This window comes from Gossypium raimondii, chromosome 5 (genome assembly GCF_025698545.1).
Source record: "Gossypium raimondii isolate GPD5lz chromosome 5, ASM2569854v1, whole genome shotgun sequence".
Lineage (NCBI taxonomy): Eukaryota > Viridiplantae > Streptophyta > Magnoliopsida > Malvales > Malvaceae > Gossypium > Gossypium raimondii.
Genome location: NC_068569.1, coordinates 27,988,621 through 28,039,788, shown reverse-complemented (window position 1 = coordinate 28,039,788; position 51,168 = coordinate 27,988,621). Strand labels below are relative to the sequence as shown.

General features: G+C 29.8%; 3 protein-coding genes and 1 pseudogene across 6 annotated transcripts; 2 read left to right on the top strand and 2 right to left on the bottom strand.

Moving 5' to 3' along the window:
• The first annotated feature begins 16,381 nt into the window (after window positions 1-16,381).
• On the top strand, window positions 16,382-22,115 carry LOC105765797 (protein PIN-LIKES 3). Its single transcript, XM_012585047.2, has 11 exons — window positions 16,382-16,523; window positions 19,478-19,647; window positions 19,730-19,809; window positions 20,017-20,141; window positions 20,327-20,448; window positions 20,579-20,764; window positions 20,950-21,042; window positions 21,209-21,309; window positions 21,386-21,438; window positions 21,527-21,715; window positions 21,800-22,115. The coding sequence occupies exons 2-11, from the start codon at window positions 19,513-19,515 to the stop codon at window positions 21,922-21,924; spliced, it is 1,209 nt and encodes a 402-aa protein (XP_012440501.1). The 5' UTR covers window positions 16,382-16,523; window positions 19,478-19,512; the 3' UTR covers window positions 21,925-22,115.
• Window positions 22,116-23,289: 1,174 nt separating this feature from the next.
• Window positions 23,290-25,201, bottom strand: LOC105766934 (3-dehydrosphinganine reductase TSC10B-like; annotated as a pseudogene).
• A 6,157-nt stretch (window positions 25,202-31,358) lies between these two features.
• LOC105771399 (protein PIN-LIKES 3) lies at window positions 31,359-35,103 on the bottom strand. 3 transcript variants are annotated; one of them, XM_012592852.2, is made up of 11 exons: window positions 34,704-35,103; window positions 33,612-33,787; window positions 33,444-33,523; window positions 33,188-33,312; window positions 32,982-33,103; window positions 32,647-32,880; window positions 32,423-32,515; window positions 32,198-32,298; window positions 31,992-32,044; window positions 31,722-31,907; window positions 31,359-31,597 (listed from the first exon to the last, which is right to left on the bottom strand). In XM_012592852.2, exons 2-11 carry the CDS (start codon window positions 33,744-33,746, stop codon window positions 31,473-31,475), a joined length of 1,254 nt encoding a protein of 417 aa, XP_012448306.1. In that variant the 5' UTR covers window positions 33,747-33,787; window positions 34,704-35,103; the 3' UTR covers window positions 31,359-31,472. The 3 variants fall into 3 exon arrangements, with proteins under 3 accessions (XP_012448306.1, XP_012448308.1, XP_052486762.1); XM_012592854.2 differs by lacking the exon at window positions 34,704-35,103 and adding an exon at window positions 34,173-34,215; XM_052630802.1 differs by lacking the exon at window positions 34,704-35,103 and having other exon boundaries at window positions 33,612-34,082.
• Window positions 35,104-44,391: 9,288 nt separating this feature from the next.
• LOC105770761 (hypothetical protein) lies at window positions 44,392-49,773 on the top strand. 2 transcript variants are annotated; one of them, XM_012592098.2, is made up of 2 exons: window positions 44,392-44,873; window positions 49,436-49,773. In XM_012592098.2, the coding sequence occupies exons 1-2, from the start codon at window positions 44,595-44,597 to the stop codon at window positions 49,571-49,573; spliced, it is 417 nt and encodes a 138-aa protein (XP_012447552.1). In that variant the 5' UTR covers window positions 44,392-44,594; the 3' UTR covers window positions 49,574-49,773. The 2 variants fall into 2 exon arrangements, with proteins under 2 accessions (XP_012447552.1, XP_012447553.1); XM_012592099.2 differs by lacking the exon at window positions 44,392-44,873 and adding an exon at window positions 46,012-46,333.
• Window positions 49,774-51,168: the final 1,395 nt, after the last annotated feature.

Sequence of the window (51,168 nt, the reverse complement as noted above, 5' to 3'; positions counted from 1 at the left end):
CTTGATATTATTTAAGTGTCTTAGAATATGTTCTCTTGTGTAAATTGTTACTATAATATTATCTTCTATTAAAAATATTATGCTTTGATTCATCATAAAATGAATCCCCAATAGATAAATGCTTAAGGTATGATGTTTTAGGCATAACACGTATCATATGAAGGAGGATGAGCAATCCAAAGAGAATCTACCACTCTAAAGTTGTGTTTAGTAGTACTTTTTAGAAGCACTTTTGACATGAAAAACATTTTTGAAACAAAAGGATGTTAAACAAGCAACTTTTAAATGAAATTTTTGGTTTTTTAAAAACAATTTTCCCAAATGGAGAAGTTAAATTTTTTAGCTTTTCTCTCCCAAAAGCACTTTTGACAGCTTAATTATGTTTTCACCCCTCCAACACATGGTACTTCCCTTCTCTGGTTAATTGCTTAAAAAAATTATAATTTATTTTTCATATATTAAAATATTAACAAAGTATAATAAATTATTTTCTATATTCTTATTAAAATATCACAATATTAACTAATTTGAATATTATTTAAATGCTTATTTGTTACTTTATAACACCATGTCTAAAATAGATATTTTATTTCTCAAAAGTAATTTTTGACAGCAATACTAAACATTAAATCTTAAACCAAACTTTTCGAAAGTATTTCTCAAAATCACTTTCCCAAGAATTTTTAAAAACAATTTTCAAGAGTAATGTTAAACTAGGCCTAAGTGATTGAAGATATTCTTAATTTAGGTTTACTAAAGTTGAGAGAGATTATTTCTCCTAAGTCCAAGAGTTAGCATGAGTTGCAAGGTCCAATATGACTTATCGCATAAGTGTCACTACACTGAACCTTATGCAACAATTTGGAATACATTTTGGAACAAAAATCATATTGCATTGTCAGGTTGGCCTTGAAAGGTTTAATTGATGTTACCTTACAATAACTTAAGTTGTCATAATGGATTGTTAAATCCTACTCTTGAAAACTAGATGCGAATTGCTCTTAATTGAGTAAATTTATGCGTATTGATGGGTCAAATATAATAAAATGAAGAATGTGAGAATACACTAAGTTTGATTTAATAGATACAATTTTTAATTTAAGGTTGTAATTGAAATGTTTAATTGTCAAAAGTTAAAACAAGTTTAGATTTGGTCTAATATATAACGACTTGATTAATATAGATAAAATTATCTAAAATAAATTTTTTTTCATTTAACACATAGATTTGATCAAAACTTAATTAATGAAATATCTTATTTCAAATATATAGAGGAGATGGAGCCTATAAGTTATACATGTCCAAAGATATGATGTTAACTCAAATATATGTCATTGTTGTGAAATATTGAGAGTTGAGAAAAGATTTTCCAAAATGGGAATCATATTGGACCTTTTTAAATCAACTGCCATGTTTTTGACACTAGAGATTGGGAATTGTTTCCACTTTCCAATGTCGCAAGTTAGAAGTTGTAGATTACTCGAAAACCAAAATTCTATTACCACATTTGGGTGTTGGATAAATAAATACGAATAAAAATAAATAATAATTTATATTATAATTAAATTAATTTTAAAATTTATAAATAATTAGAAATTATTTATTTGTATTAATTTTATAAAAAAGATTATTTCATTTTTACTTGATATAAATAATAATACTTTTATACTAATTTAAAATTTTTAGTAAATAATTTATTAAAGTATATTCATTTTGTAATTTTTAATAATGTACGAAAAAAAACATAAATTATTTATGGAATATAAAAGCTTGTTTACCTTACTTAATTAAGAAAATATAGAATCTTATTTTTAATAAGGAAATTATTGCAAATAAATGTTATCATTTTTATATTTATGTATAAATAGGTAACACAAGAAGAAGAAGATTTGAAGTGCTTTGATGAGGCATTAAAATTTAAAAGAAATAAATTTACCAAAAAGTAAATAAGAAAAGAAAAGAGAAACTATTATATTAAGTACAAATTAGTATGATTTGTAATAAAGAAAAGAGGAGATGGTATTTTATAAATATTAAGGCTGTATGTATTGAAAAGAGGAGTTTTTATTATTAAGGGCAAACCTCTCATTAAAGGAAATACATCACTTTTTTCACAAACATAGCCACCCACTTTGTGAGTTCCGGATTTAAAGAATTAAGAATCATTCCCTACTTTTATCATGCTCATTGCTATTCAATCAATAATTATCCAACACAATCCCACGTCTAGAGTTAAATTAAATCTTACAAGTTACGTTGGATACAAATTATCACACCAAAATTCAAACTTATTCACAATCTTATATTTATATTATCTTCTAAAAACATATAAGTTTTAATAAACAAATCATTTTTAATTAATATTTGGACGATGAATGTACGAACCAGATTTGTTGAAGCATCATTTTTTCATTGGTGGCCGGCAAATTTGGTGTTTTCTTCTTTCTTTCTACTTTTAAATGCACTCATAACATAGTGAAGCATTTTAGATACTCCACCAAACCACTAAAACTGGATTTGTGTATTCCCTAAAGATATAAAATGAATCACGTTATGCAATTTGCTATCCAGATAATCAACAACAAAACATGAAGAGTTTTAGCTAGAGGTGTTTTATTTTAAAAACTATATTTATAGATTTATATTATGCTCCAGTAACTTTTCCTAATGCATCATATTTTTGTATCATGTTGATATTTGTTATGCACGTTAGGGAACGCAAAGGCTTGTTTTAAAAGAAACCCTAAATCTACCCAAATACTTAAAAACAGATACCACCCGTCCCCTTAGGAAGGTAATACCTACCTATGCATGGACAATTTCAGTTATCTACCATAAGAAACTAACAAACCAATAAGATAAACAAAGATAACTATGGGTATCACTCAACCAAAACCAAAATTTGTTCGGATTTAGTGCTTTTGGTGTTGTTTTTCAATATATACACTTGTAATTTTTCGAATAGATTGATTTAATATAGTTTCATCGTTTACATTAATAATGTTTGTATTTGTCCTCAATGGTCTTTGCACGTAAAGAAAATGTATAAGCAAATATTAGCTCATTGATTACCTATCATTTAATTAATATTAGGTTGCATTATGTAGGCAGATCATTATGAGAGAAGACAACTTATATTACTAGGTTATCTAAATGGTCCATAGTTTGATGAATCGAAATTGAGCAAATGGGTTAAAAGATTATTATATCATCTATCAAGTCCAAATCGGGAGATACCATGCCTTGGGTATGGAGCAAATGACTCCTGGAAGATAAAGAAATAGATGTGATTGTCTAGACCGACAATACATTGGACAAGAACCAAGTAAAATAAATCCTACATCTGTTTATGGATTTATTCACTTATGACTTTCATAGTGTGGCTTATTTCAATCTTGTATAAGTCACGGACTATGTGTGTGTAACTCGTATATTTTGATGTATTAAAAGTCTAAGTTCAATTAGTAATAGAGTCGAAAGTTGGTATGTTGGGTATACGACTTCTGCATGACATAGTTTCACTTACAATAGTGGAATTCATATCCTAATAAATGGTAAATAATATCCTTTCATTGACATTACATGATAAATGGAAAAGTAACATGACCATAAGTCAATTTTCTAGGACGGATTATTTAATTACTATCTATTCGTAATTGACTTTTTCATGAAGGAAGTTGTAACCGTTATCATGAGATAAAATAGGATCATATTGGGTAAACGGATTTAACCCAAAGAGATTAAGGATATCCTATAAGGTAACACATAAGACAAAGTCATTGGACAAGCACTTGCTTAGTTACTTTCGTAATGGTATTTAAATAAGGAGACCATAGTCATGGTACTTTAGTGGAATTACTCCATAACAAAATACTGTTGTAATTAATAGATGAAAAGTCGAAATTTAATTACAAATTATTTGATCCCTAATTATATATGTCCAATCAGTTCCTTCACTAGCTCGGTACAACCTTGATAGTTTGCATTTGAATCGATGAGATGGATAAATGAAAACAACAAATTAGAGAAATATATTGCATAGATTACTATCCGTAGTGAATGCGTTTTCTCGCTATGAGAAAGAGGTGAATTAGAGAGAAAATTAATTTCTTCAAATTATTATTTAATTGATTGTGATTAAATATTTATTCAATCACGCCTCTTTTTCATCATATGGTAAAATTACACTTTTAATCCTCAAGCTTTCATAAAGTCTCAATTTAATCCTTACTAAAATTTCACTATTCATACTTTCTTTTCTCGGTATCTACATTAGCTATACATTATTATTTTATTAATAACTCTTACTTTCTCATAAATTTTATTATTTAAACAAGATTATTAATGGCATTGGGATTTTTGTGGTATACGCATACACCTAGAAATGTAAGTCAATTGAGAGGATTTTTTGTCTTAACTAGTTATTACAAAAGGCTTATAAAGGATTATGGTAGTATTTGTAAGCTTTTGACATTGATATTAAAGAAAATCAATTTGATTATGGTTTAAATGTAAAAAAAAACATTTCTTAAGTCAAATAAATCTATGGTTAGTCCTCCAAAATTGACCTTACCAAATTTTATTGAAAATTTCATCACTGGGATAGATGCCTCAAAAGTGGGAATTGGAACATTTTTTATGCAGAAAGGACATTTCATAACATTTATCATCAAAGCAATATCAGTTAGGCATCAAACATTGTCCTTGTATGTAAAGGATCTCTATGCCATAATTTATGTAGTCAATAAATGGCATCCATATCTAATTGGTAGACACTTTACCAGTAGAACATATCATCAAAGACTTAACCACCTATTGTAGCAAATGATTACATCATCTACTCAACGTTGTTGGCTAACCACACTTATAGGTTATGAATATGATATTTGCTACAAAAAAAGTAAGGAGAATGTAGCATGAGATGCCCTTCCTAAAGTCCAATCTCAGGAGCTACTGGCAATAGTCGTTTCTAGTGTCTCTATCGATTTGATGGGAGGGATACTGGAAAGTTGGTCAAATGACCTTACACTCAGGTAGCTAAAAACATCGCTGAATCAAGGTTATTCAACTCATTCACTTTATACATTGTGGAAGGATCATTTAAAAATGAAGGGTTATTTAATGATTAGTAATGATAGTGGACTGAGAACTAAAATCATATAGTTGTTCCATGATAGTGTTGTAAGAGGCCATTGTGGCACTACAATAAAACATCCCTAAGACGACACTTTTGGGCCGACACTTTCCTAGGTGTCAGGATAGACTTGTCGACATACGCTTTGGTCAAATCTTTGTATAAGGGTCGGGATATGCATGCCTAAGGCAACGCTTAAATAAGATTCAAATTTTTCCAACACTATGCCGACTTTTGTTATACCTTTCTCAACTATATAAAAGTGTTGTCATATGAAAAGCCCAAGACAACTCTTTTTGGACTACGCCGGCCCTTTTTTGTGTTGTTTAAATTTGTGCCTTTAAGCAACTTTTTTGGGTGTTGGCAAAATCTAATCATATCTCGATTTTTTAGGAAGAGTTGGGAAAATGCTAACCTATCCCAACTTTTATTATTCGTTGGCAAATATTTTATCTAACCCAACCATTTTTGTGTTGCCTTTGACTGCTCATGATTTATCCCAACCTTTTTTTTTTTCATACTTGCATTATTTATTATCGTTTTGTCCAAAATTTGGGAAGATTTGAACAAATAAAGTTCAAAATATGAGCTTAAACAAAAAATGAAAATCGAATTTAAAAATGAACTGTGAGAGTTTCCAAATCTAAGCTCAATTTGGTCCAAATATAATAATCATAAGATTATATATTTAATATTTATCCTACTTGATATTAAGAATTAAACACAAATATCATAGTTTCAAAAGAAAGGTTTTTGTAATACTTCCAAAGCTGAAATGATTGGCATGAACTATATGTTTATTCAATAAATTAAATATGTTTCCTAATGCGCCCTTATTTGGAAGTACTATTACACAAATAAACATGTTATGAGTTATTAGCCCAAATCCCAACAGTGTTCTGAATATCAGTGGGCTTAGCACTCCAAAAATTAGAATTCACATGATGAAAAAAGAAACAAATTGGGTGGTCGAGGCTTGAAAATCAAAGAAGAGGAAGGCTTTGAGTAATCAAAATTCCACTTAGCAAAGAGAATCCCTTTGAGTATTCAAAGAAGGAGAAGGCTTTACACTGAAAAGTGTGTGTTATGGAGGTAAAAATGATTTCCTTAAACTCCGTATATATGAGTTATTTTTTTATGTCCATGGTTTGTGGGAATTTTCATTTAGTTATATCGAACTTGACTTTGTGCTACTCGTCAAATATGGTATATGTGCTTTCTTTTTCTTGTCATGTACACAATCTTATTATTGGTTTGTGTGGATCTCCATTGGATGAGGTCTTAGTTTGAAGTTGGGCATTTGCTTTATATATACTCGATGAAATGTCTAAATGGTATTTGCAAGTTTAAATAGTTGGGTTGTTGTCTTGTATGTTGCCGATGAAATGTCTAAGTGAGTATCTGCGATTTTAAATACTCATGTTATTTCATATTAATTACTTTAACAGGTGGTGGATAAAAGTTGGATGCTTACTCCGAGATTTAGTGCCAATCACCTGGCTGGAATAGAAAGATTTCTATCATTGGCAATTGGAATATCACTCTTTAACAGAAAAATATATTGTCTATGCCATCGTTGCAATAATAGGATATTGCATGAGCCACATATTGTGGATGGGCATCTTCATCTTCATGGTATAATAAAATAATATAAGCATTGGTTTTTTCATGGAGAATCCATTGAAAGGACATTGGTGCAAACCAGTCAAACGGACATTGTCATAAGACAATGAAGCTTATATAAGAGATCTCATAATATTTATTTATTTTATTTTATTTTGACATCAGCTTTACTATTTTTCAAAATAGATTTTTCTAATGAAAGAGAACTATAGGATGAAGCATGCAAGAGGGTGTTACAGAATGTTAGTTTCTTATTTAATATCTTCATTGTTTGCTCAACCAATAATGAATGGTTGTACTGATAAAAATTGTTGATTTAGCTTCAATTTATGGTTCTTTGGCTATTATTAAAATATTCTTCCCACGTGTTCATGTTGTTTCTCATCTAACTCATATAAATAGAAAAGGTACATTGTTATTTTTGCAGTTAAATTTCAGACTAGAGGACTTGATGATGAGGCCTTCAATTCAGATGATGATGAATGAGGCTTGTTGCATATTATGTTTGTATATGCATATATGTCATGGGAAACAGGTTGACAACATGTTGGGCAATATATTCATTGAATGCAGTTACTAAGTGATGTAATGGACAACAAGCTGACAACATGTTGCCAATGTGTTGACTGCTTCTATTAAGATTTTGTATATAAACTATGTCGAAACCACTTTTATATTTGAAAACAGAATTTGATTTTTAAAAATGAAAATGGAGTCGCCACCGACCTTTATTTGAGGTGTGGTCGGACCACCTTGAAAACGATTATAGGTCTATGAACTTTGAGAAAATAGGTTCGGGAGTCGGTTACGCACGAGGAAGGGTTAGCACCCTCGTAACGCCCAATATTGGTACCGAATTGATTGTTTAATGTGGTAGTGTCAAAAATTTGAATAGGTTTTAAAATATGATCCTTTTAACTTTGAACAAATTGAATTAAATGATAATACACTCTTATTTCAAAGAAATAAAATGTCACACCCAGTGGGTTAGGGCGCAACATTTTTAATCTTCAAAATTAAGTTTATCTTTTGACTTTTTTAAAACCTATGCATTTTGAGAAGCATATCTGATTATTTGGGTCAAATGAAAAATCAAAACCTAGTAAGTTAGGGTTCAATTTCACAAAATTCCTAAATATCGAATATTGCCTTCATTTTTATTTATTATATTATTTTTTAGAAAAAATCCTCATCTCGAGAAAACTACACGTCATATCCAATGCGTTAGGACATAATGTATCGAATTACTGAGAATGAGCTTTTTATTTATGTGTTTTGATTAAAGAACATTCTCGATTATTTAGACTCAACGAGGAAAATTGGAACCCAATACGTTAGGGCTCAATTCTTTCGAAGATCCCAAATACCGAACATTGCGTTATCTTGAAAGTTTTTGAATAAATTGGTTTTGATACTTAAATGGATCATAATTTTTAAAACAAATGTAGTATGATGGAATAATAATGTATAAGTAAAGAGGGTGATTTGTAATCTAAACATGCACTAAGCAATAATAAACAAGCAATAGATAAATTCTAACAAGAGTAGCAATAATAATTTTAATCACATTATACAAATTCCAATATTGATGTTCAAAATTAAAAGATACACCAAGATAATAAAAATATGTCCTATGCATAAAAGTTTTAAAATAAAATATATAAGAATATTCAAAAGTAAATTTTAAAACAGAATAAAAATAAAACATCAATATATATATAAATTATATCAAATTTTCATAAATATATATATTGTAATACCCGAAAATTTCTACAAGAAGGAAAGTAAGATAATATCTCCGATATAGTAAAATAAGGAAATAAAGTGCTAAAAGGGTAATTTTGAGTTATGACAATATTGGGAAGTATATTATAACATATTAATTCAAGAAAGGATTAAATCGTAAAAGTGAGAAAAATTTTGTCACCCAAGAGTAAATACTCAAAAGTTGAGGGGTTAAAGTGTAAATATGAAAAATTTGAAGGACCAATGGTGTAAATATTTTAAGGGTGGAATAATCTAGAAACTAAGAAAAATGGATGGATTGGGACTAAATTGAAAAAGGTGAAGAAGTTTGAGGGACTAAATCACAATTTTACCAAATTAAGTGATGACTAAAGGATGTAATTTTAAAAGATCATAAAGGGCAAAATGGTCAATTAGAAGAGAGAGAAATCTAGAAGATAATGATGATGTTGGAGATATTTTAGATTAATAAATAAATAAATATTAGTTTATTAATATTTTAATTTTATTTTTTAAATGATATTATTTTATTATTATTAATTTATTTAGTATATATATATATATATATATGTGGAAAGAAGGATGAAAAGCAGCCATCCCCACCATTTTTGCATGCATTAACGTGAGAAGAAGAGGGGAAGAAAGAAAGCTTTGTTTTCTTTACAATTTGGTCCTTTCACCAAAAATTCACCATTTTCACTTAGAAATCAAAGAAATTTCCATAGCCACCAAGAGAGAAAATTGACAAGGAGACTATGGGGAGCTAGAATATCAAGTTAGATTCAAGAAATAGAGGCTGGAGCAGAGAGAAAATCAAGTTAAAGATTGAAGTCAATTGAGCAAGATAAGAACATCATGATTTCAATATATTTTTAGTTTGATATCATTGAAAAAGTATGAGATTGATGTTAATGTAGGGTTTTATTATATAAGGTTATATGTTCTTGATATGTTAGTGAAGAGAAAATAAGAGAAAGTGTTGAGAAATAGTGTAGAGAAGGAAAATAAGAGTGTTAATAGACTTAGTAATCAACATTTTACACTAAAATAGTTTTGAAACAGCAGCAGTAGTCTGACTTTGAAAATCTACCAAAAATCGTATAAATTGAATTATAGGATGAAAAAAGTATGAAATTAAAGCTTATTGAGTCTAGTTTCTCATGGAAGAAACGTTATAAGCAATGGAATTGTACATTATGAGATATAATAGGTTTTGTGAGATAAGGTCAGAATTGTTTCGGGTTTCCCTGTACTGACTTTGGAAAATCATAAAAAATTGGATAAAAATAATTAGAGGCTTAAATTTATATTTTTAAATCCTTACTGAGTCTATTTTTAATAGAAATAAACGGTAACATCATTTGAATTCTGTACGAGGAGATAGTTAATTTTTAGTGAAGAAGGGTCGGAACTGTCAGACAGCAGAACAAGGATGACTTTAAAGAATAAAATGTACTTATTGGCTAAACCAAAAATTCTGAAAATTTTATGGTAAGAAGATATGTGAGTCTAGTTTCATAGAAAATTAAAGAATCTTAATTTTTAGTTCTTTATCTCAAGATATAAATGATTTAGTGACTACGACTCAAATGGACAGCTTTGAATGAATATATAAGAAAATGGTGAAATTATAGATAATGTTACCTATAAGCATGTTATATACATTAAGGATGTGGAATGGAGAGGAGGAGGAGGAAAATATATGATTATTCAACTAGCATGAGTTTTCATTAAAAATGACCAATTTACATGTTTTAGGTTCAGGGACTAAATTGAACAAATGTGAAACTTTATGGGTAAATTTGTAAAATGTCAAAAGTGACCAAATTGCATGAAATGAATTGTTTTATTATTTAAATTAGTAAATTGAATGAAATATTAATTTAGATCAAGATTGGGTGGAAATTGAGAAAAATAGAAATTTTCCAAAATGTCCTCAATTTTGTTATTTCGCAATTTAACCTAGTAAGTTCGTATGAACTATATTGTGTATAATTTTAATAGAAGTGGATGCTATTTGGTAATGAATATTATATATGTGTGTGTTTTATTATTGGAATTGAATTATTATTGGTAATAGGTATAATTATTAGATGTTTTAAAATGATTATCGGAAGCTTGATTGGGTTGGAAGTTTGTTGGAGATATATCACATTATCCATTGGTTCTATTGGAAATTTTGGATGATTTGATTCTGGTTATACTGACTTGTATAACTTAAATTGGTTAATGTCAGCTCATAAATGTTTTGATTTTGATTGGTTATAAATATGAATGCTTGATGAAATGAAATGTCTGAAAATTAATTTGTAAACTCCGATAATGCTCTATAACCCTATTCGAGAAAGATACGGGTTAAGGGTGTTACATATATATTTTAATAAATGATGAATTAAATGATAATATGTCAAGTTTGAAAAGAAAAGTGTATAATGGATTTTAAAAATAATGTATGATAATTTTAAAACATGTTAATAGTAATTTAAAATAATAGCATATTACATCTTAAAATCATATTAATAACAAGTTTAAAAATAATGTCAAGCTAAATATTAAAATAATACTAGATTTTAAAATATATATATATATATCAAAATAAGAACCAATTAAATTTAAAATTAAGCTACTAAAAGCTAAATTAGGATTGAAATATAATTTAAAAAAGGAAAAAAATAAAAATAAAAAAATTATGGATCAAAGATGAAATTGTAATCAAAACGAAATTAAAAGGGTTATAAACAGAAATAAAAAATAAAGAGAGGCTAAATTTGTAATTGACTCAAAAATGAGGGACCAAAACAGCAATTAAGTGCACAAATCTAGGTACTTAGATCCAATCGTTGAAAACGACATCGCTAAACTGAGGACTTAAATGAAATCGAAGTTAAATACACAGTAAAAATTAAAAAATGAAAGAAAACTGAATTGAAACAACACCAAATACAGAGGGGCTTATTTCGAAAATAGACCATTGAGCAAAATGCACAGATCCTGCCCCAGGTTGGGTCACCATGCGGATTATAGGCCTTCAAACGGCGTCGTCTCAAGGCCACTGCCACAGGCTTTAAACGACGTTGTTTCTATCGCCATATAAAAGCTAAATTAAACCCCAAAACCAGCAAATCTTTGATTTTTTTTAAAAAAAACCTAAAAACCTACATACTATCTAGAGCCGCTCCGATTTTTGGCATCCCCGCTCAATCTCCGATTACGACGAAGAGGACGAGGATTCAGCTTCGCAACAAAAGTAAAATCCTTAACTCTTCTTTTGTTTCCCTTTCTCAAACAGTAAATAAAAAGAAAAAGAAATCGAAGAATCGGAAAATGAGAAAAATCGAGAGAAAAAAAAAACTCAAAATCACCTTCAAAGCCTGATTTCCTTTTTCTTTTTCTTGATTCTTTTCTCTATTTCAGTGTGCGTAATCATTTACAGTATCCTTTTTCTTTTTCTTGATTCTTTTCTCTATTTCAGTGTGCGTAATCATTTACAGTATTCCAATTGGCTTTTTATAGCCAAAATTACAAAATAAAAAATAAAAATTAATACAAAAATCTATTATGTTATTCTCTCGCCCTTTTCTGTTATTCTTCCTTTTGCTGCTGCTTGTGTGTGTATTTTGCAGGTACTCAGCCAGCTTGGAGCAACGGACGGAGGCGCACACGCGCGGAGGTGCAGCACGCACGGGGAGGGCTGTGATTTTCCTGCTGTGGCGACTGAAGGAATACTCCTTCAAAATGGGCTAATTGGGCTTAGGTATTGGGTTTGTAAAATTTGGGCTTAGTGGGTCTGATGGGTTTATTCGGGTTTTTGGGCAGTTTGGGTATTTGGGTTTTTTTTTATTTGGCTATTGTAATTGGACTTTAAAATGGACTAAATTTTATTCATTATTTTATTTATTTGTTTTTTGTAATGTATGTGGGCCGGGCATAAATTGGGTATTACAAACTAATAACTGCATTATTCAATGGTAATTTTGTATTAATATGATCAGTTTATGTGAATTAACTGTTCAATTAATATAATCTCAAACTTGTCCAAACCCAACACATACAAAGTTACTCATATTTCGCCAAAATAGGCTCTTCAAAAGTCGGGAAAAAAATTGTAAAAAAACATAGGAACTGAACCAACTATGTAAGGTGTTGGCGTAAACAAGGTTTATCCTAACCTTTTTAAGGTTGTCTTAAATGGTTCCATCCTAAACTTTTTAACGTTGGCATAGAATGGTCTATTCCAACATTTTTTGAGTCGATTTTTGCATCTAGTACAACCTTTATAAAACTAGCGTAGCACGATTTAACCTGACGTCTTGGTTGACATTGAATCAACCTTTCTTGTGTCGACATAAACGTATAGTAACTTCAGTTTTTTAGGTTGGCTTTGGTTGGCACATGTGCCAACTCTTTAAAAGTCGAACCAAGTGCAACCTAACTCGACTATTTTTAAGTCGCATTTGACGGGGGGCATGAGCTAACTCTTTAAAAGTCGACATATGAATGCTTTATTTTGACTTTTTTTGGGTTGCCTATTTACTCCTATCCCAACCTTTTTTAAAGGTCAACCTTAACTAGGCTTTACCATCCTTTGAATAAAGGTCGACCTATGTTGAATTATACTGATGCTTTTTTCAAAACTGTCGTGGTACCTATACCAATGATGCTAACAACGACGTTTTCAAAAGGCATGAGAATCACCGAGAGTGCCTATGCCAACCTCTTTTGCATCGTCCTAAGTAAAAAAAAAGTGTCACCATAGGCCTATTTTGTTGTAGTGTGGTATGCTAGTTATTATTAAAAGTCTTTCAAAGGTGATTTTCCGAAAATGAATATAGAAGGATGTGAGCAAGTTTATCAAGCCTTGTGATATTCGTCAAAGGTTCAAATTTGACAACTCACATTTACTAAGACTGTTACAAACCTTGTCAATACATGATGAAGCTTAATCCCGTGTTAGCATGGATTTTGTAGAAAGTCTTCCTAGGGAAGAATGCAATTTTGGAGATAATGGATAAGCTAACAAAATATGGCCAACTTACTAGGTTGAATTACCCCTATATTACTATTGATGTGGCTTATACTTATATAAACAATGTCATTAAACTACGCAGATTGCCTAATAACATGTTAAGTGATAGAGATGATATCTTTACAAGCAACTTTTGGTAAGACATTTTTAATATTCAAAGGATTACATTACATCTCTCAACTGTCTATCATCTTGAAACTAGTGGGTAAAAATATGTTGTAAATAGATGCTTAGAGGTTTATTGATATGCATGGCTAGGAATCATCCTAAAACTTAGTGTAAATGGCCCTCATTAACATAATGGTGGTACAATACCAACTACCATTCAGATACTGAGCTCACTCCTTTCAAAGGCATGTATAGATATGCACCTCCATTACATATGCTCTATGGTTCTAGTGGTTCTCAAGTAAACCAAGTTGATGTACATTGGAGAGTTAAAATAAGTTGTTTCAACTATTGAAATATCAACTAGAAAAGGCTTAAAGAAGGACAAAAGTCAAGCTGACAAACACAAGTCTCAAAAATAATTTCAAAGTGGTGATATCATTTACTTGAAGTTATAGCTTTATAGGCAAAATTCTTTTGTAAACAAGCAGTACCAAGAGTTGTCTCCTAAGTATTTTGAACCCTACAAGTTTATTGATAAGGTAGGAGTTGTTTCTTATAAACTAGTTATCTGTTAGATTTCACTTACATCTAGTCTTTCATGTTTCTCAACTAAAATGAATGATTATGGCTCAGCATAGCATTGGATCTCAATTTCCTATTCTTGGCTCCATACCTAGGTTGAAACCATTTAAGGTGTCAGATAGGATGATGGTTAAATGATAAGTGCGTAAATTCCTAATTATTTGAGATATTTCTCCAATTTAATCATGTTATTTAAGTTATTAATTATATTTTTTAAATTTATATTTTATTTATTATTGGTTAGGTGAATAATTAGAGAAAAGTGAACTTAAAGTTTACTTTTGGCAAGTTTTTGCGGGTTAGACTTTCAACACAATACTGTTTTAGTATTTTGTTTCATAACTTGAGTTACAGAACTCCGTTTTAGGCCCATAATATACCATTTTGAAGGTAATCGAAAGATCTATCCAAAGTAGTTTCATGACTCAAGCCCAAAAAATTGTCAAGAAGTTGTCTAAAAATGACCTAGAAGTTTGACGCAAAAATCTACCAAAATTTTGTTTTATTTAATTAATTACGCTTTTTCATTTTCTCCCATATGTGAGTTTTACCCTATAAATAGACGGTATTAGGTTAATACCTAGGGGAGAGCCACTCTTAGTATTACTTTTTTGTGTTTTCTTTATTTTATGAAATATTAAACTATTTTTCTAGTCAAAGAAACTTCAAAGTTTGATTCAAATAGTTTGTGAGATCTATTTGTTCTTAATCTTTTCTTTGTTCTTTGGTATTTGCATGTATTTTATTTTAATTACAAATATCTAGGTTTGTTGAATATAGAGCTCGATTTGATTACTTAAAATATTTTCCTTGCCAATTAGAAATGTTAAATCCATAATTGTTTAATTGATTCAAATACTTGTGGCAAATAGCATGGTTGCGTTTGTTGAAGCATGCAATTTATGTTATGTGGACATGCGATCTAACTTCATAAACCTCATGTGTTTGTTGGTTAGAATTAGGTCTTTCAAGTTATTAATGCTATTAGTAAGCTAAATCATTAGCGCTAAGTTATAGGGTTGTTTATTGATAAGAGATCATTTCGACGAGCTACCTCTTAATTGTCAACGAGGTAAGAAGAGATTGATTGCTAGGTGCTAATACGGAAACTATAACAAATTTATCAAGCAACACTAAAAATTATCTTTGCATTGATGATCAAATTTTTAGATCAAAACAGAGATTTTACTTTTAGCTAGAACTTCGTCATTTTAATTTTTCATCAACTTTTAATTATTGCTTTCTTGTTAAGTTTTAAATGTAAAATTTTAAAGAACCCGTCATTTTTGTTGTGTTTATCTTTATTTAAGAAATAAAATAGTCATCAATCTTCCTATCTACAAATGGAAATTTAATTATATGAGATTTCAGGCGGAGAATAGATCAACAACCCAAGTCCTTGGAATAATTCCTTCCGAGTTTGAGTTACAAAAAAGCTTTCTAGATTTTCAGCCTTGAGGTCAAGCCTGTTTGAAGGAAGATTGGTAGTATTGGTTAGAATTAGTGAGATTCACGAAGATGAATTAGTTTACATTTCAAATCCTGATATAAATTGTTATTATATTACAACAGTGGATGAATATTATACTTGTTTTCTAAACTTTGCCTTCTTCTTTCTTAATTTGTATAGTAAAACTCAAATAAAACTGACGAAGATGACACTACAATCTCAAGGCCCCATACCACTATCAAATATTACAAGATTCATTAAGTAATGGAAGTCAAACTAAAACTCTCTTATTTGTCCTTTTCCTTTTGAAACCAGAAAAGCAAAACGGGTGACATTGAGCTTCGTTGTATTTCCACAAAGTGACCATTAGTGATCATGATGATGAGGTTGTGAAAGTTTTTGATATTCTACATTTAAATTCATCATTTTACTTTTACTTTTAGGTTGAAATTTACCAAACAATATATTGATATATTTTATAATTAAATATGATTATATAATTTCTTTTGCATAATGAAATATTTCTATTCAATTACTGTTTTAGTGAATGTCAGATGGCACTTCCTAAAGTCATCCATTTAAAATATAGCTGAAGTTACTAGAATATTTTTTCTTGAATTCCATAAATAAATTATTAACATGATTATAGTAAACCATCCATTTTATTTTACAGTTTTAAGCAAGTATCTATAAATGCTCAACTTTCTGCTGTTTTAGCTAATGGAATAAGTTGTTGGTATTTGAAATGCATGAGAAACTGTGCTTTGGTTTCCTATATATTCTAAGCCTCCGAACGCATTGCTATATGAACAAAGGTCTCTGGAATTCTTGGCTTCACAACTTTACCAAAGGTATGTACATAGATGTTATTTCATTTCACTCCTTTCTTCTTATCAATATAATTCTATTTCTATCAGAACATTTAATTGAGATAGATGTTGTTTCCTTCTACTCCTTTTTTCTTTGGATTTGTAATTTTAATTAATAAATTTATGTATCCAATATGCAGGATGGAGTCTCGGTCTAATAAATTTATCAATATAATTCTATTTATCACGAATAATGTAATATTTCTATCCAAATAAAGTTATTAAACCTTATTAATAACTTTAATTATTTTATATTTAGCATATTTATACATACGTGACTAAAATATATTTTCCTATGCATACAACCTATATTTTTATTAACTTAAAATTAAGATATAAATAAATATCAACAATATTTTGAAAATATCAATAAATTCAAATTAATATATTAAAAATAATATGCTCATCAATACTATAATTTATATATTAATTCAACATTATTGATTTGATTAAACTAGAGCTGGTAAAATTCAAACCGTCCAATGGAATTTCAATCTGATATGTTTCAAATGGAGTAATTTATTTTTGAAAAGTGGGTGTGGGGCGGGATGGGTAGATTTTTTTTTTTTTTTTTTGTTGGGCAATGGGTATGGAACGATTATAATTATTGCTTCCTCTACCCCACTCCAATTTTTTAAATTACCATTTAGACATATCTATTAGCTAAAATAGCTAAAGTAATTATTTGATATATCATCTATGGAATATTTTAGATTCTACAGATGAATTGAGAGTGTGACAAGTATTACATTTATTTATATATTAAATTTTAGTATACCTTATAAAATATTTGACACACCTTAAACATGCTTGTGAAGCCATGATATATAAAATAATTTTCTTTATTCTAATTGAGAAAACCTCTCTCCCATCCCTTACTTTCGAGAGCCTCTTACTTCTAGGAGGCTAACCAACTAATTAATTAATTATAACGTTTTTTTCAAATTATAATTAAATATATTTATAAGTTGAATCTAAGATGCGACCTATTGGTCGAGTGTTATTTTTCTAAAAGAATTTAGGTTCAAATCACAGTTGTAAAAATATATATATAATTATAAGTTTAATTAATATAATTATAAATATAAATAATACATATCTAAATAATTATTATCAAAATTAATCATTATAAAACATAATTGGATTGATAATCGAAATAATATTTGAACTTAGGCCAAATAAATCCAAATAAGACATGTGCATGTTCATCTTCTCTAAGAATAGTTTAGGTTTAAATTTAAACTTGTTATACCCTTCACCTCAACATGACCTATGGTAAAACATAAGGCAACTTGCAAACGACCCTTTGCTGGGAGTGATCTGCATACAACCTTCCACTAGGAATCGTCTGTAATGACCCTTCATGTAGGAGTTATGACGACCCGTAGATAACCTCTTACACATCTTGTCCGAACCAGCTTGGAAAGAGCCTACTACACACCTTTTTGCGAGGACCATTAAAGCATAACAACCTTGTACAACCTTAAGGACAAGAGTGTCAAACCAAGATCACACAATACATTATATGGCAACAACTGACCTATAATGGTCATACCACCTGGCTAACCACACGATCATGTAAACCCCCCACACTGTTGACTACATGACACTACATGACAAGGGGTGACTCCCAACATAAACCTTGGTACACGAGAAACCAAACATCGGCTCATTTTCTCCTGGGAAACCCTAAATGACAACCTTAACTATCTCCTTCTCCTCCTCCTCCAATTATCACAGCTGAACTGGCATTCTTTTTCACCACCCCTTGTTGTTATTGATTTATTGTATCAACAAAACTAAAAACCAACCCCTTATATTTAAATATGATGAAATTCCAACTCAAAAGTTTAAAACTTCTTTAAATGTTTTCTTTTTGGTGTCTTTTTGGGCCACGTTTCGACGCAAGTAGGTAGCTTTTCCGCAACATGACCTCATTGTACCTAGCTAGAGAATAGAAATCAAAATGTTAATGGGAGTGATTCTGAAAATGCCCCTTTTTTTCTTTACTTTTTGTCTAAAATTTTGATTAATTATTTAACGCACAACTATTTTCCACTTATAGTGCAGCTAATAATAACCCTAAAAATCTAAATTATTTTTAATTCAATATAATAAATGATTCTTTGATATATCGACTAATAATCATACAAATATTATTATCTATACCATATATTAAGTACTTGATGTGTTAATATCAACATCAATCGAACATAAACTCAGTTGGATAATAACAAAATATCATTATTTTATAAAATAAATTATGTTATTTTTAGAGTATTTTATCGTTTTATATAAAAAATAATATATACACACAATAATATTTAAACTCAAGCCTATATGGTTTTTAGATTTTGTACGTAATTATTCGACCAAAAATTATTTGTTATTTATATTAATCTTTTATAAAGTTATTTGTTACCATGGTGTACCGTAATTTAGTATAATTAATATTAGTTAATTAAAATAAAATAATTTTTATTTACACTATTATTATTGCAATTTGAAAGTGTATTTTTTTCTCCAATTTAAGAGTTGGAAGAGATTATCGCCAAATGCAGGCATTATAAAATAAATAAATAAATAAATAATTCTATTTAATAAAATACTATTTTATATATTTTTGTTATCATTTTATAAGTTTTCAGTTATTTATCATTGAAATTTGGGAAAAATATAGAAATTTAATAATTTCGAATCAGTTTATTAATTTCATGCCTATCTTATAATTTAAAACTTTAATTTTATATAAATGATTATCACATTAGAACACATATCTTAGCTTTAAACCCATTTCGTTGTTTCCTAGTTGCGCAGCAATTTCTTAGAATAAAACTATAAATTGTCAAAGATTTGAGTTTTCGAAGTTGCGATAATGATCTGTTTGGGGTGCTTAGAGAATTGAGAAATCATATAAATTTATTCTCCATTTTCAGGAAAAAAAAGTAAAGAGAGGTAATAATATAGGCCAATGGGATTTCTAAATATCTTCATTGTAGCACTGATGCCCGTTCTTAAGGTAATATTGATGACTGGGATTGGCTTCTTCATTGCTTTGGATCGCATAAAGCTCTTGGGGCCTGAAGCAAACCACCATCTGAACAATGTAAATTACATTTAAATCAACCCTTTCTTCTTTATTTCTTCTATTTACTTACTTACTAATTCATATTTTACTCTCTTTGTAGATTGTATTCTATGTGTTAAGTCCTGCAATTGCCGCCTCCAGCTTAGCTGAATCGATCACTTTCCAAAGTTTCATTACATTGTTAGTTCCATTCCTTTCCATACCTTGTGGAGATTGTTCTTTTGTCTTTCCTTAAATTACTTGGTCCATGGATATACAGATATCAGGGGTTTTGATTTCTTCTCCCCAGCAAGATGCATCTTAAAACACATTGGAGATCACAACTTATATATCTGATAGATGTAGGGTAAATTTTATAGAGTAAGGAGTTCATTTTTGGCTTAACAGGTGGTTCATGCCATTGAATATTCTGCTCACATTCGTCTTCGGTTCAATACTGGCTTGGCTTCTCATCAAAATCACTAAAACTCCTAAACATTTTCGGGGCATTGTCATTGGTTGCTGTTCTGCCGGTACATTTGTTATTGATAACTATAGATAGTTATAGATTTCTCGCTTTTTATGGATTAATGGATTTAATGTGAATAATAGATGAATTTAAATTTTAAGATAATTATGTAGTTTTGAAAGTGAAATATCTGTTTTCAAATTTTTTATTTATGTTTTGGTTATTAAATTGTCCTTTAATATTGAACAGGAAATCTAGGGAATCTGCCTTTGATTATGGTTCCAGCAGTGTGCGAGGAGCCAAATAATCCATTTGGAGATCCATCTGTTTGTTCCTTACTTGCTAGGCCATATGCTTCACTATCTTTAGCGGTATAGATATCTGATTATTTTTCAATATCCATTTTTAAGTTGTTTTTCTTTATATATTATATGAGAGTTTGAGATAGATAGAGGGATAGGTGTTTATGTTATATAATAAAATTGGGGTTGAATTATACAGATGGGAGGGATATTAATATGGTCATACGTGTTTGGTATGATGCGGCTGTATACAAATGAAGGCACTGAAAATGAGACCCCTTCTGAAACAGTTGCAGTGAGTTCCACTGAATTAGCTGTTCTTCCTTCAACCAATGCCCATACCATTTCAATGCATCCTACCCCTTCCGATGCCAAAATCATAAAGGTGTATTATCTTTGCTCCCTTTTTCATCTAATTTTTTAGCTTTAATTCTGATTTTCATTATTTTTTGTTTATATAAATGAAAACCTTCAAAAATTGAAACGAGATTTCACTGACTCATTAACACACTATTTTACTTACACGATTGAAGTACTAGCTAAGTGTCTCATGAAGATTTCGGAATATAGATGTCAGCTTGGAAGAAAATAATGCAGCAGATGAAGATCATTTCCAAAAAGGTTGACCTAAAGAAAGTATTTGCACCTACAGCAGTAGCTGCGGTATGCCACAAATTAAATCCGAAAATTCATATATTTTAAGTATAATGATCATATTTAATCTATAATATATTTATATAACTTTCATTTCAATACATTAATGGTTCATGTTTTATATATAAATATGTTTTTATATTACAACTTAATTATTTTTGGATTTGTTAAACAGATTGTTGGGTTTATAATCGGGATAGTGTCTCCAATCCGAAAACTAATGATTGGAAACAGAGCTCCACTTCGTGTAATTGACAGCACTGCATATATGTTCGGGTATGAATCCTTTGTTCCACATCCTATATATTGATTTCATTGTTTTTAATAATGAAAATGATGATGTTAAATGCAGGGAGGCAGCAATTCCATGTATGACCTTGATAATGGGAGCAAACCTTTTGAGAGGTTACTGTTTTCTCTTTATTTTTCTTACAACAAGAGTTTATTCAGTATCAATCAACTGATATCTGTAAAATGGTGGGTGTTGGTGCAGGTCTAAAAGGATCGGAGGTGAGTCGAAGTGTGATAATAGGGATAATAGCAGTGAGGAGCATATTGTTGCCGGCGTTGGGGATCGGTGTGGTTATGGCTGCTCGCAATTGGGGGTTGATTGCATCAGAGAATAAGTTATATCAATTCGTTCTTATGCTTCAATTTGCTGTTCCACCTGCAATGGCAGTAGGTAATGACAATGATATACGATTTATACACATATATATATATATATGTGGATGCTAACTGGGTAGTGTAACGAACACATTGGCAGGTACCATGACACAATTTTTTCAGCTGGGTCAATGTGAAACATCAGTGATAATGCTTTGGACTTATGTAGTAGCAGCACTCTCCCTCACACTTTGGTCTACCTTCTTCATGTGGATTCTGGCTTAACTAGTATTTGTTAGCACAAAAAAAAGGAAAAAGGGTTAACTTTCCTAAATGGGGTAGAATATTTCTAGCTTTGTGTATGTCAAGGTTTTGATGTATAGGATATTAGAAGTTGGATGTTAACTAAATTTGATGTAACGGAAATTGAAGAGTTTTGATCATATATATATATATAACTTATATTTTGTTGTTCATTTTTTAAGATTTAACAAGTTCAACAGTAGACCAAAGGTCCAATCAATTTGGCCTCTCATTTTATTTTTCTATTAAAAATAAATCAATTTTAAATATAAAATATTTATTTATTATATAAAATTATATCAATAAACTTCACAAATAAAATAACTGTTTACAAATATGAAATATACTCATAAATTATATAAAATATTTTATTATTTCTTATTTCTTACCTTTAAATAATTTAAAGTTTAAATGGTAAAAAAATAACTTTTATTCAACCTCATTCATGTATCAATAGGTGCATATTGTTTTGTCTATATAATCGGGCAAAATAAATCAATGCAATTATTATATATCGAAATTTTTACTAGTGCAAAAAAAAGAGTTTGGTGTTGATTTATTAATGAAACAGTGCGCAACAAGTTGCTAGACTTAATTATGGGCCGGGCTATTCGTCCAGTCCTGAAGTTTATTTGAAAAGTGAGAAGATTTATATAAAAATATAGACTCGAAAAATAAGATTTGACAACAAACAAGACTTATTTTCTAAATGTGTTAGCCTCAAGCTAATTTTTTTTGCTCGGGCCCGGCCCAACTTGAATCACACGCCTATATGTTTTTCCTTTTTGTATTTTCAATTGGTTGGGAAACAATTATTTTAATATTTGTAATGTATTTGATGTATTACATTTTTAGAAAAAAAAATTATATTAAAAATGTATTACAGTCAAGTCAGACCTAGAAAACAGATCTAAAATTTTGCATCGACTCAGCCCAACCCATGATTAGATCTAACAGCAAGTGATACAACTAGAACTCTAAAATCAAATTGACTATCTTGGTTTTAATTCATTCTAACACCCAAATTGATTTTTTTAAGCCAAAATTCATAATTTTAAGGCATAATAATTTACTTAGCCCTCTAATTTTATAAAAAAAAATCATTTTAGCTATTCATTTAAATTTTTTTACTTTTTTAGGCATTAAATTGATATTTTTTTGTCAAATCACATCAAAATAAATAAAAAAATTAATACTTTTAACTTATTGACGTTGCATATATATGAATTCCTATGTGGATTACACATAATTTATTTATTATTCAAACAAACTAGAAGTCTAAAAATGAAATTTACTATCATGCATTGTAACACCCAAATTGACTTTTTTTCTCAGCCAAAATCATAGTTTTATTAATGAAAAAAAAGGATGTGAAGCTTGTGATATTAAGAGAAGCAGAGCAGACACATAGGTAATGTATAAACACCCTGTAAGAGCTGAATGATTACAAAGAGATCAAATGCCGCAAACAACACTTTAATCTTATATATATACATATATATATGTTGTGAGTAAAAGGGCTGGGGCTGGGATTATCATAAATATAGTAAAAGAAAAAAGAAATGTGGTACCTTCCTGAAGACCAGGAGTTTCAGTGTCAGGAGGGAAAATTAGAGAGACATGAAGGTTATCAGAAATGAGCTCCTGTTGCAAAGCTTCTGCTAGCCCTCGCAGCCCAAATTTTGTTGCTTAAATGCCTACCTATTTTTTTACCCCCAAAAAAGAAAATCAATCAAGGAAACTATAATTTATAGCAATTTATTACAACAATGAATAACTCATACTTTAATACAATAATGTTACCATTACTACAACCTCCAATTTATATATCAAATTATATATATATTAATCTGAAATTGCTAAAATAAACTTCCTTGGACATGGCATTTCTTACTCTTTTCTTTTCTTTATTGTCATAGCCTCACTAACTTAATTACAAACGCATACAGATATAATTGGTTAAATAACTAAATTCCTTCTAAAATTAAAAAAATAATTTAGGTTTTTTAAGAACAATTATAATTTTAACTTTTTTTTAAGAATTAATAATTTAATTTAAGCTTTTTAATACATTAACCCTTAAACAAAACTTCTAGCTTACCTCCTAATGTCCTTGTATTCTTTTTATAAACTATAAATTCTATTATTTTATAGAAAATGTGTTTTATATCTCTCAAACAAAATTGGAGCAATTTTTCCTTTCTCAAATTTGAAAATAAATAATTAAAGACAATTTATCACAATGTCAATTTCTGTCAATTGCACATAATTTTGATTTATATAATAACAAATTTAACCTCGAAGTTTATATATTTTGTCAAATTAATTTTGATTCTAAATAATTCAACAAACTTAGTCTCAATATTTACACATTTATACAAATGTTACAGGCTAATTTTGTTAAATCAAGACAAGTCGACAAAATGTGTACACATTAAAGGTTAAATTTTATTATACCAATTAAAATATGCACAATTAATGAAAATATTAATATTACAATTAATTATCTTTAATTTATTAATTGAATTAATATAGCTAATTCCATATCACTAATTTTTTCTAATTGGCAATACTAAAGTCAATCTGCCATTTTATAACAATAAATAAATAATAAATTTTATTTAAATTTAATTATACGATCTATACATATTAATATAAAAAAATTAATGCTTTATAATTTTATAAATAGTATAAAGTAAGAAAAAAAATGGAGATACGAGTAGACAAGAGTGATGAACCTACTTGACCGACTTGTGATGAGACAAGAGCAATGGCAGCTGGCGCGCCATCTTTCCTTTACTTCATCAATGGCAAAACCGCTTTGATAACGTTAAAGCTCCCCATCAATTTCACATCTATTATCAACTTTATCTCATCCAGTCCCTGCTTCTCCAATGCTTGCGGTACAAATATTCCCTGGTTAACCACCAGCACGTCAATGGGCCCAGATTCCACCACTGCTCCTTCCACGGCGTCGCATTCGCGGACGTCGGCAGCGAAGATTGCTACGTCGACGCCGTGGGCTCCTCCAGTTTATGGAGGGAGCGAGACAGGAGAGAGACACGAGCTCCTTCTGACACGGCTTTTTGAGCCAAGGCCAAGCCGATGCCACTCGAACCGCTGGTTATGAACACGTGACGGTTTTTTATTGGTATGGTGACCGCTTCTGGCCGGACGATGAAGTATAGGAGGAGGAGCAGGAAAGGTGCAAGGGGGAGAGTGAAGAGGAACATTGACGGTTGTGATGGGAAAATGGACGGTGGTGATTAAAAGGGGGTGTTCAAATATGAAAGTTGCTCTACACCCAAATTTATAGACGTCAATATGGATGAAGCGTGAGTACGGTTGATAAATAATTATTTATCAAAATGGCGTAGTTTTGTTTTTTTTATTTAGATTTTTAGATAATTTGAATTTTGTAATCTATATTCGAGTTAAACTGAAATTTTTAACTTTTTTTCTTATTTAAGTTTATTCAATAACTCAATTAACTTAAATAACTCGAATTAATTAATTTAAAATTTAATTTTTATCAAATTTTTCGAATCGAATCTTGCCTAACCTTACATACCACAAAAAATATATGTGTTTCTAATAAGTAAATTTCAATATCTTAATATTTATTAAGGTAATAGTTGTCATATTTAGTCCACAATATGTAATTAAAAAGATAAAAGTTGAAAATTATCATGATTAATTATTACATTATTAGCTCTTAAGAAATATAGCAAATATTTGGAGTGTTTCAAATATATTTATCACGCGTTTAGTATGCTAAATATAATATTTCAAAATAAGAGTATTGTCAACATTCTAGCTATTTTTAATTTTATATTTGTAATCTCTTATAACTCATTTCTTAAGTTATTTTAGATGATGGACATAATCTTAAATTTTGAATTAATTTATCTTTTGTTTTTATTATGTTAATCAATTTAAGGTTTTTTTCTTAAATGTGCTTTTAGATAATCTTACATTTTATAATAAGGACAATTTGGTAAAATGCGCTTCTAAATAATCTTACATTCTAGCCAAATGAACCAAACAAAGTAATCTCACATTTCACCTATAATCTTACATTCTGTAATCCTATTACTAAGCATAATCTAAGATTTAGTGAACCAAACGGATCCTAAATTCAATAGAATTTACTAATTACAGATTTATCAAAAAATAATATATTTATAATTATAAGCAATTACACCTAAATTCAATTATTGAGTACCCTTCAAAACTCACATTTAATGTCAATATACAATAATATTATCACTCCAATAGTAGTATCTTATTGTAAATTCTTGAAGATTTTAATTTGCTATTTATTTGTTTCTTTAAAAGAAATTTTTGAAAGAGAAATCTATTAATTCATTCCGTGAATGAGACCATAAGATTCGGGAGGGGGAAGGAAACAACAAACACCCGTCGTAGGCGGTGAAGAACAAGCTCCATTAACACAATAAAGGTTTTAACCTCAGCATCAATAGATCATTATGACGCACTGACAATTAGTTTTATCACAACTCAAACATGACATATTTGAAGTGATTGCAAGCACTTAATACGACAAGGAAGTCAACATCAAATGGTCCAAAGTGACAGATAAAAATCGTCAAGAGAATTGAACATCCAGCAAACTGGAAATGACGATGACAAAACCATCCCTAAAATTATTTGCAAAAGCAAGACTACATGCATTAACAAAACTAAAAAACATGCTAACAAAAACTTCAAAAAGTTAAGACTTGTTAAACAATGGAAAACAAACAAATATATATATATAAAACTTAAGATAACACCGGTTCAAACTGACTCATGAAATCATTTATTATTCTGAAATACTCTCAAAATGAAAACAAATTAAAAAGCCGACGAAAAGTCACCTACATTTTAAGAGAAACTACTGGTAGCTAATAGAGTTTTAGCGACGACAAGCACTGCCATTTGTCCATTACAACTTGTGAATATAGCAAAGAGACCCACAAAATATATTTGCAAACTAAAAAGAGAGAAGGCACATGGAGAGAATGAGGGAAAGAAAGAAAAAGAGGGTTAGTGGGATGAAGGGAGAAAAAGGCAAGCAATAGCCAACCTAGAGGCTAACACCGCCGCAGGGCAAAACAAAAGTGAAGAAGTAAACGGCTTGGAGAAAAAAAAACTTTGAAAATTTTAATTTGCTATTTACTTGCATTGATTATTATAAATCTATACTTATTATAAAACTTCTAACTAAGTTGGTGTGTTTGGTTAATCCTTTTGGTACCAACTTAGCTGAAAAAACAAAAATACCTTCACTTTACAAAATAAATTATATTATTTTAAGGGTATTTTATCATTTTATATCTTTTATTTAGAAAAATGCACAATAGGATTTGAATTCATGTGTCTTTAATTTTTCACAATTATACTTTACCTTTAAACTAAAGCCTATTTTATGAGAAATTATTTTATGGATCCTACCCACCACATCATTTATGGTCACTTTCCAATTATTTAATGACATTTCAACAAAAATTTTTCATGTCATTGATACATAATTTTTGTATTTTTTTACCATGAACTCAGAACCTAAATCTTGAACCTCAAATCATAAACCCCAAACATTGAATTTTGAACTCAAGGTTTAATGTTTAGGGTTTATGGTTCATGGTTTGAAGTTTTGGGATCGAGGTTTATGGTTTGGGGCTCAAATTGGGGGTTAATATTTTAGGGTTTAGGGGTCAAGGTTCAAGGTGAAAAAAATTATCAAAATCATGTATCATTGACATGGAAAAAAATGTTGAAATGTCATTAAATAATTGAAAATGGATCATGGATGATGTGATGAGAAGGGTCCATAAAATAATTTATCCTCTTTTATTATTTATATTATTTTTTATAAATATATTTGTTAAATAAATTTAGTAATATATAAAGATTTTTTATTATAATAATAAATATTTGAATGATTTGCAAAATGTGGTAGGTAAAAAGAAGAATTAAGACTAATTTACCATTGAGGTTGAAAAGTATTTTTTAAAAATGTGGTGAAAAACAGTTTTTGAAAAGTTTGATGGCGTTTGCCACTTATAATGGCCCAAACATGTACAGCCCAGACAAAAACAAACAAAAACAAATAAATAAAAATAATAAAAGTCCATTTACAAGCCCAAAACCCTAAATATTGAATCTGCTAACCTAAAAACCCTAAAAGCTCAAAGCCCAAAACCTAAAAACTAAATAAGGAACCCTAGCCACCTCTAAGACCTCACTAGCCGCCACCGCTCCTCTCCACGTCAATAGGCACGTCGCCCAAGGTTTGCCCCTGCCATCATTTCACCTGAAATGGCAAAGGCACATCTCCCCACCATAATTGACCGAAAAGTCTTTGCCATCGTCGTGAAATACCTGCAAAAAAAAGAAAGCAGAAGACAGAGCAGAGAACAGAAAAGAAACAAAAATAAATATTATAGTTTGGCTATAAAAGCCACAGCCATCACAGGTAACGTTTGGATAGAAAAAATCGAATACAAAAAAAAAAGAACAACAAAGTTAAAAAGAAAATACGAAGGTAGTCCTATTTTGTTTTTCTTTTTCTTTCTTCTTGTTTTGAAAAATATAAGAAAAATAAAACAAAAAGTTTAAGTTTTTTTACCTGTTCATCTTCCACCACCGTTGACGACTTCATCGGAGAAGAGGAGTCGAAAGGTTTCTTCATTTCCAGTCGAGTTTTAACTAGATTCCAGAGGATCTAACCCTAGATCCACAATCTACACAAAAAAGGATAAAAAATGCCTATTTTGGGGAACTCCGACCACCGAAGGACCGGTGGCCACGGTAGAGACCCATCGTCCCATGGCAGGACATAGGGGTGTCTTTGAGAAAAAAACAAGAGAAAAGAAATTTTTTAACAAGGTTTAAAATGTTTTTTTGTTCTATTTTTTTTTATTTATATAGAGCCCTATATGATGTCGTTTTGGGCTTGACCTTCAAACGCCCAAAATGGCGTCGTTTTGACGCGGCCCACCCGAAATATGGGAAGGTTCGGGTAAAAATATAGGCCCAAAATATGGGTTTGGGCAAAAAACGAGACCTGTTTAAAAAATGGGTTGGGTCTTGGGCACCACTTTTTTGGCCCGGGTCCGGCCCGAATATATAATATTTTTTATTTCTTTATTTATTTAATTTTAAAATATTTTTAAAATACTTTTTTTTATTTTTTATTTTTAAAATAAATTTTTGGTGTTTATTAAAAAAATGGGTCGGGCCGGGCTCGGGCTTAGGAATTTTTCTCGGGATGGGCCTGGACAAAATTTTAGGCCCATATTTCGGGCCGGCTCGGCCCGGGCATAGGACGCGGGTCGAATTTTTTTCTAGGCCCGGCCCGGCCCATGATCACCTCTATTTTGACGCTTAGCTTGACAACCCGACCCGAACTCCTTTAGATCTGCTTGTTTTTGAAGGAATGGGTTATTTGCTATTTCAGTCGTTTCGCTTTTTAACATGTTTTTAAATTAATCCTGCGCATTTTTATTTTATTTCATTTTTACCTCGTTATTTTGATTCATTTGCGGTTTGGTCCTTTGACCTATTGTCAACCCAAGGGAATGACATGGATTGGATTAATTGCTCTCTAAGCCCCAAACTTTTATATTTCATTTTAATTTAATCATTTATATTTTGTTTCCTTGTAATTTAGGCGCTAAATTTTGTTATATTGTCAATTTAGTCCTTTACTTCCCTTTTTCTTATTTATTTCACAATTTATGCTTTAAGTTCATTTAAATTTCAATTTAATCCCTTATTTATTTAATTCGCCTCTTTATTTACTTTTTATTATTATTTTATCCACTAAAATTTTATTGTGGTTTCAATTTAATCTTTTTATTTAATCTTGCCCTTTTATTTATTTAATTTTAGCATTTTAATTCCTTATTTATATTTTATCCTTTAATTTACATAACTTGCATTTTATCCTTAAGTTTCTTAATCATCTCATTTTAGTTCTTTTTTTTCTTAATGTTAATGTTATTGTTAAATGATTATTTTACTAATTAATATTTTATTTTTAATCACTAATATTACACAACCATGATCATAGCATTATCATACTCTTTTTTTTACCATTTTTGTCATTACTAATGTTCCACTTATTATTTTACTATTATTTCCATTATTAAATAGTATTATTTATCGCTAAAAATTATTCCAACTACCCCTTGTTATTATTTTGTTATCATTTTTTGACCACGTAAGCTATTCTATACTATTTTTGTCATTTCCATAATATGCAACATGTTTAAATATTTGTTTATTTTTGTACCATCATTTGAATAAATTAATCGCATATTGCATTAAATGTTATATCCATTTTTACCCGATGCATAAAAAAGAATTTTTTAAAACTGAGGCAATGTTCTTTGTTTAGGGATTCGAGAAATAGTGCCCAAACTTACGGGGTAAAACTTTCTCCCTGAACCAAGATAAACGAGCATCCTTTTAAAATTCAAAATATATAAGACTTAGGTAATAATCAAATAATGAGAATCCTTATTTTTAAGGATTCGAGATATCATGCCCTAACTTACGGGACATGATCATTTTCTCGATTGACTCGAAATAAGAAGGCTCTTTCCATAAAATTCAATTTAGTTTGCAATCATGCAAGAAGGGGATCGTATTTTAAATTTTATTTGAATTTTCAATTTTCGACACTAAGACATCAAGTAATCAATTAGGTATCAATTTTGGGTGTTATGAGGGCGCTAGCCTTTCCTCATACATAGCTGACTCCCAAACTCATTTCCTGAATTTTGTAGACCAAAAATTATCATTTTAATAAATCTAACATTTTATTAAAATAACCAAGTTTTGAGGTGATCCAATCCCACCTAAATAAAAAAGATTGGTGGCGACTCCATTTTCATTTTAAAATAAAAAGTCAATCGCCAAGAGGTTTCAACACCACTGTTTAAGGAAATAAAATATTAATTTTAGATATGATATTGTAAAGTAAAATATTTAATGAAGGGATAAAAATAACTTCATTGAAAAACACTTCTCCAAAAGTCCGAAGCTAAAAATTTTAAATTTAATTAAGAGCCCAATTTAAAATCAAGGTTTAATTTAAAAAAGTACTTATTTATCAATTTTCTTTATTTAAAATCAAGATTTGAGTTAAAAAAATACTTTTTTTAAGCAAAGTGTCAAAAAATGATAGGAAAATCATAGGAGTTGAGGTGGCAAAAGCGACATTGGAAGTGCGAAAATCAAGGCTCTTCCACATCGCTATTTTGTGGAAGTAATTGAGGTATGTGAGTGAGTGAGGACGACACCTCTGATCAACCTCAAAATTGGAAGTTAGATCTATATGCATAAATTTGATTATATTTATTGGTATTTCTATTTTGGTTAAAAATAATAAAATTTAAAACCCGGAGTTTGATAAATACTCCATTTCAAAATAAATCTATCTATAGGAGATGGTAGGAAGAGAGTAAAATATTAAATGCGTCAATCGAGAATGTATATGTGAACCAATTTCCAATCCCAAATCAAAATAAGAGCCACATGAAAACCGTTGACCAAAGGGTGAGGGAGAATGCTGCTACAACATATGTCCATAGCATTATTATTGAACTTTCACTTTGACCCATCTGAAATAGCTGTGTCATTGTGCCTGTGCCATTATCATAAATCGAAATGTATTATCTTCGGTAGTTGATTAAAAACAGTAAGATTTTGCAGACATTTTTGATGGTTTAAGCAAAACAATTGATGTAGCATATGGTTATCATACATACCTACAGCCATGGCAGGCGGAAGGGCATACTGAAGCATTAGAACAAACTGGAACAAGGCGTCTGTTCCAACCAAGCCCAAATGCTGTGCAGCTTTAACAACGCCAATGCCCAAGAGAGGCATGAATACGTTCCTCACAGCTATTATCCCTATAATGATTGAAGGACGAATATCTGATCTTGTTAAACCTGCAAATCAAGCTTAAAATTATAAATTGATCTAACCTGTAATGCAATACATAAATTTTAATTTAATTTTCACATATGAATCACCTTTTAGAAGATTTGCTCCCACCAGCAAGGTCATACATGCAACTGTTGGGTCCCTGTGTGCATAAGGTTTTTGGTTTTAGTCCATCACATTTTCTAATTAATAGATTCTGAACTATATATCTTTTAATCGAATATCACAATTTATGTATGAACCCACACTTTTAGTGTGGGTTGCAGTTACAAAATATGAGAAGCCAAATACATACCCAAGCAAATTTATAGAATTCTCGATAACACGAAGAGGAGCATCGGCACCAATTAGTGTTTGTCGGATTGGTGAGACTGTCCCGATGAAAAATCCAACCATCTGAGGGCCAAAATGATGCAAATGAGAGGCGATTCTCAGTTATTGGTAAAGGCTAATGAGCAATATTTGCTCTATCATATAAATATTTGAAGACTATATATAGAATGTAAGCATGTTGGCATACTCCTGCAATTGCTGATGGTGCAAACACTTCCTTCAGGTTAATCTTCTTCATGGTCATAGTTATGCATTGAAATCTCTTCCTCAAAGCTGAACTCTGATAATAATAAAAAGTACTAATATCATAATCATTTAAAGAACTAAACGAAAAGTTTGAATACCGTAATCACGTTGCAGCCGCTAATGATCAATAAAATAATATTAGAGAAAGGAAAAGGATGAGGTCACCTTTTCTTGTGTTTCAAAATTGCCGTGAGGCTGTTGTTGTACTGAATATTCATCTGAAGCAGCAACCCAATCCTTTGATGGTAGTAAAGGTTCTCGGCAAGTTTCCAAATCTGATTCCGAGTTGGAATTCTTTTGAGAAGAGTTGATGTTGATGGTTAACCCAGCTTCCTTGTAGTTGTTTGCGTATGAACGCATAATGCCATACACATATGACCATATAAAGATGGCTCCTGTCTGTAGGTGACAGAATTATACAACATTCAAACCCAAATCCGTAAAACATAAGATGAATTTGATGAAGGAAAGATTGTTGTAAGACAGTGATAAGTTGATACCGCCATAGACAGTGAAGCATAGGCCTGGGCATTTGAAAAACAAGTGGATGATTCTCCAAATGGATTATTTGATTCCTCACAGACTGATGGAACTATAATGAGTGGCAAATTTCCCAAATTCCCTATTCATACATTCAATTTATAAATTAATAATTATATCGCAACAGTTATATATTAAAAAAAAATTTTAAGGGAGGAGAAATTACCAGCAGAACAACAACCGATGACCATGCCTTGGAGGTGTTTAGGAGTTCTAGTGATTTTTATAAGAAGCCAAGCAAGTGCTGACCCAATCATGAATGTGAGCAAAATATTCACCGGCATGAACCACCTACAAAATTAATTGACTCAATAAATCAAATTACTAAAGATTTATTAGTTTAATATATTGAATATGTAATAGTTTAAATAAAACTCAATTGTGTAACTTTGGATATGAAAATACCAGTAGGGGAAACTTACAATGTCACTAAGCTTTCATAGGTTGTGGTTTGAGCCAAGTTGGTTGCCACAAGTGCAGGGCCAAACACATAGAACACGATCTGTCAGCCGAAAAGAGAGATGAAAATATTAAGAACACAACTGAACATACCAGTAAAACCTAGGCCGAGTAAAATAGCATAAACTCACTTTGTTCAAATGGTTTCTGGCGTCTGGTCCCAACAGATTGACACGATCTAAAGCAAGAAACAAGCCAACTCCGGTAATGAAAAGCACTTTTATAACCGGAATCAGTGCCACAAGGAGTAGATCAAGGAATCCCATTAGCCTATACTCACACCTGAACTTCAACTTGATTATTCCACCTGTACATCCAATAAACAATCAATATTCAAAGTCCTAAAAGACTTGATTTAACAACTTCCACCTATAGTCAATGCCACTGATATTGCATTCACACAACAAAGAATCAGATGATTAATTCACACTTTTCAACAAAAACGTAACTCTCCTGCACAAAATCTATGCATATACATGGACAGGCAATTTATTTAATTTTATACTTGAAAAAAAATAAAGCTTCGGAAATTAGTGATTCCAAAGATATAGCAGGGGATAAGTTTGATAGATGTTGATCGTAATGGTATTAGAAATATAATGCAATTAAAATTGTGAGAAAGGATTATTTATAATAAATACGTCCCTCGTATTAAGTTTCAGGCCTAAAATTATTATAAATTGACCACTCACACTGTCTTTTACTTCTACCCACTCATGATTTCACCTATATTTTCCAAATCATGACCAAGTCTTCTCTTTTTATTATAGATCAGCATCCAAAGCCATTGTTTTTACAGATTAAAATAGATTTTTTGGGAAATCAATTTCGTGGTAAAGATTTCTATAAATAATGAAACCACTAGGCTTGGAAGAACACATTCCCTTATTAATAAGTCAATGAAACTCCACCCGAAAGAATACATTCCCTTAGTCTAATTCAAGAATTTGGAGAATACTGCCTATTTGATTAAAAAAACATTAACGAATATGCTCATACTTTAAGATATAGAATTAAATAAGCGCATGTGAATGAGACTACAAATGCAACAATCACATGACTCTTGAATTTTATATATAGATAACTTTAAGTTCTTCATTAGGGTCATAGGCATGCAAGTTTATTTCATGGATGTAGACCCACATACATTTCTAATCATATAACCAAAATATTCACGAAATGGGTTATGAAAAGTAGTGCAAGTGACGAGAGGGAATTTGTACCCAAGTAGATGGAGGCCCTAGGTGGCCCTTAATTAATGCTTTGGACTATCACTGGCCCCACTCCTTTTTTTTTTATCAAGTGTTGTTCTTTTTAATTATCACTTTCCTTTCATATCATAGCAGAAGCTTCATTTGCATTCTTGAAGCAGCCTCCGCCGCCGCTGCAACTTATCCGACGCCGATGGAGACTGAGATGATAAGTCCTGCTAAACCGGATGTTCTCCTTCTCTCGTCTTTCGGGTCAAAGGAATGGTTGGGAAAGATCTAAGGTTGGATGATAATGGGAGGTGGATGGGTTAATAGAATAGTGGAGGGTTTTGTAATGGAGATGAGGGAGGGTTGTGACAATACTAGTTATAAAGGGGGATTGGGAGATCTGGCAGAGGAGCTGGTAAGCCTGTGCTGTCAGGCTATATGGTGGCTAGCCACTAGGAAAGCAGTGTTCTTTTTGGTTAAATTAATCATAATGGCTTCCTAAATAAACCATTTTAAAACACCATTTCGTAATATTTTTAAAAGTTTGGGTTCTTTTTTTGTATTTAAATTAATATTACTAAACATTTTTATAAATTTAAAACTAATGGCCAAACTTAAAAGGTTTTTATCTAAAATTCAACATGAAATAGAAATTATTCAAATAATCAAACCGGCCTAATTTTAATGTAATCAAATATCAAATAATAATAACTATACATCTCGATTCTCGAATCTTAATGAAAATTATATATTTTTGGAGATACAAATAAAACCTATTTAAAAATATAATTTTCTAGTAATCTTATTTTGAATGAAAATGCATTGTTGATTATGTATATATTTATAGTGTTAAATATTAATTTTAATTACTATAACACCAATTAAGTGATAATTAACGTAAAATAATAAGTGTACTTAATATGAATGCAAATTTTAATTAATCGATAATAACTATTACATTAATAATCAAAAGATTATTAATAAATAGATTTATAAAGTATAAATTAGGATATGCTGGTGATTTGATATTATCTTATATATAATATTAATCTCACACATTTAATTTTTATTAATTATAAAAATTAATTTTAACATTATTAATTATTATAATATTTAAAATCAAACAAAAATTTGAGATAAATATGTCGTTTGAAATGTTATAAGATAATTAAAATATGTAACATGTTATGTGAAATATGAAAAATGTTTTTTATGTTCTGCATCTGATATTCTAAGCATGTACATCGTAAATATGTATCTGATATCTGTTAGTATTGCATTTGCATCTAGGATGGGATATGATACATGGAGGAAGTGTAGGCAGTATAATAGCTTGTCATATTTATGATTCTATAACCGCGATAACTTGCTTAATGACCTGCTAGCTGTAAACATTTTGAAAAGTGTCATACCGACACTAAGTGGTGTGTAATGTTGGATGGGTATTTAATACCCTATATGGTGTGTAAAGATGGTCGGAGATAATGTGTAGTGGATGGGGGTAAGATTGTAAATTTGCATCTGATTCTGATTCTGTATTAAATATGCGTTATGTATTTGCTCTGTTATGTTATAAAACTGAAATTGAATATGTAATTTTGTTTCGTTAAAAGTTACACACTAAGTTATGAAAACTCACTTTTTGTTTGTCTGTCATTTTCAAGTAACCCTCAAACTTAGGCGGGTCGATGCGACGAGAGCTCGATTATAATCATATTTCAAGTAACACATGGACTACCACGTCATGAAAGTTAACAAATGTTAATTTTTCTATTCATTTTTAGATAATTTAACAAAAATACACAATTTTAAAAATTAAAAGAAATAAAAAATTAAATAAAAAACTAATATAATCTTTTTATAAAATTAAAGGGCCAAATAAATAATCATGCCTACAACTAATGTTGTTAAGATAAGAAAAGCACATCGTATTATTGCGATAGTTTATAGTTTCAAGCTTTAAATCTAACTTTTCTATCTTCTTTTTGTAGGTATAGTTTGTTAATAAGTTAATTATATGTTTTAATTAAAATATATTGAATAATTAAATATTATATTTGTAACGGGCGATTTTTAGTGGTGCCAAAAATATAGTTTTAAAATCTCATTTTCATAAATCAATTCATAAATATTAAATATGAATATTTACGGGATAAAGTAAAAATATATTAAAGTCCAATAATTTTGTCAAATTTATAGTTAATGGAGGCCTAATGATTAAATTATAAAAGTCCAATCGCTATAGAATTCTAATTGACCAAAGGCTTGGACTTAAATAACAATTAGTTAGAGGGCCAAAATGGTGAATTGCATTTAATTTGTCAAAATCAGTTCAATAGATTTGAGGTTGAAGTGATGAAAGTTAGTTGTTAATATTATTAGCTAACTATAAAACTTCATCAAATCAACTCTAAAATCGAAATTAAAGATTAAAAGTTAACACTTGTTATCTTTAGGTATCAAAATATATACCTTTTATCAAATACAATGCCATGTTAAACGTTTTCCACATTAAAAAATGTCAAACCTAAGTATCAAATTATACATAAAACCTTTCCCAAAACAAAAATATAGTGAAGCTATAGAATTCAAACCAACAACCTTAGAAAAATAATAAAGTGTGGGAGAATGGCTTTTATTTTGATCAAAATTTATTTGGTTTTTGTTTTTCTAATTAAACTCTGTTTTTAGTTTTCCACTTAAACTCTAATTAACAACTCCTCTAATTAACCTAGTGTTGTTGTAGTCATATATGCTACGAATTTTGGCCTATAAATAAATCTTAGTTACTCTAAGTTTTACGCAACAAAAATATTTATATTGAGAGAATTTTGTTATTTGTTTCGACGGGTTTCTCTTGTGAGGCTTCGGGTTTTTCTTTTAACTCTCTTCATCTTTTGTACTCTCTTTTATTATAGTAAAACCTCCTTTTGTTTGTGATTTTTTTTATCCTCTTTTGAAGAATTTTTTCACGTAAAATTTACGTATTCAATCTTTTCTATTTTTATTTTCTTCACTTTGTTCGTTATTTAATTAAGTTTGTCCCCCTAAAAATAGATTATATATATAATGATATCATATTCACACCAGCATATAATACTACCAATGCACCCTTCTTGTGCCTTGCTTTATGATGCTACCTTCCTCCCCACAACTTGAAATGGATAAATATACAGTTTATTTTTTATAATTATGGTTCAATCTCTTTTTCTTATAGATAAGCATCGAAAATCAGTTGTTAAATTTTCCTTTATAGAGATTAGAATGATTTTTTGGGGATTAAATTGTTTTTCAAAATTAGTCTACATTATATATAATGTAAATCTAATATATATATGTATATAAATGAAAGCATTTATTGTTTATTATAGTATTACATTCAAATAATATAATATTATATTATTAACTTTTGAACAATGTTGAGGGGGATTAGCTCTTCCGAGAGAAGTCTTCGAAGTGTCATCGAAAAGTATGTCAACCCGGTCCATCAACAATGGAAGGTATTGTTTCTCAGGGAAGGTTTTGTCTCCTATTCAGCGGAGAGTACCATTCAACATGTAATCTAATTTTACTTAATGTAATTCAAGAAAAGTACCATTCTTCAAAATAATAACTAATTAACAATAAACAGAGGAAAGCCCGACCAATCAACGCAACTAGCGTGACTCAAACCTAGCTAGGCCACACTTAAGAAGGTGAACACCCTTAACCATCAGACTATCACATGGGATTCTAAATTATAATTATTTTAAATATATAATTATCACAACTACTATTTTACTTTAAACATTTTTAATTAGTAATTTTAAATTAAATATTATAATTATTTTTAAATATAAATTTTAATATGATGATAAAAATTAAAAAATGTTTTCGTCGGTTCGTGTTTTTATATAGACTAGATTCTATTGTGGACTGCATTGATATTAGTTAATTGGAGAATGTAACTTATTTTATTAAAAACTAATTAAGAATGATTAGAATTGATGGAGTGGGATACGACAAATTCAACACAATCACATCAACCACGCTTACGCCGAGATTTGCAATCTCTGTTTAAAATTAATTTATTTTATAATGAATGTTGGAAAAATATTATAGCATTTCAATCATGAAATTTAATTTATGAAAATAGTTTAGAATCATTTATGTATATTAATGGATGATTTATAAATGATGGAAAGGCATTTTTATAAAAATAATTTTTCCATATAATTCAACATTCTAATCAAACCCTTTAAATTAAATTAAAATGTTAATATGTCGATTGAGTTTTACTTCGATTGTTGCTAATATAGGTTGACGTGGATTCGAACATGCTGATGCGCATTATTCTCCTAAAAAAATTAAAATGTTAGTATTAGTATATTATATTTGTCAACTGTTAAAAATATATTTGTGCTAATTATTTAAAGACAATTATGGATATTAAATTAATTTTTGAGCCAATGTACACGCCAATTATTTTAGGGATTAAATAATTAAAATGTAATAATTTTAATTTTAAATTTATTCAATAATTATTTTAAATAGCTTAAAATATTACACAAATATATGAACCTATAAAATAACACAAATAGGATATGATACATAAACCTACCAAAATTTGTAAAAAGAATTATTAGTATGTAAAAGTTTATATTAAAATTATCAATGAATATTTTCTATAAATTAAATCATTACAAAAATTATGCAGATATATAATGAAAACACTAAATTTTTTTTTTACATTTTTCTGGAATGTAACATAGGAAAACAATTTAAATACAATATAAAAATATATGATGATCATTATTTTGAATATAAAATTATTTATAACATATATAAAAGGTAAGTACATACTTTAGTTTTAAAAATAAGGATAAATCTCAAAACTGCACAAGAAACTTTGATCATTGTTCAATTTGATACATATATTTTGACTTGATGCAAGTATACATATGAAACTCGATCATGGTTCAAATGTATACATGAAATTTTGAATGTGATTCAACCATACATATTTTTAAAAATAAATACATCAAATTTCTTTTCAGATTATATAACTATAATTATCGTATATGCAATATATCAATGTAAAATGACGCTATATCGATAATTATTTTAGTGATTTGTCAAAATTAAGTCAAATCACAATTTCATGTATACATTGGCACAAAATCATAATTTTGAGACTTATCTTAAAAATAAAATTAATAAGGTAAATTTTCTTCTATTTATTTATTTTCTATCCTTTTCTCTTCTCTTGCTCAAATTATAGAGTTGGTCCCTCTACTATCCTCGAATTTAGGATTAAGTTGACATAAATTGGTCCTCTATTTTATAATATCATTAATTAATCCAAATAGCTAACACTTTTAACCATTCTAGTTAAAATAATGATGTGTACCTTCTAATTAATCAGACTAACAAATTTTTTTTGTTAGAATGATAATTTTAAGAAAAAATCTACTTGAACATTTTAACTGAAATTGCTAACCATATTAATTATTTGGACTAACTAATTATATTATGAAAGTAAATTAACAAATTATGTGAAATTAAAATATAAAGACTAAATCTCAAACTTGAGTATATGTGTATAACTAAAGGATCAAACTCACAATTTGACATTATGTCTTTCTTTCTTTCTCTTCTCTCCCCCAACTAAATAAATATGCTAGGTGTCACTTGTTAAGCGTGGGCCGCATGTAGACCTGGCCCGACCCGAAGGCCCGTTCGAAATGTGAGAGGGTTTGGGCAAAAATATAGGCTCGAAAAATGAGCTTGGACAAAAAAATAAGGCCTGTTTAAAAAAGGACCGAGCCTAGGATAAGACATTTTTGGCCTGGGCCCAGCCCAACCCGAATTCACTAAAGGACAAAAAAAAATCTGCTCCTTTTTTTTAATGTTGTTTTCTTGTTGCTTTCTCTCTATTTTGCTACCATTTTACTATTATGTTGCTACTATTTTGTTGTTATTGTTTGGATATTATATAAAACTTATTTTATTGTTAATTTTGTTATCATTTTAAAAGCATTTATTAAATTTGTTATTATTTTAGAGGCATTTGCTTGTTAAGTTGCATTTATCTAGTGTTATTTAAGTCTACATATTTTTAAAAATTTATTTCAAATTTGTTGAGAAATATTTATTTTGATGTTTTTAGTATTTTTGATGTATTATATATATTTAAAAATTATAAAAAAATTAATACGGGCGGGCCGAGTTGGGCCCGGGTTTTAGCATTTTTATCCGGATCGAGATTGGGCAAAATTTTTGAGGCTCATTTTTCGAGCTGGGCCTAGTAAATGAGCCTAAATTTTTAATTGAGCCCGGCCCAAACTCGACCCGGCCCATGAGCACCTCTAGCCGCATGTATGAAGCCCTCAATTCTTGGATCCTCCTTGGTACCCACCAGAAAAGCAAAATATTGATCTATCAATATTCTATGATAGGATCTGTTATTCATACCAAAACAAATCATAATCATAATCATAATCTCTAACATAATTATACTATAATTATTTCTAATATATATCGCCATCACATTTTCAATTTTTTTTCAATAATTCCAAACAATTTTTTTTAAATATTTTAAAATATGCATTAAAAAATTTTATTTTTAAAATTTCATCATCTAAAACCACGTAAGAGTGCAATTTTTCCAATAAAAATAATTAAAATAAAACAAAGATGGCATCAGAGACGTAGTCAAGGTGCTGGTAGGGGCTCGGCCCCCTTAAAATAGAAAATTTTCTGATTAGGCCCCTTTAATATTTATAAAAAATTAAATTAGTAAAAGTAAAATTTCACTTTTACCCCCTTAAAATGATACACATTTAATTTAATTTTTTAAAATTATAAATATATAGATATTAAAATAGTAAAATTACATTTTTACTATCATAAAAATATACAATTTAATTTTGACCCTTAATTTTTTTTTTTTGATTTCGTCCTAGCATTTTAATTTACAAGTTAAATATACAATTTAATTTTGACCCTTAAATCCTATTGCATGAATGATAAGATGAGTTAGAAATGTAGAGTGAGAATGGTATGATTGAGTTGAAATGGTATGCAATTGATGTAAACTTGTTTTTAGGTGGAGCTTATTGGTTTCAAAATGGTACCATTTAAAAATAGTATGTCACGTTGTGCGACAAGACCTAGTCAATATGTTGCGTCGTGATGAGGAACTCCCTTACGTTGCGACGTCAATTTGATATTCTGAAATTTTTACAATTTGGTCTCAATTCAACCTTAGGTTTGCAATAGAACTTTCGTAAGCTCGTATAAAACTCGGAAATGAACGTTTATCGTATCATATGCATGTAATATACTTGAAATGACTTATTTAATGTACAAAATGAATGCCGTTAGATCGTAGCTGCTCCGACAACGAATGTAACACCTTATAACTTAGATCCAACGATCAGGACAAATATCAAGATGTTACACGAAACCTATTCAAGGCCCAAGACGATAGCCTAAATAGGGAAACAATTTAATTATAATTATACATGGAACGAGTAGCAAAAAAAAAAAAACCATAACAATGAATTTTCAAGAATATTTTTGAAATTTTTTATTTTTCTATGATTAAAATGACAGTTCAACTGGTTGAATAGCAAAAAGATGATTTGACCAAATTTTTTTTTTTTACAACTTTGCATATTATCGACTATGTGTGCATACGATCATTAGTAAAAAGATAAGAAGAACTAACACTCCTTTGATTCCAAGTTTCAAACATAAAATAGAACATTTAGTTACCACAATTTTGTTAATGGTCTTGTTAATGATTTGTTAATTAGATTTATTTGTATTTTAATTGCTAATGTTGAGTAAGATTATTAACTTGTGAATTCCATATTTGATATGACTATTCAGAATTTAGTTTTAGGTCACTTAAGTTTTTCTTTCTATAGTTTAATTATGAATTCCATCCCTTTATTTTATGATACTTTAATTGGTTAAAATTTGATAATCGTATTTTATGATAACCAATTTAACCTAGTTGTTGATAAATATATGAACTTATGTTTTTTTTACAAAATTATATTATTAGGAGGTGATTTCTAAGATTCGTCGGTGTTCCATATGCGGAGGCTGGGGCCAATACCTCTCTCCGTGGGATTGGATAGAGGAACATCTAATTCAGGGCGATCGGTCCCTTGATCCCTCTCGTGCCAGCAACACGGGTCCCATCCAAAAGGTCTGGTGGGATGGATTCGTTACACTTTTTCTGCTCGCTCGTCCCGTGCTCGCCATAGATAGATAGATAAGGGGGTTGAATCTTGTCTCATTCTCTCCTCCCCGATGCTATTACCCTTCCGGGTTGAGTCGGGAAGTGAAATGAAATGGCACCAGCGCAGTGTCTCCTCAAAATCCCAATATAGGACCGTTCTTCCCTCTTCCCCTTCAAAAGACCCGAAACAGCAGGAACCGTACAAGAACGAGTCAATTGAATAAGCGCAACTGGAAACAGTCAGTCTTACTTGCTCCATTAGTAGGTCTAGTCTATATGGAACTCGTCTATTGCTTTTAGTCAACGTATTCTTTTTATATTTTTATACACAACCCATAATTTTAAACCTTCTAATTTTATCATTTAAACTGATTTAATTTTTATATCACTTTAAATCATATATTTCTACAGATTTTTTTCACTCACGTGTCATGCGTGTGTTTAATAAAAGAATTAGCTGCTTAAGTCTCTATTTGACCCTAAGAAATACCATTTTTTTAATTTTGATATTTAAACTTTTTATTTTATCTTAATTTGCTATTTAAACTATCCTTTCATTAAAGATTTTGGCCCAAAATTTAATGATGTTAAAAAAAGTGGCACATCTTATCTATTAAAACGTGTTAGATGTTTATCTCTTTTATATCAATAATGATATGAATCATTAAATCGATCATTGACCAATCTTGATAGATTATAATATGATACATGTAAAAAAATTTAGATGATGCATTATCATTGATTGAAATTATCACTTTTAGTTTAAAATTTTAAAAATTAGATTTACAAAGTAATATTTTAAATAAAAGATCTAACCATCAAAATAAAAATTTGTAGTTCATACACATAACGATGATAATCTCATTACTATAAATAAGTTTCGGAAAAAATAAAAGAAAACTTTCTTTCTAATTCAATTTAGGTTAAAATTTTCTATTAATCTTTATAATTTATGAAAGTTGTGGATATAATCTTTATACTTTAATTTAATTAAATTTAGTCTTTATATTTTTCGAGTTGATCAATTTTAGTTCATGTACTTTTCAATTTTGAAATTTTAATTTTGCCTTTAAACATAAGCAGTTAAATCTATTTGGTTAAATTCAATTAATGGTCTTATAATTATAGATTTAGTTTATATTCTCCAACTAAATCATTTTAAGTCCCTATACTCTTCAAATATTGAAATTTCAATCTTGACGTAAATGATTACCATTTATCCATTAATTGGATTTTATTGAATAATATGTCGAAATAATAAGTTGATATGACATTACATATATGATAATATGTTTGTCACATCAAATTTTGAAAATAGAAAAAGTTAATGAATTTAACCACTATGGAATTTTAAAATTTGAAAAATACATAAATTAAAAAATACGAAATCATTCATGTAAAATATAGGGACTAATAACAGAATTTTACCTTTTGTTTACCAATTCTGTTTCATACCTGAACCGCACAGACAACCAAATCAAAATCCCTCCCAACCGTCAATCCAGTACTATATTTTTTATTTCATTCCATGTGCTACACTCAAAAAGAGGCTCGAAATTTTCTAGACTCTTTGCCTGGTATCTTCAAGAAGCTTAAAACCCTTTGCAAAAAACTCCAAAATTCACCGCTATATAGCTACCTTTCACCTCCGAACGCATTGTTTTTCTTTCCTCTTCAAAAATATGGCCAGAAACCTTGAAATCCAGATCGAAGATAAGAACTCAAAATTCCCTAAGAACTTGTGGCTATTGTTACCCAAACTTCCCTTCAACAGAAAACGCAGTGTTGAAGTTGTGATTGAAAAGAAACCCAACGGAAAACAGTTGAGCGACGAGAAGAAAATAATTAATAAGCCAGCTGATGAGGTGAAGTTTTCGGAGCCTCGGCCGGCTGTTCCACCGCCTTTGACGCTTGAGGCCGACCAGACAGGAAGGACTTCCAATCGTGTAATTCTCTGGCAGGTCAGTTGTCCTTTTTTTTTTTTTTTGTTTAATGACGAAGCCTTTATTCTGCGTTTTCCGATGATTTTAGAGCAAGGATTGTGCGAAATGAGTTGGAATTTAAACCTATCGTATTTATTGTGATCATCAACGTATTGATTGATACTTGTCATTTGATGTATTTATTTAACCAAAAGGATGATTATCCTCTTCATTAAAGACAGCATAAGTTAAAATATTTAGATTATAATTATTTAATAAATATCTCCTAATTAATCTCGTTTGTTTAATAAAACCTATGACCAAAAATAATAAATAAAACCTAGGATTTTGAGATCTTAAATGCGTAAATGTGAGTTTAGATTTTATTTTGTTTAACTTATTCTCCAATTGTGCTTTATAATAATATTGATTTTGGTTGTATTTATTTGGTTTGTTTTAATTATAATTGTGATCTACAACTCTTTACTACTATTGTATAAAACTATTCTAAAGAATAATTTTTTTATTTTTAACTTTGCTTTTTCTATGTTGTTATTTTTAATTTTTATGCATCATCAATTCTTTTATATTATTTAGTATTAAATTAAAATACATTATATTTTAGTTATTAACTACATACCATCTTGTTCGATAATAAAAAGTTTTAATAAAACAGTAAAAACTGTTGAATGGGATAAATAAGTAAATAATTCAAATAAAATAATCAAATTATTATATTTATATTTTATGTAAAATTATTTAAATTTTTTGAAAGAAAATTATTTAAAATTTTAAATTACATAAAATATTAGATTGATAAGATTAAAATTATAAATTAACTGAATTTTAAAATAAAATTATTATCAAAAATATAATTATGTTAAATAATTAATTTTGACAAATTTATCAAATAACTTTATAATATAAATTTATTTAATTTTTACCACTTAATCAAACAACATCATAGCAAATATTTGTGGAAGTGAAATACTGTAAAGGTGTTGACCAATATATATTAAAGATAAAAAAAAAATTGGTTGAAAATTCTTTTTAAATCAAATTCATTAAAATTTAAAAAGTCTAAAATATTTTGTACCAAAATAAAAAATTCAAAAAGAGCACGCAATAGGCACGTGACCTCTCCGTGCTCTCCGCCGATACAATAAATAAATGAAAACCTTGATGTATGGATTCTGGAGTCAGAAACAAGTCCAAGTTAAGCAATGGCAGACGCAAATAACAAAGAAGCTCAGAGCAAAAGTAAAAATCCTTTAGAACCCAGAAATTTTTTCTCAATGTTACCCAAAGTTGAGTTCAAATTCCCTTCCTTTGACCAACAATCGGAAAAACCAGATGCTTCGGTTGAAAAAGAGGAGCAATTTGAAATTGCGAAACCACCATCTGTTTTCATGGGAAACCGCCGGAAAAATCCTCCGCCGTTGGAATTCGAGGCGGAGGAGTGCCTTGGGAGAACTTCTAATCCTATAGTTCTCTGGCAGGTATACTGTCTTTTTTGTATAATTTCTGTTTTTGGGTGTTTTAGGTAACGAAAAATGTAGTTAAAAGAAACAAATATTTGCAGATGTTGTCAAATGTCAGAATTAATTGAGTTTTTTATTATTATTATTGGTTCTGTTATGTTGTATGATTATTCCAAGAAATGCCTGTGAACCAGACTTTTCCATCTCATTGTAATTATAGTTTCATTGGAAAAGAGTCGTTTCAAAGAGTGTGGTAGTGATTTATATGCCAATCTTTGTTGGGAATAGAAAGTAAACATAATAGGGTAAATGGAAATTTTGAAGTATTTTCCAGTGCTTAAAATCTGAAGCCATAAGTTTTTATTTAATAATTTGGTTGACATTATTTTTTCTTTTTGTAATCACAAAAAGAGTAAATTTATGATTGCATTCAGGAGTATATTGCCGATGATAGATTCTGAAATTTTAAGAATGTCGACTGTGGAATAAGATGAAAGCAATGGAGGGTGAGAGCTGTAGTCTCTAGAAACTTTGAAGTTTAATACTGTATCCTAGAAAGAGCATATATCTATGATCTTCTTTTAATATATTATTCAGTGTTGTGAAGAGCACAAGATGCACTTTAGGTGCAAGAACTCTTTTATATTGCTTTAAGCGCAAGGCACTAAATAGGCACTTGCCTGAGTAGAGTACTGTCAGTACGAGTATCTGCATATTTTTTTACACGTCTGTGCATATAAATAAAATTATCTTAAGATAAACGATTGTAATAATGAACCCTGAAGAGTGTTTCAATTTACCCTGCAAAACATTTAAAGTTCTGTCTTTTTTGTGGTACTCTGGCAACTTTACGTTTGGGTTTTTGAGTGATAGTGGAAGAGTTGATAGGTAAGTCACCCTTACTGCCACTCTACAGAACCGTACATGAGTCTCTCATTCAATTCTTTCGAAGTCATTGGATCTTTTCCTCGTTCAAGAATCTTCTCCCCTCTTCCACTCTGTCCCGAAGAGTAACTAGGACAAATTCAGTCTCTTTGTCATGTTCCAACTGAACACTTTCCATTTTTTATCATGATTTTCTTTAAGTTTCATGTCTATAGCTGAATACTCAAATATTGAGAAGTGAAGAGTTTGACATAATCCCCTTTCTAACTAATAAAGGTACAAGTAATGAGAAGAAAATTGAAGAAATAAAAGAGAATTATGATTAGAGTGCTTTCTGTCTTTCTTTTGTCTTTTATGCCTATCGCATTACCAAAAAACCTGCCTAGGCACACAGTCTGCGTTTGATCAAATGCGCCTCATTGGGAAAAAAATTGTTTGGTGCTAAGAAGCAATGCTAAGCGCACACCATCGCAAATATAATATTTGAAGAGATTTTTTTGGATCTGTGAAGATGTGCACCTAGGTGCTTTTTAACTGCTGTCTTTGTGTGTGGCAACAAAAACGTTGTTAATCATTTTGGGTGAGCCACATTTGATCAAGTACACATTTGGTGCACCTAGGCATGCTCTTTTCTATGTTGGTAGATGCAGAAAACATCTGCCTGATTGAACCTCTCATTAATTTCATTAGCTTTTACTTTTTCTAGTAGTGTAAAATAAAAATATTGATTTCTCTACTTCTCAATGTTGTCTTTTAACAATAGACGTGGGAGCAGAGGAAATCATGCATATTGGCCAATAAAATTCCAACGAGATGTGTTTTGCATGCTTTGTAGGGTAAAATGGACAGCTATTCAGCGTTTATTATCATAATTATATATCTTATGCTTATTATATATACTGACACGCAGAGAAAAATTACACACATACGGCTTACTTCACTTAGGCGAGTGCTACCTTGTGCCTAGGTAATGTAAGGGTTCTAGTACTAGAGTGTGCCCTACGTCCTTGACTGTGATGATTCAATCTAAACTGCCTGGGCACTTCATCAGTTGCTACGCTGTTCCTCATCTCTGGGTTCTTAGGTTCTTTATTTCCTTGGAGGTGTCAAGATGTATATGATATTCAACCTTAGTTGTTTCTATTGGGAGCTAAGATCCAATTATGAGGGATTCTATCTATTTCTACGCTTCTATAACATTTCCCTGTTTCTTTTTTACCTGTGCTATGGTTGTTTCTCGATGTACATTTTGTCTAATATTGTTAGTTTCTATGTTACTTGGAGTCAAGTGTAAGTTTTGGGTATGTGTATGTGTATGTGCCACAGATGGATATGTTTGATTTTTCTTTAGTTTTTTCATGTATTTGGAGGGTTACCCCATATGAATGTCTAGATATGCGTTTGGTATAAGTGTCACACATGAGTGGAGTTTAGTATTTCGAGAAAAATAAGATCCAGAATAGATTAGTAAAATCCTAAGTTGCAGTTATGGTTTTCTTTACCTTTTACCATAATTATATAGGTTTGCATATTGATGTTGATCTTCCTTTTCTGTTTAGCAATCTTGGCTTTATCTTGAGGTAGCGATTATACTTCTGAAATTGATCTCCAATCTTTTACTTATTTATTTATAAATGCTTTTTGGTCTTTCTTTTTTCACACCCTTTTGTGCATTGTTTTTATTTTCTTCTCTTCCACCTTTCTTTCATCATTTTCCAGAATTCTTTGCTATTATTACAAACCAAAAGCTGCATAAATAAATTGTTTGGCTGAAATTTGCGACTTCGATAGTTTATTTCATGCTATTTGAACCCTAAATGAATAGGCCTGTATTGATTCTGTACAAATGTTTCCATGGTCTATGTTACATTGACTCGGATGTTTGATACAAGTTTGCTCAATTTTTATAATGTTCCTTCCATGTATTCGGAGGTTTCGGAACAATGAATTTCAAACTACCATAATAGTTGGGTGGCTCCTTCATTGATTCATCTGGGGAATCCTCCCCACGATCCCATATTTTGAAACTGAAAGTTATGTAGATTTTGTCCATTTGGGTTTAGGCAAATCCCTAACTGATCCTTCTGATATTCGTGTTGGCGATGCTTCATATATTTACATAAATTGCTGTGAATGTTGTATGTTAGGCTTGAAAGCATTGTTTTATCATTCATTCTTAACACCATTTTACTTTATTTGGTGTTCCTCTAATCAAATCAGTTGGTTTACCGTCAGGTATATGCCATTGGTGGTTTCTTTTTACTGAAATGGATTTGGGCAAGATGGAACGAAAGGAAAGAGATGGGATCCAAGAAGGAAGCGTCGGACGATGACGAACAGCCACCTGCTGTGGATGACTCCCAATATGTGTGATTCTCTTTCGATTTTTGTTTTACTAAACCAAGACCTTATCGTTTTTTCTGTACCTATGTTTGCTTCGTTGTTGCTTGTTGTAGTTGGAAAAAAAAATACAATTTCATGATTTTGTGTGAAAGAAAAGGAAAAGTCAAGTTTGAATCCAATGAATGAGTTACAAAATAATACAATCATCAGATTAAACTCCTTATTTTGCATGGCTGGGATTGTTTTATCTATTGCTTGCATGGATGTTAGGCACATACATCATTTTTCATTCAGTATATGTCATATTCATCTAGTTACTTCTGTGATTGAGTTTTTTTAATTACCTCATTGTCGAAACCGTTTTTTGAAAACAAAAATTTAGTTGTCGACTTAAAAATAATAAAACTGGAGTCGCCACCGATCCTTGATTGGGGTGTGATCGGCTCACCTTAAAAACAATTTTGGTCTGCGAAATTTGAGAAAACAGGTTCGGGAGTCAGTTACGCACGAGGAAGGATTAGCACCCTTGTAACGCCCAAAATTGGTACCAAATTGATTTTTTTTTAATGCCTTAGTGTCAAAAATTTGAAAAGATTTTAAAAGGAAACTTTTTATTTCATGAATGAATTAAAATGATGAGACATTTTTATTTCAAAGAAATAAAACACCACACCCAGTGAGTTAGGGTACAATGTTTTTAAATCCTCAAAATACCCGAATATTGCCTTTTGCTTTTGAAAATTCTTATTTTGAGAAGAAAATGTCATGACCAGTAAGTTAGAACCCAACATTTTTGAATTCCCGAGAATAAGTTTTTATTTGAAATTTGTGAATTTATTGCAAACAAACACTTGGCTTTCTAAATTCATCGAAAAATAATCGCAATCCAGTAAGGTTGGACACGATCTTTCTCGAGAATCATGAATGCCAAATATTTTGGAAATTTGTAAAAATATGATGATTTTAATGCTGTGGCAAAACCAAAATATATTTCCCAAAAGGTATGTTAAAAAGTTAATGTAAAGTATGAAACAAAAACTTTAATTTAAAACATATGTGAATAAATATTTACAAAATATATATACAAGTACAATATACAAGTAAATTTACAAATATGTGTACAAATTTATTTAACACACATATACAAAGATACATATAAAAGATAGAATGAAATATATCAATAAAAACTAATAGAAAATGCATGTATGTATTTGAAAATCGTGAAAAACAAATATAAAAGTATGTACATGTGCTCATGAAAATTTTGAAAATAAAATGAAAATATAAAAATATGTATATGTATATATATTTACAGCATAAAAGAAATGAATATGTATATAGTTATAAAATATAAAATATATAAAAGCTAAAAAGATAAAATGAAACATGTAAAACGTATGTAAAATATATGCATGCGTTTAAGAAGTCTAAGAATATGTACGCATTATAATAAGAAAAATATGTATGTATAAAGATATGAAAATAAAATAATACAAGAATGTATATGTATATACATATATTTATATATAAAATGCATGGATTTATAAACGTTTAAAGGAATATGTGTTATAAAATATATATATATATCTTATAAATGGTGTATAAGCATAAAATGGAATAAATGA

Coding starts and splice junctions, on each gene's coding strand:
- LOC105765797 (XM_012585047.2), top strand. CDS start 19,513: ATGGGATTTCTAAATATCTTCATTGTAGCACTGATGCCCGTTCTTAAG. Junction 19,648..19,729: donor CAAACCACCATCTGAACAAT/GTAAATTACATT, acceptor CTCTCTTTGTAG/ATTGTATTCTATGTGTTAAG. Junction 20,765..20,949: donor CCGATGCCAAAATCATAAAG/GTGTATTATCTT, acceptor TTCGGAATATAG/ATGTCAGCTTGGAAGAAAAT.
- LOC105770761 (XM_012592098.2), top strand. CDS start 44,595: ATGGCCAGAAACCTTGAAATCCAGATCGAAGATAAGAACTCAAAATTC. Junction 44,874..49,435: donor ATCGTGTAATTCTCTGGCAG/GTCAGTTGTCCT, acceptor GTTTACCGTCAG/GTATATGCCATTGGTGGTTT.
- LOC105771399 (XM_012592852.2), bottom strand. CDS start 33,746: ATGGGATTCCTTGATCTACTCCTTGTGGCACTGATTCCGGTTATAAAA. Junction 33,104..33,187: donor CATCGGTTGTTGTTCTGCTG/GTAATTTCTCCT, acceptor ATGTATGAATAG/GGAATTTGGGAAATTTGCCA. Junction 32,045..32,197: donor AATTCTATAAATTTGCTTGG/GTATGTATTTGG, acceptor TTATGCACACAG/GGACCCAACAGTTGCATGTA.